We start from the raw sequence: 72,089 nt of genomic DNA on the forward strand, positions 1-72,089 counted from the left end.
AGGAATGGATTTCATCTGAAGAAATTTAGACATCTGTGATAAAGAAGTAGTCATAAAGACTCCTTTTTTAGCCAAAGCAGAGAAATAGGGACTTTTGGGACATGAATCAGAGCATCCTAAGGTAGACATCAAAATAGTTTTATGAATCACTCTCTAAGCATCTGTTTCTTTCCATTGACTGAATACAGAGCTTAGGGCGATTAGCTGAGATAAATACGGTACTTTATAAATATCTAATATTGGGTTATATGACATCTCTAAGAGAGGCTTAAGAGGAGGAGAAAACAGATATACTATCAAATCTGAGGTGACAAAAAGATTTTCTTAGAGACCAGAGGACACAGTGAAGAGTTTGTTGCTTGAAGCCTCAGACTATTTCTATTAGAGAACAAGACTTTAGGGAAAGGGCCCACCTGTAAAGATCCAGTGAATATAGCACAAACTGTCCAGTCCTTTCTTTTCTTAATCTGTCTCACTCAGGAGATTCTAGTTTAATTATTCAAATTTTACTTTCTTGCCTTTTCTTTTTTTTTTTTTTAATTGAATAGAGAACATTTAAATTGAATAGAGAACAGCATTAAATAGAGAAAATACTTTGGGTAGTTTCCAAGCACATTTTCAGACTGTTTAGTTTAATAGACTTGTAACACAAGCTCTTCTTTAGCAAACTACTGTGCACCATTGTATTTTCTCACCTCTTTTCTATGAGAATATTGAAAATTTATCATGTAATTACATGCCTTTTTTTTTTTTTTTTTTTGAAGAACATCAGTTGCTTCAGGGGACAGGAGGAAACTTACGTAGCATTTGTATCTAGCCTTCCAATCTGTGAATCTGCATCATGTATATGATTCATCTGTGTATTTTGTCTAAAGTGGTTTGGAATGAAAGTCTGTAGAACAATAGAAATAAAGAATTCTCTCATTAATTTCAAAATAATGATAATAATGATACCCTATTGAATATCAAAATAGAGCATCCAATGTTTCGATAATGACCTGTTTGATGAAGTAGTGATACTTATTATTCTAGATGACATGAAAGTGGGGAGGGACAGTTAGGATGTTTCAGGACAGAATTAGAATTTAAAATTATTTTGACAAATTGGAGAAATGGCCTGGAAAATAGGGATGAATTTAAGTAGGGAGATGCCCATTTTAGTAAGCCTAGAGAGAATAATTATCTGCTCAAATACTAGACTATTGATCAGGTAGTTAGCAGAAGGAGGCAAACATTCTAAGGTAGCCTTTCTATTAGGATGTATAAGCAGGATTTTATCATATGAAACACAAGGAGTAATTCTTCCAATATTTTCTCCTATTTTAGGCATTATATTTCAAGACAGATATGAATACAGTCCCAGGAAAAAAAAATACAGGAATGAGCACAAAAAAAAAAAAAAAAAAAGGAAAGAACTGGCATCATTTTCACTAGAAAAATAAGGAAGGACATGATAGACCATTTTCATATACATAGAAAACTTATGTGCAGAAGAGGGGAATCATCTGTTTCTTTATGTGTAGAATACAGGAAAAGAAGATAAAGGCTGAAACTGTAGCAAGAAATAGTCTGGTTAGACACAAACTTTGTAAGGTTAAAAATAGTGACGTTCCTCCTTCACGTGCAGCTGGGACAGCTTGAAGATTTAGTAAGAAACTTGATTAATTGCGTGGTTCTCTGATGTATGTGTGCTATATAATTAGAGTTTTCACTGAGTGGATAAATTGTTTCAAATCTTGTATAGTTATGGGGGACTTTCATGTCAGAGCTTTGCCATGAACCACCATCCTTTTCCTGGAAAATCTTTTTTACTGGGGGATATATTCAATAATGTTTAATTCAATAATTCAAAGAGATTGTCAATGTTGACTGTTTCAGTTGTGTGTGTTAAAATTCAGATTTTTTAAGGAACCTGTTTTTGATTGTGGTGTGCATTATTTCCTGAAACTTCGTCACCTTTAAGGTCTCCAAATTTAGCATCTAAAAATTGACATACCAAAATCACTGTTGCACCAGAGTTCCCCCAAACTGTTGGTGGCAAGCAATCCTGAAATACAGTTCTTCAACTAGTTTAATTTTATATGCACATCTTACATTTAGTCTTCATGTATCTGTGGAGGTTGTGGAGTTTTCCTCAATGGAGGCTATTAAACACAGTTTGAAGAAATTTCCATCGAAAGTGGATGACCTTGTTTTTCAAAGTTAGGTTCAGTCTTTTGATTTGCTCTGTGTATTACAAAGTTGTCTAAAACATGAGGGAATGATGAAACTGAAGAGTCCATATATGATCTATTGGTTACACAGGAAACTTTTATATCTATATAGATAGATAGATAGATAGATATCTCATAAATTGTAGAAAGACTAGCAATGTCTTTAAGATCTTCCTCTGTAAAGAAGCGAGTTATCCAGGACTAGGGGAGGAGAGGAAGAGCCATTTCAGAAGCTTTAGGAAATGGCCAGAATAAGGGCAACTTCCTGAATGTATCCAGCATGTCGCCAGAGAAAGGACAAAGTCTTTGTCCTCAGGGAAAGACTTGGATGACCTGCAGCTTTATGAGTTGAAGAGGGAAAGAGACAGTCTGACCAAAGAAAGAGAGAATGAAAAGCCAGACAGCCAGGCCAAATTTCTCTACAAACTTGATCAACCAGTTTGTTGAGAAAGACAGAATCGTAATCAGAGAAAATGATAAGAAATGTCTTTACCAGAATTTGACTATCAAAAATCACCTGATAGCTCAGGAGAAAGTAAGAGACTTTGAGCAAAACAGATCATCAGAGACTCTACTTCTGGGTGGAAACAATGAACTAAAAATCACCAGGTGAATGAGCTATTGCAATAATAGATGGTGTAGAAGTTATATAATGTCTATGCATTATATAATTATATTTTTCTATTTTATTGAAAAAAAATGTTTTATTAACCTTTTTGTATTCACTTCCATACTTGATACTCATTTCCCTTTCTTTACACATTTACTGTTCTCTCTTCAACTTTTCTCATTGCTTTCATCCTCTTCACTTACTGTCTCATATGCAGCTTTATGTTTTTAGTGTTCTACCTCTTCAGCTCTCACCTTTGCTCTTATTGTTTCCTTGGTCTTTGTCTTAATGATCTTTAAAAACCTGTTTCTTCTCTCTCCTCACCCTTTATTTCTCATACTCAGTCTGATAATCAGTGTAGTCGTCTTTTTTGGTTCTCACTTACATAACACACTCCACAGTGCTCTTTGCCCTTTATGTTTTCCACTTAACCTCTCTCTTTTCACCATTCTTGTTACTCTGGGCTGCAAGTGTCTGTTCTCTGTTAATTATCTCTGCCATCGATTCTTTATTTGTGGCTTATTTTTCAGTATTTTGTTTCCATTGCTATCTCATCTACTTTTTCTTCAAATCTTTGAGGTGTTTTCTAAAGCTGTTCTTCAAGCATAGAATGCCCTCTTACTTTACTCTGTAAGGCTTTTTCTCTTTCAGATTCTCCCTTAAGACTCACTTATATTTAATAACTATAGAAAACAATCAATCTATAATGGCCATTTAAGACTACAGAACTTTTTACCTGTATAAATCCAAACAGAAGCAATAGGAAACTTCATGCTAAACTTCTATCTAGTTCCACAGGTAAACATGCATATTTTTGCTCCTCTTAAACATCTCTGATGTCTTCTTTCCTTATTATGCAGACCAGGGTATCGATTCAAATGAGACCGTTCTTTCTTTGGTAGTGGGATCATGATTTGCCCTGTGTTCACTCAGAAGCTATTTTGCTCAAGTGCGTGTAGGTATCATGGTAAGATAAAAAATAATTTAAGCAGAGACATGAGCACCTGCTAGTTACTCTAGTGCAGCTGCTTAGAACTGAGTCTCTCAAAAGCTTTAATTATAAAAAAAAATACTGAAAGTGACTCAGAAAATCACTGGAGCTTAGCCGGTATGTCTGATTCAGAAAATTGTTGGCACAGAAAATGCCAAATCCATTCTGTGTTTTAATTTTGGAATACAATTTGGATTTAAATCAGAAAAGCCCATCTCAGAAATCACCCACGGAATGAATACTACCGTAAATCCTGCACAACTACTCCCAACTCACAAAGAAAGTAATAGAGCTGGAGGGTTTTTTTAGACTCCTGAAATTTAATTTTTCACACCTCCTTCACATACAGCTGGGGTGGCTTGAAAAGTTAGTAATAGACTTGACTAATTGCTTGTTTTTTTGATGTATGCAAGCATTCATACTATATAATTAGAGTTTTCACTGAAGTGGGTAAATTATTTCAAATTTTACATAGATAGGAGAGGCTTTCACTTCAAAGATTTTTCACCAATAGCCATTTTCCTCAGGAAGTTCCTTTCCAGTGGGGCGGACATTTTCTAGTTGAATAATATTAAATTTTATAGTTCAGAGTAGCAAGTCATTTTTGATGCTTCAGTTTTATGTACCCAACTTGAGATACCTTAGGCAGTCTCGACTTTCTCGTGTGCTAAGCATCTATTTCTGAAGAAATTTCTTAAGCTGGACACCAAATGCTGAACACTAAAATCACCTGGGTGAAAATTAATAGTTTTTTTTTTTTTTTTTTCCAGCACTGTCAGCAGGGAACAAGACCTACTTGATATTTAAAATATATATATATATCATGATTATATATCATGATTAGTGCTTATATATTCTTCAGAACAAACTGAATTTACTAAGGCATGTAAATAATAACCCATTTTTGTAAATATATGGCTTACAAAATATACTATCTAGTAAGGCTGGGGAAGCTAAAGACTGTGTTGTGTGAGGAAATAGCAGAGAGATGAGAGAAACAATCCTTTTCAATACTGTACAAGGCAAGTTAGCCTTACATCATAATAGTGCCAAATTTTCACTTTCACTGAATTTAATCAGAAATAGATATGTCTTGGTATTCCTTGCTTATTACCTTTAATCAGGAATGGTAAAGCTGAAGGGCAAAGTGTGACACTAGGCTTAGTTAGTGAGAAGAGAAATAGAAAAAGGGCCTCTACTGGGAAGCAATGTCTCTAGCAGAGGTCCCTTTCCTGATGCTGATATTATGTTTCATAGGACAAGCTCCAAGTTTAACATTTGCAAAATTTAGTCTTCCAAGCTGTATACTGACAAGAGGATTCATGATTAGAACTGATCTCTGATCTTGTGGGTTCAAAGGCACTTTGGTATTGAGAGGCAACTCTTCTCAAGTCCATCTATTTGCAGAAGAATTTATGATTTTTGAATTCACCCCATAAAGCACATATAGTATAATATCCCATTCATTGATTCCATAAAGAAATAAAGTTGTAACAAAAGGATAGCAAGAGAACTAACATGCTTTTGGCAGATTCAGGAATCCTGGAGTTATTGCTTAGAGTTATCCTTTAGTGACAGAAACAATGCATATATTTGTTTTATTTTGTCTTATTGATTCAGCATATACTTTGTTTGAAGGACAGTATTTGCATGGAGACTGAAGGGCAAGAAGACATACTTCTGAGATGCCATCCATTCAACGCAAATTATAAGATTTCTCTGAGTGGACAGCATACTGTATACCATGACACAAAGAACAGTTTGGTGACCAGTGATATTAGCAGACCTATGAAGATTAAACTCTTTTTTCAGGTTATCATTTTTAACTGTAGCTAACTAGGTAGTTAGGTAGTTATCATTGCTAACTAGCAAGATGGGTGCAAAACAAAACAAAACAAAACGAAAGAACTCAGACAAACAAAACTCATGTCACTTGGAACTGCACCTTCCCAGTAAATTTTGCCTTTATCCTCCTTGACATCTGGGACAATTTATGTCTCATACTACACAAAGGCTTTATTTACCCACTTATTTCCATTTTTCAATCAGAGAAGATTCACTTCTGCCATGTTCTGCACATTCTGGCAAAGTTGATAATAAGCACCCACAATTTCTGTTGACTTTAAGTACAGCCTGCAGCCCATTGAACTCGGTTGCCGGGGGGGTGGGGGGGGAACCTCCCTCTTTTCTCAAGGGGCTTTGAATTATGTTTAGCCATGGTAGCTACGGCACTTACTAGATAGCTGTAAACACCCTCTTCTGTCAGAATCATTTCAAGCAGAAATAAAATGGAAAGTTATTGGCATTTTTTTACCAAATTATTTGACTCCTTCAGAGAGAGCTTTATTGTTGCATTATTAGGTTTATTTATTTATTTTTTTCCTCCAGAACACTATTGCTAAACAAACCCTGTCAAGAAGAGGAGAGGAGAGGAGAGGAGAGGAGAGGAGAGGAGAGGAGAGGAGAGGAGAGGAGAGGAGAGGAGAGGAGAGGATGGGAGTGAATGGGGGAGAACAAAAACCCAGCTGCGTTAGAATATTTTGCATCTCATAGTATGCTTTTGTAGATTTTTGATTGGACAGATATGATATCTACAAAAGCAAATCAATAACAGGAGATTTCTGTGGAGAATGAGAGCTTGAGAATAATTTAGGGCATGTTTATTTAAGTGAGGCACTGAAATGCACAGTATTCTTACAGTATCTATTTCTGTCATTTTCTACAGCATAAAGATTTTATGATTGGTATTAACATACTAGTTATATTACATAGCATTACATTAAGTATAACAAAATAATATTCATCTGTTTGAAATCCTAGCTTGGAACTTAATACCAAAAGAAACACTTCAGGATACATTTTCAGCTGGTTTCCATTCATAAACCTTTAATCATTTATTCCTTCAAAGGGACAAATCCTGGCTCCTGCATACAGCTAAAGCAAATGGTGTGTACAGAGGGAGGTTTGATCAGAGGAGCTTCCCTCTGAAATGTAGACTGGCAATGGAAATAGTATATCAAAGAGCTTTCCTCAGGAGGGCTCAGAACTGGATAAGAGGAACTTTGAATTTACTGGTCATGTCCTTGCTTCTTCTAGTCCAGCCACTGTTGCAACGCCCTCAGGATCTCTAGTGCGCCAAAGCAGAATCACAACACACTCTGCATAATACAACCTGAATAGTTGCACTGTCTCTCCGGCCTTCCAGAATGATCTAGAGGTTAAATAATCTTTGTTGCAAATTGACCTTTTTAATAATGAAGGAGTCTATGAAGGAGGAAAATAAATTCTATGGAGATGTGTATAGAATACACACAATGTATTCCCTCAGCAAAGTGAAATAAGGATCTCAAAAAAATGAGTTCTGAGAAGTAAAAACATCTGGCCAGTGATGGATTGTAACAAATATTGAATATTTTTCAGCAGAAAATATTAAAGGAATAAAATAACAGGAAAATAAGAAAATGAGTAATTCTGCAAACGTAGAGAGTTAAACTAGAGAGTTCCATAACTGAACCATCTTTTCTGATCCCACAGTGTACATAAGCCTACACACACACACACACACACGCACACACAAATGGATGATGGTAAATTGTAGCAGACAATTCTAAGTGGAAGGCTTGGAGAGAGCCTCTTAGCACTTACAGAAAGCAGATATTTTGTTACTGATCAGGAAAAACACAAGGTTGAACAGAGAAAACAAAGAAGATATTTGAAAGCCCTAAAACAGCACTAAAACACAAAATATTTTTTTGGTTTTCTGGGGCACTGTCTGAAGGTCAGAATTTATAACTAATTCTGAAAGAGAAAACTTATAAATTATGAGAGCAAAAGACAAATATTTCGTAAACTCAGAGGTTTCTTTTCCCTCAGCACAATTCTCTACAACATTTATAAACTTTTAAATAAAGACTTTTTCTAAAAACAAAGACTATCTGATTTATATCACAGTGCCAATACTGTGTTTTGTTTCAGTCAGAGAAACTTCATTGTATTGGACTTGAACTGGAAGTCTGATTTATCCCAGATGCAAAGGGTCCTAATACTTATGGATTTGAAATGTTAACATGAATACAGATCAACGAAAGAGAAAACAGCTCTACTTATTACAACAGTCTATCTTTAGCCCCATCTTTTTAACATATGCAGACTTCCAGCATTTATAGGCATAGAAAGCAGATCGTAGTTTTGTATATTCCTATTGACTCCCTACCAGAAGACAGTAAGTAGACAGTAAGCTTCCTTTCAGTTATTCTATAATAAAGCTTCTTTAAAGACAATTTTATTTTACTGCAACATATATTTATACCTGCATTAGTGTAACAGACTCCAACAGCAGAACATTTTTTTCTGTAGTTTGTAAATAAGATCACACTTGGTGCCCTTTACTTACCAATGCATATTTAGAAACACATAGTCCTTGCTTTTTCCCCCTTACCTTTTCCTCTTACATACTATGTTGGACCAAATATTATGAGATGGATGTACCAGTGTACTGCCAGGAACAATCATTCTTTCACACCTTTCTCCAAAGAGACATTGTTCCTCATAATGAAAGGCAAAATGGGAAAATGGGAACTAAAGGCTAATAAGCCTTTATGAAAAGATATACTTTTTTAAGCTTCTAAGACAGCTAAACTTAATAAACTTAATAAAGTACTGTCTTTTTTTTTGCTTGCTGTGCTTTTATCTAATCTTATAATACAAGATATTTTTATCTCTGATGGGTATAAGGTACTGTACTTAATGACTGAGCTGTTACTCAATGATACTTGGAGTGCATTGTAATCAACAAAATAATCTTTCTGGTTTGTAGCCTTCCTTTGAAGGCCTGTTACAGCGCAGGAACATTTTGTCTATGCCATCTTAATACTATTTTCCTGTGGCTTTCATCTCTCTTGTACACCACATAACATAATGGTAAAAGGCTTAACCAAAGGCACATAAATGTTAGCACCATTACTTCCCCTTTGAGGGCCAAACCATCACAGCAGGGCCGCTGAGAGAAGTCCAGGGATGTAACCACGTGTGTCGGGGTACACAGAATAGGTGACTGTGAAACGGACAGGGGAAAAACATGATGGGAAGTATCAGAATAATAGCGGGAACAGAATGTGAAAGGTTGGCTGGCAGTCTGCTCTGATCAGGGCTGTATGTGCCATGTTTTAACTGCCAGCAGCAGAACCTGAACTGACAGACTTCAAAGGAAAGGGAATCCCACAAAGGACATTACAAATTATCCAAAGGTTGCAATTTTAATTTTTTTCTGGGGCTGTCTATGTTGAACAACATTTTTTCTTTAATTAAAACAAAATGCAGCCTAAGATAAGAAGAATTTACACTGTAGAGCAAGAAAAAAAAGCCATACTGTTAGTGAATACATCTATGAATACACAGTAAACTGTGAATTCACCTTTAAATTATGAGCACCTCGGTAATCCCCTTAGAAACTAATCTAATGGCTGTGAAGTAAAAGAGGTATTGTTTGAAGCTTTGTTTAACAAGAACATTAATTTAAACTTGTTCAAGACTGATATTTTAGATAACTATATTGGCCAGTACTATATAATGATGGCCAGAGTACATGGAATATAAAGGCACTGCTTTATATTGTTTTGTACTCAGATAATCTTTTTCTCCATGAGAAAGAAAAATGTAATGCTTTATTCTTCTCCTTTGTAAGTGGAAGGGTCACATTTTTGTTTCATTATTACCTTGTTGCTTATCCAAGCTATTTGACAAAATCTAACTATGTGCATTTTAAAGAAAAGAGAGAAGAAAAACAAAACCTAATAACTGATTATTAATATGCAGCACTGTATAACGTCAAAAAAAAAAAACAGGTGAAAAAGAATATCTTTTTCAGCTGAAATTGCAAAGGAAATACACTTTAATGTGAAAGTTTACTTTCATGAAAAGTCATAGGCCTTTAAAAAAGCTGCTGTTGACATTTCAGCAAAAGGAAACAAAATTGTAAAGGGCAGACAAGGTCTACCAATGCCAGACACCAAACCTGTATAGAAATTGCTGTCCTGTGTACAGTCTTCAAACTGCTTTTTAATTCAAGTTGAATTCAGGAAATTAAATTTTCTTAAGCTGGATTTCCCCCAAAACTGAATTCACAAAACTGGAGGAAGAAATCGTTGTGTCGGTCTGCTCCTTTTGTTTTATAGGTAAAGTATCTAAGGTAGTCCACAGCATGTTAAAGGGCTTTTCCAGAGATATGAAACAATGAAGTCCAAATTTTGCCCTTGATACAGGCAAAGAGTGTAATTTTCAACTTGCAAGAAAGTTGTCTCACTGCCTTATTAAAGAGCAGTCTGAGCTACTATTTCTTCATGACAGAACTGTTTCACTTCATATATTATGAACTCTGGAATAGTAATTCATCAAATGCAAGTGTACAGGAACTTTATCTAGCTTAAAGGTTCAGACTCTCACCTAAAAGAAAAACAAACAAAGTTGTGACTCCCTCTACAAATTGTATTTGGTTATTCATACAAAAGTGAAAGGCTATTGACAGAAATGATTGAGAATTTCTGACTTTCCACTATTAACCTTTTTTCTTCCCCATCAAAAGTCTGTATGATCAATATCAATGTACGTTTTTGATGAGAAATGTAACCCTAAGACAGGAGAAAGATTTGATCTAAGTTTGGCTGTACTGGTAAGTCAGTGTTCAAAAAAACTAAGTGGAACATCACAATTTTTGAGAAACTAGTAAACTATACACTATTTTTTTCCTTTTTTTTTCATAACTGTTCATGACTAAACAGCATGTATAACATGCAAAATTCTATGTTGACTTTTTTTTCTTTTAGCTAGGTCAGAAAAGAATAAAAATGTTAAATTTCACAGAATCACAGAATGGTTGAGGTTGGAAGGAACCTCTGGAGATCATCTAGTCCAACCCTCCTGCTCAAGCATGGTCACCTAGAGCACATTGCACAGGATCTCATCCAGGCGGGTTTTGAATGTCTCCAGAGAAGGAGACTCCACAACCTCTCTGGGAAACCTCTTCCAGTGCTCTGTCACCCTCACAGTGAAAAAGTTTTTCCTCATGTTCAGATGGAACTGTCTGTGCTTCAGTTTGTGCCCATTGCCTTGCGTCCTGTCGCCGGGCACCACTGAGAAGAGTCTGGTCCCATCCTCTTGACACCCTCCCTTAAGATACTTACTGACAAATATATTTGGGGTTCAGATATATTTTCCTTTGTCTTTTATTTCTTTTTTTTTTCCCAGCTGTTGAACTGAAAGATCTGTTATTCATTCATTCAGCCTTACCCGCAGTCAGGAAATACCATTTTAAAAACAATAGTCCGTACCTGTGCTGAATGACAAACATATTTAACAGTATATTTGTTGATATAAAGATGGTGTTTTATGGCTTGGACAAAATCTTCATACATAATCCTTCAATTGCACTGAGCCAGTTCAGTGAAAGTAGATAATATACTCAAACAGTGGCATAATTTTGAATTAAAAGATACAGATTTAGCATTCATTCATTTTAGTACTCTGAATTACTTATGAAGATTCAGATATGCTTGCCTTTTTCTTGTGCTCACTACCCTCAGATCTGTGATATAATTAAGCCCTTATATAAGGTTGATGCTTCACATTTCAGATATAACTCAAAGACTGAGCACACCCACATATAATCAGGGTTGATGTCCATCTCCAGAACATCTTGTTTAAATATATTAAATCTTCTGAATATTTCAAAATGATAGGGCAGGTCTTGTAAAGGAAAAGCAATTATTATGTACATACACATTTACATATAATATACATACACATTTTTAAATTTCTGTTCTTTGGTGAGTAGAAAGTACGTTTAAGATAAAACAAATCCACAGAGATAATAAAAGACATGGCATACTGAATTACTCTTATAGGGCTACTGTGTTACTCCTTTCTTTTTCTGGTTCTTAATTATCAAAGCTATTGTTTTAGGTAGCATGTTCAACAGTATATTAGTTGTTACATTGTACTAAGAGCTGGTGGCTTAGTAATTTTGTTTTAAGATCTCCCATGTTCCTTCAGAATTTTTTGCTCCAAAAAGGCAAGCAGTCAATACTTGGTTAGTTAAACAGCTTTCTCGGTTGCATTTTGAACTTGAAGTAAAACTCTGTTGTGCAAAGATAACTTACAGACATTTCTTTATTTGTTACATTGGCTTTCTGTAACAAATTCTACAACTTCTGTTACTTTTGGTGAACAAAGGCAATAGCATCAGACAATGGCATACAGGTTGAAAAGCACTGACTACAGAAAACAGTATATGCGCACATAATTGTGCATGTGTAACATTTCCTCTAAAATCTGAGTATCCTTGTCACTGCTTTGCTCAAGGTCTCTTCCTGGATGGATCTAGGAATGACTGCAGCAGTTGAACTATTGATCCGACTGTGAACTTTTGCTTACAAATTCTTGGCTTTTAAAGATCAAGCAGATCTCCTTGTGCACGGCCAGTTGGTCTCTCTGGGCTTGTGGAACAACGAAGTGAATGAAAAAGATTTTACATTAGACCGAGCTCTTTTTATGAGGCTTACTCATGGATCCACTGAAGACAATTTGATTCACTTTATTGACATGTTGATCCAGGTCTTCAGATCCATAGAAAGCTAATGGTATTCACAGCCAGGGCAATTATCACAGCATCATTCAGCTTCTAATCCATAATTCCATTTCCCCTACAAACCCCAAATTTAGTATTGTCATTTAATCATGAGCTATCATACCACTTCCCTCACAGGAACTTCCACCCATTAACTTTCTTACAATCCTGTGCATAAAAGTTTACTTATTTGTTCTCTACTCTTTCCATATGAAACAAATTTATCCACATGTTCTCTGTATTTAAAAAGGCTTATGTATATGTGAAAAAGTAGGGGATCAAACAGGCTTTTTTTCTGCCATACAATATTCTAGTCTGGATATACAAATGCTCATAGATGGTTATGGTATCAAATGTACTAGACCCAATTAGAAGTAATCTACTGAAAATATTTGTCTTGGTTATAGAAGTAATAATATGTTTATGTGTATTATTTGAAGAGGTGGGAACCACTTACCACTTGTAATAGTTACATTTGTTGTGGGATTCCTGACTGTAGTATAGGATTTATTGAAAATAACAAGTACAGGAAATTGCACAAAGTGGGAAACACTAAGATTTAATGATGTCTACTATTCTAGCTGAAGAAAAATTGGTTATAGGTCAGAACAAAATCTGTGATCCTGATCATCCAGCTATTCAGTACAGACAACTCCTGCTGGAGCACATTAGGAGTTCTGTATACTGAAAGACTGCAAGATTGAGCACCCTCCCCCTTGTTTTTTACATTTCTTTTGAAGGGCCAATACCATTGGCTTTAAGTGCCTTCATAACATTTAACATATTCAAATGCAAGTATCAAGAATAAGACACAGCAAATAATCAGATGCCCATATATAAACTCCTGACATTCACACCATACAGTACATACATCAGCTAAAATGTTTTCACTTCCTATCATTCTTCATGCTGTCCACTGAATAAACTTTTGATAAAAATAATTAGCTTCCCATAGATGCTAACAAAACTCATCTATGTCACTCCAGCTGAAGGACTAAGTTCTATTGCTAAGGACTCCTCATAGAAACAAGAAGAGAGGAAGACAGAGAAAATTAGGATTCTCGCTGTTGAATCAGGAGATTATTCAGTAGAATTTACTGCTTGTAAGCACAGAGGCATAAAAAAAAAGGAGATATCCAAGCACTTAAAGGCCATCAGATCAAAAATAATATTTTTAAAGCTATTGATGAATCATTATTGATCAGTCAGTAAAGAGTAGTGATGCACTGGGCTTTCCTCAAAATGAACTTTGGGTGTTTGCTACACTATTCATTTATCATAGCTTCCACAGAATTTCAAGGTTTCAGGCGGACTGTATAGCAACTGATGGTGGGTTCGAAATCTAGCTGTGGAATTTTTCATTTCTTTCTGCAGCATGACATCAACATGGTGGATAGAGGTTGCCTTATCTCACTCTTTAATGATGTGTTTAAATAGTCTTCCAGAAGATTGGAGCTCTGTATGTGAACCATCTCAAGAAGCTGAATTTTAGATTTTTTTCCTTTCATAAGTAAGTTCTCTAACTTTTAGGTTATTACATATAAGACAAGTAGTATTTCTGTGCTTTTGAATGAAATTGGAAGTGCATGCTGTGCTGACTGCTGAAATCAGTGTTGTATACTGGGTGTGTTCAGTTTTAACTATTGAATGATTTTGCATAAATTACATAGTCCTTGTGAGAAGATTGGATGCTTTTGTGAGTGCCATTAATAATCTAAAAACCTGTTTAATAGAATTCTCATTATTCTACAGTTTATCATATTATTTCTGTCTTGTCCAGCTTGAGTATCTCCTGCTTACATTCAAATGTGTATTTTATAAACTAGTTAATATTTTCTTTGAAAATATATTATTATAATGTATAGCGTCACCAAATATCCTGACCTTGATACATCCTATGCAATCTTATGGAAGTCTATAGGATTAAAAAGGTGTAACTGAAGCAAAACTTGGTGGACAAAGCCTAATTCTGTTCTTTCTTTTCATGAATGCAAAAGCTCACTAAAAGTGGTGAGAGTTACATGGAGATAATACAAGTAACAGAGAGAACATTTTGTTTCACTGCTTAACTATACACTAGCCTCAAAAACATGCAGACAAGAAAAAAAATTGTCATTCTCAAAACCACAGTTCATTCTTTAATACACCTTTACTCTGGTAAAGTAGAGAAATAAATTTCTTTTCTGTTAGTTAGCTGGTACTTAAGGACATATGCAATGAGACACGTTGGGGGTCTACTGGGATTATCTTCCTCCCTCTTCTCTTTGCCTGCTCATTTGGTCCAACAAAGGTCCATTGCAGTTTGTGCCATCCCTCCCTTCCACAGTACGTTATGTTGTTTGAGCCACCTATAAAAATTTAAGGTAGCTTACACCAGGTAGTTACTTAACCTATGTCATCCAATCTTGCTGCAGAAATATTAATTAACTGAAATAATTTCAGCTAATGGAAAAAAAATCTATTAATTGTCAAAATAAGTGATAATAACAGGGATAAAATTCTGCTTCTGTTGGTAAATCAGTCTTTGATTGCCTAAAAGGCACAATGTACCTGTTCTCTGAGTTTTAGGCAATCCATACATAGTAGGGTAATGATAGTAGTGCAAGCAGCTGTCAATTTACTGCATCAACATCCATCACATAAAGTTACTAAATCTACATCTATCATTTTGTGTATTAGAAATAAAGTCATTGTAATAGAATTTTGTCATAAGATCAATAATTTGGAAAATAAATGTCTTGGCTTCATCTCAGTGTTTACAGTGTTTGGTAACAGGAGACCATTATCCTTTCACAATGTTCTATAGCGGTGGCAATATCTCTTAATTTAAAGATCAAGTACAGTATATGTCCTGTAGTTCTTATATTATCTATAGATTTTTGCATTAAAGTTACTATGGGAAGGTACAGTGAAGCGCCGTTTGTCTTAGCCCTTCTTTATTGCAAACCTTGCCAGCCACACATTTTCATTAAATTGTTTCATGCTTCTGCTGCATATCTCTGCTGCACTGAAAATGAAATGCACAACAAATGTAATAGCATGTATTTATTACATGTGTACAGAGCCTGCTGCCTGTCTGCCACTGATATTTAGAGTGGGTGGAGGAGTTAGTGGCATGAGAAGTTTTTCTTTGGATTTAGCCAAACACGAGTGCAACTCCTTCTGCTACTGAACTTTTCTCATTGATTTACACTGGCATAAATGAGAGAACACTGTATATCTGTGAATATTTGTCACAGTCACAGCTTCTAGATAAAGCCTATGTCTTTCAGATTATTCTTTTTGACATAAAATATGGGGTTTAAAATTACTTGAAACAATTATATATGCCCATACTGGAAATGGAGAACATGATTTACTGTAAAGTAAAGATTGTTTGATTTTTCTCACAATATCCGTTATCAAATTATGGCAATGTTACCGTTAAAGCCTGTTGACTGCTGACAAAAGAAGTGATAGACCACTGCTGAATTTCAGCTCTGCTTTGGAAAAGCTCCAGTGAGTGGTGAATGTCTGGTTTGACTCTTTCCTGGAGAAGAACAGATGATGGAAATTGCAGTGGCCAAAATCCACCTCCCATCTCCCACATGTTTCCAAATCTGGGCACTCTAGAACCAATTTTAGAAGAGAGAAGATAAAATCCAAGGCAGAAACAGTTTTTTTCCTAATTTTGGGGCTAACAGGAAGGCTCTTCCTTTCTCCTCTGCATGCAATCTGGTCAAGGTGGGAAGAAATTCTGGAATTGCAATGCCCCACTCAGTAATCTATATGATGAATCATGTTTTATTGAATGTCGTTCATGCTCACCTCTCCTTATTAGAAGCATAACATCTAACACAACTTTGTCCCAGTAAATTTATAACTTGTTTTTGCCTTCAGCTGTCAACCAAAGTGATGATCTCTCAAGGCACAATACAAATTTTCAGACCAGACCTTAGGCTTTATAAGCTGAATTGGATCCTGTTTCTGTTAGTCCATCTTCAAGATCATACAGAAATTCTTGAACAGTGTATTGATACCTTTCTGTTATGCAAGTGTCTTCCACATTGTTCTGTTAACCAAGTTTCAGTAACAAGGTCCTACATTTCTTTCCAGTGTTAATAACAAAATTGAGACCGATCCCCCCCCACCGGCAACCTCCTTCCATTGTTCATCTATACAATATAACCTACTGATTTCTTTACTTTAACTGGTACCTTAGCTACCTTGTAAAGCTTATACTTACTCTAGTTTCATTAACTGAATTGGTAATTTCCCATCAGAAACCATATCAAACATTTTATGGGAACAGCTGTATCAGATCTATTTCATTTTCCTTCTAAAAATACTCACTTTATTAATAAAAGGTATAAAGTTAGTCTGGTGTACACCACCTCTGCAAAATTCATGATACATAACATACTTTTTAAATTTATTTTTCACTATGCTTTCACTTAGTCTTGTGTTCTTAGTAAGTTTGGAAAGCAATCTTTTGGAAAGTAAGAAAAAGAAAATTTAGAATGGTACAAAGAGTTAAAAAAAAACACAAGAGATAAAATACTGAAAATTGTTAAAAAACAAAACAGAAATAAAAATTTTTCCTTAAAAAAATTCATGGCTTTTGAGCATTCCTGAACTCGTGAGTGACATGATCCTATATGAAAAGAACACAGTTGCCAGGAAATCGTATGGATGAACTATAGCTGAAACTGTATTGCAACATATGATTTATCTTTTGTAATGCTTATGGGAAGATATTTGGAAAAAAGTCCTGCTTCCATTTGTTTTTGAGGAATATGCAAAGATATTACCTGTGTACATGCATACAAATATGCATATGTATGTATGTATGCATGTGCATGTGTGTGTGTCTGCATTTATATACATATACATATACATACACACACGTGCACACACACACATATCTATCGTGTATAAACAAATCCAAAGACCATTCTTCTGAAGGTTTACTTATATAAGTTAACTTAAAGAAATAATAGTTAAGTGATATGGCTAGACGTTCCTTGAACCCTAGCTCCATTGCAAATGCTATAATTTTCATAAATTGCATGTGACTACTGTATTTTAATATCAGACAGCATTTTCTTAGAGATTTAGAAAAGATATAGAAACATATTTTAGATCATCTTGGTCAATCAAATACAGAATTGTTCCCAGGTATATATTTCATACCTGTGGGATGGAACTCAATGGAATTTCTGAAGTAATTTTAAACTAAGGCTAAGTACGTACACAGAAGTATGAAATATATATTTGCTTTACCTGCTTATCTCTGTTAATATTTTTAAAACATTTTCAGTCCATGCCCACTCTACTCTTGTCAGTCCAGTCTAGGCTCTAGCTAATCTGCAATGAATTACTCTGAATAGGTAAATATTCCATTCATCCTTTCCTTTTATGTTGAAAATATACAGAAATATTTATGGTAGCCTAAGAAAGAAAAAGTTTCTGTGTCTTAAGACTCTCATCTTAAAACAACAGTACCTATTTCCTTTCAGAACTTGCAATGTGCTCCTAAGATGAACAACTCATTCTTAAATATAAATGTTCAGACCCCCAAATTAGGGCAGATGAATCACTTACCTAATGATGATACTAGTGATACTAGTAAACAAAGATATCTATTAACATTTGTGTTTTTGAATACTGTGACTAAACAAAGCTGATTAAAAAAATAGAAAATAAACACAATACATAAACAAATAACTACAAATAGACTAATCAAAAGTTGAGGTGAATCTATTAGTATCCAGTGAAGTCATTATTACTATGCTGATTTACACTAATTAAGGATCTTATTTATTTACTGGGTAAAATTTTGTGGTCGTTGTTATACTAGGCATTGGATTAGATGACAGTATTACTCCCTCCTGGATTTAAATGTTTTTCAGTCTTATTTTATTTAATCTCAAATAGGTTTGCACCTATCCAAGGTAATTGTCAAAATGTTTAAAATCTCTTACTGAAAAAAGATTATCAAATAATAATTCAAACAGTCTAATTTTCATCCATTTTTTTTTTCCATGGGAAATATTTACAGAATAGTGAGATTCAGGCTTAACTTGTCTCCCCCTTTTTGTGATAATGGTACTACAGAGTTAAGACAAAATTATTTCCTCATTCTGTCAATAAAATTCATGAAAGTTTGTTCAATGGCATCTAATGAAATTGTCAATGTCAGCAATGTGAATACAAAGTAATACGAATGAAAGTAAACAGCACATTATGACTGGTAGTTGTATCATTTACTGTACTGAAATAATTTCTATAGTGACCCAAAAGTATGAGCCTTGTTAATTCAGGACTCAGCCTGATATATTGTCTACTTCAAGTTTGTGCTTACTCCTAAATCTTAACAGAAAACAGAAAACCAGTTTTTTGCAACTAAAAGGAGTGTCTCAACTGATCTGCAATAATGTGAGGTATTCTTGGCTTACCGAAATGAAAATTGCAGATCAAAACTGGTAAAGCTGACTCTTGACAGCTCCCATTTTGACACCTAAGTAATTGTTTTTTCTATCATTTGGTTCTTACTTAGGAACCTAAATGGGTACATTTCAAAAGTCTGTCCACTTTGTTTTGATACAGAAACTGGAGCTGAATCTTTTTTGTTATTGTTTTCAGGCACAATGGCATAGACACACAGGAAATCACTTGTGTGGTCACCTGTTTTTTTTCTCATTTTTAGAGGGTTTTGCATTACCCAGTAAAGTTACAAAGTGAATGTAAAAGAAAAAAAAAAAAGGAAGTGTTTATTTAGCAAAACTTTCTCTGTCACCAGTGGGTATCTGTGGAAGACTGTCAATATGAAGGATCACTTATGGTCGTGAATACACTGCGTAATGTAACACAGTGCTGGAGATCCCCAAACTAGCTCCCAGCACGCTTGAACCTCTATTTGAGGTGACACATCGTCAAGCAGAGAGATGCTCACTCAGATCTTGAAAAAGCAGTGAAGTGTCAGCCTTAAACAGCATTAGGAGAAATTATCTCAAAGGCAGGAGGAATTAGTTTGGTACAGCTCTGCTGAAATGATGATACTGATTACAGGTCTGGAGTTAATTCTTTTTTGTGCTAGCTTGGGAAACCTCTGCACAATATAGACAACCATAGGATATATTCTAAGACCAGCACACACCAGAAAAAAAAAACGATGCCATTGCATCTGTTTCAGAATCCAGGACTATTTATAATAATTAATACTATATAAAATAGTAAAGTAATTAATATCACTTGGTGGCAATATAGAAAGTTGCTGAAAAAACAATTACTTCATTACCTGCAGTTTTTGATCTCTTGATAATGCTTAAGCTTAGAAGGAATAAACTAATCACATAATTGCTCTCACTTTTTACAGTTGTTCCCACATAAAGTAGTTGGCACTCAACTAACTAATCAGGTGTGATTACAGTTATACCACTGCAGTATTTGTGACTACTTAAAAAAAGGAATCTTCCCATAAATCTTAGGAAATGAAAGGTGAAATGACAGGAGGAAAGAAAATAACATGCAATAAATATTTGTGACAAGAAACAAATCTGAAAAATAATGTTTGAATTCCTAAATAGAGTGGTATAAACAATGTGGGTTTTTTTGTTTTTGTTCAGTTTTAAAATCAGTTTTCCGCCATTTTGAAACAATAATAAATGTAAAAACATATATGTTAAACATCTCCTGCTCAATATGAAACCTTCTCTTTAATTTTTTGGATTACTTAACTTTTTTGGTTTTGTTTCTTTTTTGTTTGTGTAAATTAATCTGTAAATGAAACACATTGGGGATAAACAGCTAAAACTTTTTTGTAAGATAAGTAAAAAAAAAAGGGCATTTTTACAGTCTTTTATATTATTATGAAACTGTGGAAATAAAATGTGTCAGCTTTAAATTCCCTTAGTCTCCAATATTTTGACTGAAATCATTCACTGAACTCTACTCAAATATACCAATAATTTCCATCCGTAAATCATTGCACATTGTGAATTGAAGAAAATGTAAGTTTCCTAATGGTAACACAGAGCCAAAAAAACCCTCAAAAACCACTATTGATAGTTCTAACACCTATTCTGCAGACATTAACATAGTATCTTAAATCACTGTATCTCTGTTTCTTTTATGCATTCCATATTCTTGTCCATAGAAATTGTAGGCTACTTGTAGAAAAATCTTTGACTTTCTTTTACTGAGTACCATGCAGAATAAGATAGGTACTGATAAGCATGTTTAGTATTTCAATCCAAAAGAGAATGCCACAGTCATGGAAAGCATGGTTGGTAATTTTAATGTGAATGAGTTTCACTTGTATGTTCTGACTAGTTAGTCATGACCATAATAAATTGCATTCTGTTTGTGTATAATTTTTATATCTTTTTTCTGCCTCATTCTAACAAAAGCAAAAAACTTGGAAATTATTACAGTATTTTTGTTTTATTCTTAAAGATTCTAATACAAAAAATAGAAAACTGTGAAAAGCTATAAAGACTAGAAAAGTAAAGATTCAGTATTGCACATTTATAGAGAAAAAAGATTAAATTATGAATTTTATGGAATTTTGTGAAAAACAGAGACCTTTATCCTAGCCAGAAAATTAAAGTGCAGCTCTACTGAAAACTATATAGAATCACTAGTTTACAGAACTGGTCAAGCTAATTCTTCTTTATTTAAGTTCAAAATTATAGTAAAATAATCATATTATCATATTAATTTTCTTTATATATATACACACTTAAAACAACTTTACATTTATATAATCTTTATATGTGCTTTTATACACACATATATATACACACATATATAATAGGTACGTAGGTAGGTAGATAGGTTTATATCACTATCCTCAGCAGATGGTCCGTATATTTAAATCTACACGGTGCTTGGCATATTCGGTCTTAATTGCCGCTTCTGGAACTGTTAAAGAGCAACAGCCATAGATACTTTTCACTGCAATCCTTCACAAAATATTTTACCACTAGTGTGATAAATCATAATCAACCTAAGTCCTGAAAAGGTATAAGGAAATGTAATACACTTTGTAGTAAATAAAAGTGAGTGTTTTACACACTTCTGTGCCTGATCTAGAACAGGAGAGTTTATTGTCTTTTATTGTTTTATTTACCATGAGGCAAATACAGGTAACCAAGCAGTATAAAGCAGTTGTATGGGAAAGTGCAGAAGAATGTCGAGGAGATAGGCGACGGAAGCTAGCCAGACCGTTCCGTGGGAAAAGGAGCATCAACAGGGCATGCTGACCCACAGCCATGTAGCTGGGCCCATGCCAGTGTGGTGTGCACCTGGGCTTTGACTCGAGATTAGCGATGAGCTCAATGTGCCCACTGCGCATGTGTGTGGTACACAAAACCCACGTACAGTGCCCCCCTGGCGTTCCTCGCCATGGACCGATGCTCAGCGGTGCCAGCGACTCTCCCGCTCCTTTATTGCCTCGATCGGGAAATCGCTGGGGAAGCCCCGCTCAGACGCAGAGGTAATAAACGCTCAGCATTGACCTCAGTGTGCCTTGTGTTTGTGTATCTGTTCCTGCCGGGAGTCCAGGCGTCGCCCCCGCCGGACCCTTACAGCAGTATAAAAGAAATGTTGATGACAGAAGATTCTTCCCCCCCCCCCCCCCCCAGGGAAAAAAGAGTTCATTGAGTTATTAATTTTATCTTCACAAACATGAAATGCTGACCGGTAAAATGAATGATAATCTTTCATCTAAAACCACGACTTTGTGTTTTTTAAAGATGTTGTCTAAAGCCTCCTAACTTCAGGTACAGTCAGTTTGAGTTGTTTCTGTTTAACAGAAAAATCCCATTCCAGGTTCTAATTACCCATGTAAAAGAGTAAAATTAAAAAAAAAAATAGGATGAAATTAAGCTGCTGGAATTCAACCTTCTTACTGAATTAGAGACTATGTAATGTTAAATGGCCAAGCTCCCCCCTTCAGCCCTTCAAATAACTTCATAATAAACTCACAGCTGTGACTTTTTTTTAATCATTTTTAAATTTCTTTGAGGTCTGTTAGATGCATGTAGTTTGTAATACAGTGAATTGGTTTGCTTACACACTTGAGTTGCTGGAAAACTGTTATAATTAAGCTATTTAATACATATCAGAGCTATTTATGTTTTGCAGTGAAAGAAAGGTCTTGTAAAGTGCTGCTTTAATGAATTTTCACTGTAGGTTTGCCATTCTCTGAAAAACTCCAACTCCCAGAGACATAGAGGCTAAACAGTCCCAGCTCTCTCAGCCTTTCCTCTTGTGAGACATGCTCCAGTCACTTAGTCATCTTTGTGCCCTTCGCTGGACTCACTTCAGTAGCTCCATGTCTCCCTTGTATTGGGGAGACCAGAACTGGACCCAGTACTCCAGATGTGGCCTCACCAGGGCAGAGTAGAGGGGAAGGACCACCATCCTGCTGGCAACACTCTTCCTATTTCTTATCCTCTGCAGCCCATGTTGCGGTTATCCACAAGGGCTGGACCATGTTTAGCTCATTGTCCAACAGGACCCTCAGGTCCTTCGCTGCCAACTTTCTCTCCAGATGGATGGCCCCCAGCCTGTAGTGGTGCATGGGGTTATTCCTCCACAGGTGCAGGTCTTGTCATTTCACTTTGTTAACCTTCATGACGTTCCTCTCTGCCCATTTCTGCTGCCTGTCGAGATGCTTCTGAAACACAGTACAATCATCTCATGTATGAGTCAGTGCTCTTAGCTTTTTAACGTCTGCAAACCTTCTGAAAGTGCACTTAGTGCCATCATCCAAGTCATTAATGAAGATGTTACATAGTATTGATCCCAGTATTGATGCCTGGGGGACACCACTCGTGACTGGCCTTCAGCTAGTCTTTGTGCTGCTGATCGCAACCCTCTGATCCCAGCACTTTAGCCAATTTTTAGTCCACCTCACTGTCCACTTACCTGACCCATACTTCATCAGCTTGTCTGTAAGGATGTTATGGGAGACAGTGTCAAAAGCCTCACTGAAGTCGAGACAAACAGCGTCCACTGCTCTCCCCTCATCCACTGAGCCAGCAATCTCATCATAGAAGTCTATCAGGCATGATTTTCACTTCCTAAATTCATAATGACTACTACTAATCACCTTCTTGTCCTTCTTATCTTTGAAAATTACTTATGGTGGGATTTGCTTTCCCACTTTCCCAGGGATCAAGGTGAGGCTGACCAGCCTGTAGTTTCCTGGGCCCTCCATCTTATCCTTTTTGAAGATAGGAGTGATGTTTCCTTTCTTCTGGTCATCAGGAACCTACCCAATGGACTTTCAAAGATGATCAAGGGTGACCTCATAATGATGTCAGCCAGCTCCTTCAACACTCTTGAGTTCATCCTATCAGGCCTCGTGCACTTGCACACGTTCAGTTTGTCTAAACGTTCCTTAACTTGATCATCCTCCACTGAAGCTAAGTCTTCCTTGCTCTGGAATTTCCTTTTGATGTCAGGGGCCTGGGACTGCCGAGAGCAGGTCTTTCCAGAGAAGAGTGAGGTGAAGAAGGTATTGAATAAAAGAAAGGATAAAGGAAACACAACTTTTTCCTTAAAATGTAAGAACAGGATTTTAGGCATTATTGTTTGGAAAGTCAGTGCATTTTACATTTTGCATATACAGCAGAACCAATCCTGAGACCTTGAACCAAAAGTCTAATTCTTCAATTTTCAGCTAGGATAGACTTATCCCTTTCTTTCTCGACCTCATTCTAGATCTCATTCTAGGCTCATAACTCTTATACTCGCCTGGGATACTTTGTGGACTCTTGGTCAGTCCCACAGCTTCAGTCTTGCTCAGGATGAAAAGGGCCTAAAACAAAGTTTATAGTTCTGAGTGGGTGTTCTAATGAGAAGGTGAGGATGCAAAATTCAGGTCCGTCTCTCCCCAGAAGGGTGCTTTAGAAATAGGCCTGACAGTTTCTGTATCTACTGGTTAGGCAGCTCTGGGAAGCAAGTGATATGATCTGATCACTTATTTAATGATTGACTACAGTCAGGTTGAATCTTTATGACTCATCGCCAGTTTAGGTGGACTAGATCTTAACCCAGTCCTTCCTAGGAGTCATTGTTTTCCAGGCTGGAGTGTCTCACTTTATAAATATGATTTAATTTATTTGAATCTGAATGCATGACTTCACTTTTGGCTGTATTGAATCAGATATTGTTTGATTATGTTCAGATTGTCAAATGATCCTTATAACTCTGTAGAGTAATACATCCTCTTTATTATTTACTGCTCTCTCAATTTTCAAGCCATCTGCAAATTTCATCAGTAATGATTTTATGATTTCTTTCAGGTCATTGATAAAAGTACTCAATAACATGAAGTCAAGAGCTGATCCCAATGAGACCTTACAGGAAAGCAGAGCTCTGATAGTTTTAATTTGTGGCAATTTCAAAAACAACAATACCAAAAATGGTTTATCCTGCACAGAGTATTACAAAAAGTATTAAAGTATTCTTTTATAATGTAAAATACTACGGATAGCTTAAATTAATTTATTAAAATGATGAAATTACCAAACAATGAATATAAAAAATCACTTTTTGGAATTATTGCCACAAACCTGTAATTCTTCAAAGGATAAGCACCATTTTTTTTGTTTTACATTACATTTATGTTCCTTAAAAATGTATTTATGTGTCACTAACTCTTAATTTCTCACAGTAAAAATTATCTTCAAAGCTATATGCTCAATTGTACCAAAAAAGTGTCCACTCGAAAATGAGCTCCTAATTAGTGCTTAAGTGCTGATATCCGTCTTGTTTTTTTAATAGAAATTTATGCTTGATTTATGCTTTTTCACTGTTTTAAATTCTTGACAAAAATGTCAAAACCTTTAAATTCTGCAACAGTGCATTTATTAAGTTTTTTTTTTTTTAGTTTCTGTTTACTGTAAAGTAGAAAGCAAGAATATGTGTATGGGAGAAAAGAGAAGGCAGAATTTTAAAGTGTGCTTTTTCAGTTGCTTAAGAATTAAGTATCTCGGTTTGGGGTTTATTTTGTCTTTAAACTGAAAACAGATCAGATTTGAAATGATAAAGATGTTTCAAACAAATATTTTGTAGCTGATCTGTATTACATATATTGTCACCCTGAAAAAGGCACTAAGAATTTAAAAATATGAAGTGCCCCTTTCCACAATAGCAAAATGGAAAACAAACAAACAAGGAAATTCTATTAACTAGCCCGAATGCAAATGCAAACATGCAAAAAGCTAGATTTTATAGAGAAAGATACTTCCTTCTCCAACATCGTGTGTTCATACATAGGTAACTAACTGTGAAAACAATGAAACACTTATTAGAAAATACTTCCTAAAAATCCTAATGTTTTTATGCTTTTGAATTATAATTCATGTCACAACCAGGTCGCTTGCTTATTTCTAATAATTATAATGAATAGATCTTAAAAGATAAATGTACCTAGAATCTGGTGAAACTGTAATAACACTTCTCACAAATTTTTCACTACACACTGTTTTTCAGTACTTTAAAGTGCTCTCTGTCCATTCAAATGCAGGTAGGATAGGACAGTTAACTGCTTCACTGCACATGTAATTATCATCCTTCAGATGAGAAAATAAGTATATTGTCAGTCTTACCTCTTTGTAAACTTCTTGGGAACAACACATTTTCAATTTTGCCATAGATAATAACTAACTAGAATGTGAAGAATATTATCTCTGCCTGAAAACTAGGGAGGACTAGTTTTCATAGGTTTAATTTATGTCATATTAATTCCTAGCAACCACAGATATTAACAATAATATAGAAAAAAAACAAAAAACAAACAAAAAAATAGAGATCTATTTATTTCCTGTAATAATCCAGCTGGTGGTAAAACTCTACTGTCTTATTTCTGCTTATTTAAAAAATAGTTTGGGCGTGATGAAAGTCTCAGGATTGTCATCAATTTTTCAGAGCTTCAAACATGCTAGATTTCATTTAAAATAGATCTCTGAAAAAATGCACACTTTTTTTCCGCCTCACTTCCTACCCAGTTATGTTTGGGGCCACATTTTTGTCACCTGAATCTGGCATAGAAAATGCACACCAATTAATGTCCTAATTTAGAGGACTCTCTACATTTCATTTAGTTGTGTGTCCTCAGTAACTCACAAGGCAAGCTATCAGCATTTCCAGCAGCATCTGTACATAAGCACAAATAATTCTGCCTTACGTGATGATGCATGCATAATCCTTAACCTTTCTTCTTACATAAATTCTCAACATTGAACTATTGCAAAAGCAGAATGTTACAGGCGAGGGTATTTAGCTGCTAATCATAGTTCAATCCATGCTTGTTTTTTTTGTAATGTTATCTTCCTAGCAGCATCAAAATGCTTTAGCAATTTGTAAAGATAAAATGTCATTCAACACAATCCCATATATCTTTTAACAGATGGAATTATACAAGGTAGAATACTGTGATGCCCTGTTAAGACAAATGTCACTTTTTTCTAAACATTAAGCCCTGTTCTTCAAGATGCGTCAGCATGCATGGAATAGGTCTGCTTACAAGTCTAAATTTAGGTATATACTTAAATACTTCCAAAGGCTAAAAACAATGTCTCCCTAACTCCTTTTCTGCTCCCTAATCAGCAGATTTCTAAATCCAGAAATACCAGTAACCTTCAGTATACTTCAGTATACTGCTAAAATTTTGCAATTGTGTTATCACATGAATAAGTTTTCAACTTTGAAAGCAGCCTGTATATCAGCTTAGTCTCCTAATTACAGCATGGAAAAGCTTCAACAAATCTTACGGAATGTTCAGTGACACCTGTTTTGTAGAAACCTTCCTTGTCATCTGAAAATGCATCTGAGCTTTCCTCTATATCACATTGCCCAAGCTCTAAGACAAAGTGCTTTAAATGAAGTAATTCAAACTCACTTATAAACTACTTCATTCAAGTCAGCCTGAATAAGACCATATCCCCAAATTTAGTCAGACAATGTAGTCCTTTGTACAGACATTACTACATTTGAAAAGATACAAGGTTCTTCTGGCTTGTGGTCTAACAGTTGCTCTGCAAATGCCTATTCAGTGCCAATGGTCATAGCATTTAACTGGCAATTGCTGGGATGTCAGAAACTCCCTTGGTCTACTTTGAACATTTGAACAATTTGATAAGTATTTAAGGTTTCCCCCAGTCATTTGTAACTTGAGCTAAAATCCCAAATGCAGTGTGCCCTGAAAAAATGTTTTTTTGCATTTCCACCTCCTCTAACTTTCTGTCCATGTAGGAATTTCTATTCCCTCTTCAAATTGCCTTATTGTGATCTGATTTAGCCTTCTTTCCTGGAAGATGTAGACATTAGATGCCACTGGGAAAATAAATAAATAAATAAATAAATAAATAAGAAGTTAGAGAAAGAGAACAGACTACAGTTCTGTCTGAGACATGCTGGACAAGTAACTTTCATGAACTAGGCCTGCAGAGTAGTGTCATTTATATACGATAAGTATGAGGCATTCAGAATATGCTGGATTTACTACATGTGGCATCCTATACAGTGGTTGCATAGAAAATCTGGTTCATTCTAGAAATATCCAGCTGCAACGGAGAAAAAATATGGAAAAAACAGGCATTGTTTAAAAAAAAAAATTCACTTGCAGTACTCATTTAAAAAAGTGTTGTCATGTCTGAGCCTACATGAAGTTAATGATCCCCGATACTTTGAACTGTGACCCTAGCAGATGCATACATTTAGATGCTGACTGTGGTGATGACAGTGACACCACTGAAAGATGAAGAAGAACATTAAACATCAAGTGGAGAAGAGAGAAAAACATCATCCTTATATGCCCCAAAAGGACTGTTGAAACAAATGAGGTTAACATCCAAAACAAATGCAATATGGAAAATATTTAAAAGATAGAAGGAAGAAGGCAGACTTCATTACAGCCCAATAACCTGCACTATGCTGAGCAAAAATAGCAGTTTCTTATAGAAAAAAAGGTCAGTTGGTGGAACAAGGAATTTTTTTGCATGTTAGCAGCAGATAAGGAATTCTTAAGACATTTTATCTTTTTTCATTAGTTAAACTTAGTGGTTTTGCTGCTTTTTTGCTTTTTTTTTTTTTTTCCTTTTCTGAGTAGACTAGTAGATACTTCTCAGAATATAATAGGGCCTGTTTACAACCTGAAAAAACAGATGAAATGACTAGGAGAAAATTACAGGAAAATCATGCCCAAATCCTATTATCTATGACCAGAACTTCCCATGGCTCTGCAGTCACAAAAAATGTAATAGTTTTCTGAGTCTAAATGTGTTTTAGAAGACAAGGAAGCATATTCTGCTTCTTAGTCTTGTGGTCATACTACTACTGACCTGCTTTTGTGAGGTATTGTGATGCTTGGAGTGGCCGTCTGGCTGATTTCCTACATAATTCTTAGTGTTTCAGCAGACTGCCTCATTAGCTCCAAATCATGCTCTTGGCACCATTTGGATCAGCATCCAAAGGGCCTGTCTCTGGTATGCAATTTCAATTTACAAATTCTTCCTTGCCTTGCCGAGACTTTGTGACTTCTTTCTTGTCACTCTTTTCTTCTAATCACCCCAAACAACACTGTCTCCGTTGTTCTGGATAGCAAATTTTCTGGTACACCACAAGAAGCTCTTTTCCTTACAGCTGATGTCAGAATAAAGGGTGGCAATTCTCTTTTACACTAAAATACCACTTCTTTTTTTAACTGAATTTTTTATATACCTGCATTGTGTTACTGTCAAATGTATCTACGATGTCTGAAATAATACCAAAAATGTAAAATGAATGTCTCTCCCCTGCTAAGATTGTGTACTCTGTGTGAAATTTAAGACTGCAGCAATTTGGTATGCCAGTTATAAATCCCCGAAAAGCGTGGTTTATGATGAAAACTTTGACAAACCTAACTATAACTGCACAAACCCATCAGTAGTATGAGAAAAATCAATGTTTTTCTAGTCACAAAATGTGTTATTGCACTGGTAAATTTATAGTCCTTATCTGGATTTATTTACAGTTATAACAGTGACATATGGAAGTAATACAGTAAATTATAATATATAATTATTACACTTTGCAAATGTTAGAGATTATGACTATAACATTGGCATTTTATGGCCACAGAGATAAATTTATATGAAGAGAGTGAAGGCAACAAGCAACCTTCAAAATGAATTTCTTTATTTTTTATAATTATTTGGAGGAGAAAGGGTTAAGCTTTTATTGAAAATCAATAATATTATATGTAAAAATATTATAATAGTATTATATGTGGAAAAATAGTAAATTCATAGTTTGTTTTAGAAAAGAAGTAGCACATGATCAGCAAGGTTGTGCATAAACCTTCTACTGAACACTTAAATATCTCTAATTGATTGCCAGGGCTTTGAATTGGCATGCCTGTTAAGGATAATTTTTCTTCCTCTTACATGAAAGTATGTGGTGTAGTTGGCATCTCATTTTTTTTCTTTCTTAACCCTTCAGTCCATGCAGTTGCAAACTCCATCTTTTGATTCAGTTTGTAAATCTTTCTTCCCTGTAGCAAAACTGTGTCTCTTCCAGAACTGTTTGCTGAGGCAATTTCCTAAAAGAGAAACAGATTTGTATTAGAGCTAAGGATGTATATTTGGAAGTTTGTTTCTGTGTTTTCCCACTTGAGGACTGCTTCCTCCAAGTAAAAGCAATTGCTGTATTTTCAACCTGAAATTTCCATTACTGATTTTAAATTTTTCCTATTGAGAATATGCTACATTTATACATATTTTGCAGCCTGGAGGCAGCTTCCTTGCAAACGCATTTTTATTAAAGCAGTTAAGTCTACAACAGAGATACAAACATGTTTGATTCTCCTCGCCGATTTAATGATGCTAGTCCAAATTCTCACATGGATAAGAACAGAATAAGGCCATGTCTCTGTCCACACTAAAAGTTCAGCTTCTTTGCCTCTGTGGTGTGGTTAGTTATCTTCTACACAAAATGTTGTCGCTAACGGAAAGCAAAAATCTGGAATTCTGTGACTGGGGTCCAAGTCAGCCAGATCCTTGAGGCAAAACTGCTCCCTTTCCCACTTCCACTCCTTTTTTTTTTTTTAACCCCTTAAAGTTAAAATATAATAAGACACCAGACTTCTGTTCTCTCACACTAATGATTGTCCAGAATACCAAAATAATACATGAGCGAAGGGTAAGCCTTTACCTTACAGAGCAAGTGAAGCTTCTCTTGGCAGGAGAAAGCACTAAGCTGCTGGTGAGATAGGTTTAAAAGTCTGAAAATGAACCTACCTCCTTGGTCTTGAAGAACAAATATTTTACTCCAGTCCTTTCTAATAGACCTACCAGACCAGACCTTCCAGGGACTTTCTGGGCTGGGTATTCTCCACCAAATCCCCTTGCAAGAAGGTTTCTGTCCGCTGCCACTTCAGAGGCTTCACTCTGAACAAATTAATTCCCTGCTATACGCACATCCCCAGCAGCTTGAGGGGTCTTTCAGACTGCACTTGTGCTGCCGGCCACCCTCTCCAGGAGGCTCCCCAAGGCTGGTCATGCTCAAGGCTTCAGAGATGATGCTTTGTCCTCTGAGGGCCCCTCCTGACCCAAAGTGAGGCAGCAACATCAAGGCAAACAAGCAGTTTTCCTCCTTCCTGTCCAGCCTCCAATCTTTTAACAACATGTACTGCACTTAGTAAACTGGAAACAAACACATTAAATACTTCTACCATCTGTTGCAAGGCAGTTTTAACAGATTTGCATATCTTGCACTGCCATAACAGTGGTAATGAATGCATCAACTTTTAGTAGTAAATAAGAACAGAATATGAGTATATTGTGGACTGAATGGCATTTTTTTTTATCCTGTTTTTCAGATGGACTTATAAGAAAACATTTTCATTATGTTTATGTAGTAAACTGCTTGGCAAAAAAAGGTGAAACAAATTACCTGTGTATTAGCATAATAGGTTTCAGATATTTGTGCTTATCAAACTTCAAAATATTTTGTTTAATTCAATGTCTTGGAGTTAATGAATTACCATTGCTATAGCTGAAACTGAAGGAAAGAAAAACGGAGAGTTCAAATTATGTCTTGGATGTAAAATAATATAACTAATAAGACATGACTGGTATTCAGGGTAACTGTATTAAATTGTGGCCTCCTTCAAAACTTGATGTTTACAAATAGGAAGGGACGTCTGTAAGGTTGTTTCTCCTAGAGAGAGAAAAATAGAAACAAGAAGAAAATGAAGTGATATCCAGATTTCTGCACTAGGGAATTCGTACAGATTGGTTAGTTTTTCCATTGACTATCCGAACACACTGAATAAGTGATACAGAGTCAGTGAGATATCCTTTTTGTCACGACCTCAATGACTGAATAGTTCACTGTATCTCTAGCTACAATCTTTCATTGGCAAGCACTGAATTATATTAATATCTGAATGAAATATATTGCTCAAAATCAATACTGCATTTTCTGCAGCTTCGAAGAACATTATAAAATGTTCAATATAATATGCACATGTAATTGTTACACTGCTTTAAGCTTTCACATTTTATTTACCAAATATGAATGTGATAATTGTTCAAGAGTGTAAAATGTCTTTTATCAGAACCGCATGTTTCTTTTGGTGTGAAAAAATTTTTAAATTAAAGCTTACTTCAATTGCTTGCAATGATAAGTAACGCTGTCCACCTTTTGACATAAGCTTTCCAGTGTCTTAGTGACTTGCCAAGATCATGCTAAAATTTCTGTCACAGAGAAATACGTAACAGTGTTGTAGCTCTCCAAGGTTAAATCGTTCCTTTTGTGAGAGAAATAACTGCTATCTGCTTTCTGAAGTCATGAAAATTTCTTTTAAACATTTCTACCTGTATCATAAATATGTATGACCAATAAAAACAGGATCCATCCTTATTCACAAAGAAAGTGATTAACTCTGAAGATTGTCCTCCTTCCTCCAGAAATCTCCCAGTCATGAAGGGAGACAGTTAGAGACAAAAATCACCCTTATGCAAAGAAATACAAATAGAACCATAAATGATATTTTTAACAAAAAACTGCTACTTAAAGCTATTTCACTAAAAAAAAAATTTGTTTTTCAGAGATTTTCAGAAATCATTCTCTTTTTTCTTAGGAACTCCCATCAATTACTGAAAAAAGGTAGCAAAAGGCAGAGGTGAACAGGCCTCTCTTGTAGAATAGTCTAGGAATGTCAGTGATTTTCTACATATGTTACAATGAACACAGCTTCAGTTCACTAGGAATTTTATTTATTTATTTATTAAAATTTAGACCCTGCCTGCAGCAGCAGTGGTTTGTGTGGACAGGATGCACGCAGACTTTTTCAGACTCTATTTTCTATTCTTTTTAAGTTATCATGTTCTAAGGTAGCAATTTTTTAATACCATGGGAGGAGGAAAGGGGAGTGGACGGAGGAATAACTTCATTCATTTGTTGTCAATAATTTTAATATAAATGGTTTAAGTATATTTAATCTTGTTTATGTAAGGAGCATATACTGGACAGCCTCGCAAGTCTCTGTCTGGATATAGTTTCTTTTTTAAAATTTTTATTATTATTTATTATTTACCTGATTCCAAAGATGTAAAGTTAGACATTTAGCTGTGTGTAAGGGGAGGGGTATGTTACTGTGTTACTGTGGACACAGCAGCATATCCTACTCCTCACACACAGCTGAAGGAAGGGTGTTGTGGAATTTCTTCTTTTTCTTTTTTTTCCCTAAGAAGTTATTTCTAGTGTATTTTGGCATCTCTGTGTTCCTAAACCCTTCAAGAATAAAAATCTCATCTCTTGACTCCCGAATGTGCCTTCTACTCTGCTCTCTACATCATTCCCTCTATAATATAGCTCTGAATTCAACTATGCACAATGAAATAGCAATATGTAACAGCCTTGCTTTTTGTCATTTTTTGCTCATTCATGGGATGCCTGAAGAAACGGTACATATCTTCCCACCCTCCACCTACATTCTGATATAAATATGTCCTTACCTACTTTCATTACTTGCTGTCAAAAATTATTGGCATTGTGATTGCTCCTGACTGTCCCACCAAGGACTGGAGGATCATTGTGCCAGGGTGAGTACAGACATATAAGAAGACTATGGATTTAAGCTTCTGCCGAAGTTACTGAGGATTAATTATTAATCTGAGGATTCAATACAGGCCTAGGCAACTTCAGTATTGCACCTCTACAAAAAATTTATGCATACTTTCTTTTGCTTCTTTGTCCCCCCCCACCCCCACGCACAAAGGGCTTACCTATTTTTAATTTCCACCAGTTCTTAAAGAAAGTCAGTTGTATGTCATGCATTTGCATCACCTCTCAATGTAACTGTGTCATGATATGTTTATTAGTCTCTTAGCAGATTTGAAGAATTTGTGTTGGTGCCTAAATTAATGAATTGCAGTGTTTTAGAAAACAGGATCTAATTTTAAATCTGTATTCTTTTTCAGTTCCCATAGGATATATTTCTGTTATCAGGCACTGGCTATGGTACAGTACTGTGCAATCAATGTATTTATATATAAAGATTTTATTGGTTCAATATTTGTTGCTCCCTCAGGAACTTTAGATGCAACTAATAAAAATGTGTTATTTTTTCCAAAAAGTTTTTGAAAGCAAACTTATCCCAAGACTGCAATTATCATGATGCAATGTTACATGATTTTTAATTTCTATGGAAGCTACTTTCAGTTATTAGATTTTAGATTAAGCATAGTACATCTGTTATATAATGCCCGTATATCACTTTATTGATTTGTCATGTATTCAAAGATAAATCATGTACAGAAAAAGAGTTTAAGAAAGAACTGGAAATTATATGAAGCATAATAGTTTTGAAAAAGTTTAGAAATAACTATGGGAGTGTCTGGTTTCCAACCAAGGAGTTTGGATAGTGGAGTACTTCACAGGAAGGGCACTCAAGCCAATTCACAGAGTCAGTGAGAGCATTAAAAGTCTACTTCTAGTTTAGTCTAGCCCAAGCATTCAAACCTCATGCAATTATTTTATAAACATGAGAATTTAGAAGGAAAAAAAAAAACTTCTTGTTCTCTTTCTCTTTTTGAGTCCATAAAGGTCATATTTCTAGAATATTTCATTTTTTTTTCTCTGAAAGTGAAAAGCTTTGAAAATTACTTTTTATATGACATTAAAAAAATTTAAAAAACTTAACACCGAATCCCAGGGGCCATGTCTTTAGCAAAATTAACATGTAACATACCTTTGATAAATTAAAAGTATTATACTTCTGAGAGATTTTAAGGATATTACAAAACCTTAACTTTAATAGAAGATTAAATATTTGTTTCTATAGATTTATTTTTTGGGTGCAAATTGTAATAACTTGGTTCAGCAATGAATGTGAACATTGTGAGTACAATATACCTTAAAAGAAAGGCAAGGTTTTCCACTGGATATTTTTTTTTGGCAAAAAAGATCTATTACACTGTATCTTCCCATTTTATATGCTAATTTAACTTCATAAAGTAGTTTTTATAAATAATTTAAAATAAAATGGACTACTATTAGACTAAGGGAAGTATTTTTGATTTTGACTTGAAAGATAATCTTTTTTTAATTTAAAACATTTTTTTCAATCCAAATTTTCATCCAATGTTATTTAAAAGTCTTTAAAATAGAAACAAAAAGATCAGCCAGGACAGTTTGTAGGGGGAGAGAAGGAGAGAAGAACAGGAGGAAAGATGGTGGGGGTGATTGCGTTTCTTAGTCTACCAACAACCTAGAGAAAATAAAAAGATCTAAAACATAGACTACATATTGGTTTTATTTTTTTTTATCCATTGCTCTCCAGAAGAACTATTTGTTTAATGCTGCATCTGTAGAGCAAAACATTTGAGTGGAATTATTTACTCCATTTACAGAGTTATTAGGCCGTGATATGAATGAGCTCACAATATCAGTGGAATTCCTCAAAGGGAAGACAAAAAGTTTCTCTGCTATTTTTACAAGACAAGATTCTTAGTAAAGCCAGTGGATGGAGGAAGACTTCAGGATGCTGTTTGGGAACAGCAATCCCTTACACAGGTAACAAGCATCATCTTGCAGTGTTACAGAGACAAGTGGAGGAAACAGGGAGATGGAGCAGTGCTGCTTGAGACCTGTTTCTGAATGCATGGCTGCTCGGTTTCTGTTCATCCCGCTCAATATACTAAGCCATGGGCAGGCAGGCCAGACTTGGCAGGAAAGAAGAGGAGATTTTCCATATTGTTAGACAATGCTACTGTGGACTTAGAGCTTGTATGAGCCAGACAGGGTGGAAACCTGGCTTGAGCAGTGGAACTGCCACGTCCTGGGCAGACGTCACCACGGGATTCCCACCATGATGCAAACCCAGCACAAACCTGCTGCCACTGGAGGAAACCCGTGGGTGGGTGGCTCTGGCTGCCCTTCTATTGCTGAAGGTTTCTTGCTTCTCTTATGGTGCTAGGCGTTATACTCTCTCATACGAAGGAATTCTGGAAGGACAGAGAAGTGTCAATAAGGAAATCATTGTCGAGTGAACTATTTGACAAAATTATGAGGAATCTGAGGCAAGGAGTCTATTAGGAAAAAGAGTTAAATTTCCTTTTGCAATACCTAGGCACAGATAAATTCTGCACAACCACTGAGTTGAAGATTATTGTTATTAATACTATAATTACTTCATAGATTAGTGATGAGTTACGTTCATGAAAGTACAATACATGTTTGTAGTAAAATGGTTTGAAAGGAATTTTAGAGAGTAATTTTTTCCTGCCTGTACCATATCATGTATATATATATATATATACATATATATATACATATATTTTAAATCTCCTCATTAATACACTCTGTTCTACATCTCACAGTCTAATTTCCTACAGGTTGCTGCAGCACAGAAATTCTGCGCTCAGTACTGCCCCCTGTAATGCATGTTACCATCTGGGACACCCTGAAACTGGAGTAGTTTCACAGAACAGTGGGAGACAGTGGGAGATTATCTATTTCTAGGGTAATTGCAGAAGACAAAGATGCTGGTTAGCCTAAATTGCTGGCATGGAGGTTTTCATTTTTCACCAAAAAATGAGTCCACTAAAAGAGGATCTGTGAATAGCAAAGGCAGCTGAGTGGGGCTGAAAGAAATGGAAAAGGATCATGCCATCACAATATGTTATGCTGTCATAAAAATTATATTAGTAATGTGCTTGACATATTGATGTTTTACAGCTGAATGCCATTTTTAACTAGAGCTGGCTAAACAGATGCCCCGTGAAATCTATCTTTTCCTTTTGAAGCTTCCTGTGTTTCTTCTACTTATTTTTTTTTTTAAGAAAACCCTGTAATTCATACTAGCAGTTCTAAAATGCTTTACTTCCAGACCTTCATAGGTAAAGCTTTTCAAATATAAATTGTCTTCTTTTGCATATTTAGAAACAGGCAGAGTCTCCAAAGCAGGATGAAATGGAAAATAAAACTTGACAATAGTCCATAATGTTTAAAAACACCAGTATTGTAGTATAAAGAAATGGTTATTTTAATACTATTTGTACAGTAATTCACACCGTTATTTTAGAGGAGGCTTTGTTTGCTTGCTTATTTTATAAAAAATATATATTTTTTTATTATAATAAGACTTTTTTTTCCTACTACCCCTATTTGAAACAATTCCTCCTTTTTCTAAACCCTTTTCAAACTATGTAAATATTACCTTAGCAAGAGCTAAATTCTAATTCAAGTTACCCTCATTCTTCTGTTTTTTTCCCATTACAAATGGAGGATAAGGCATCTTCTTCTTTTGCCTATCTCTGATGAATTCACATGAAAATAATCTACACAAGAATTTTCTTCTCTTCTTTAGAGGAAAAAAATTATTGCAATGAAAGCTTCATAAACTAAAACATTTCTTCATAGGCATGTTTAAACCCTTGCTTACACATAAACTCCTGTGGCTTCAGTAATATAGCTTTGGTATTGTAAATATTTCTGTTTTAACTTGAAATAAGCTTATTTTCTAGTTAGCTTAACAGCCTAAAAATAAGCTGAAATATGGCTTCTCTGTATGTAAATCATTCCATTCTACCATGTGATAGTATTAAAATGACGTAGTCTACCTGAGATTAAAATAAATAAATAAATAAATAAATAACAACCCTATGGCTATCTTTACACTGGTTTAAACTTTATTTTGATCTACTTTGACTAAACTGGTTAAAAGTATATCCACCCAAGTTCAACTATTACACGTACACAAATTTGAACAAATGTAGTCATTTAAATAACAGTAGCGGCTGCTTTGGCACTGTCCCTTAAAAACACACTATGGAAGAATATAGAAACTCCCTAGTCTTCGCTCTATAGACATGCCAAGATGTTAAACACACACACACACACACACACACACACACACACACACACGTGTGTGTAGGTATATGTATATGGTTTTTTTTTTTCAAGTAGAGAAGATCTGGCAACTTTTCACGGCTCAGGCAGTGTGACAGGGTCTGCGAACCATCCAGCTGCAAGTAACCAACAAAGACTTGTCTCCGCGCAGGGGGCAATCGCCGGCAGCTCCTCTGGCAGCCCGGCCCGCGAGGCTTCATCTGCTTCCTTCCACAGCTTCCAAATTCTTGGCTTAAGAACAGTATCAAGACAGGACTATGCTCGTGAACCTACCACAGGAAGATGACTTTTGCAATTAGCTTCATATACAGAAATTTTCTCTGCTTGTTGGGGTTTTATTTATTTATTACTTTATTTATTGATGTAGTAGTGTGCACATGTTAAAGTATTCTGAATCAGAAAGTTAAATTATGTGAGTTTTCATCCACTTTCTGAAGAGTGACCCCCTTTTTGCAGCACATGTGCCCTATATGGAACTTGGTGTTTTTTGTTTGTTTTTCTTACAACCTTAAGACACTGCTCCTGAAGAAGAACAAATGTGAATGTGCAAATCTACTTTTTCTTTATTTTTAACCTGCAATAGATACAATTAGACACACAATAGAGACAATTAAAGCTGTAGGTTGTTTTAAGCAATCATGAATGTTGCATTTATAAGTAATACAAGCACATGCTAGTAAAAAAAAATGATGGAATTGTTTTACTGCATACCTATGGGTTCCACTGACACACACTGATTATTCTCCTACAGAAAGGATCAGAAAACAGACTTTCCATTAAAAAAAAAAAACTAGTTAAACTATTAATTAGTGATGTTGCTGTGTTGTAATATAATTAATGCAATTAAATATCATGGAAAGCACAAACTACTATATAATAGCAGACAGAAGCACAGTTTTAAAATTTCATTTCTGAAAACATTTAGGGATGAATATGCATTACTTATTGTATATGAACTTAATATAATGAAATTCTTTTTTCACCTCAGGAAACAGATGGTTAGAAAAACATTCCTAAAACATGTTTGGACAAGACAATTTCTTATATTAAGCATGAATAAAAAAAAGCTGTTAATAGAAAAACAAGCAATAAGAATAGCACCACCATATTCTATCCTTTGAGAGAAAATGAACCCAAACTTCTGCATGCGTAACTGCAAAATGTTTTCATGATATGCCTTCCCTATTTCTGCACGCAAGTCACAAAGCTGGTAGTTGTTATCTAGTAGAGGATGGCACTATCTTTGTTAAATCTATTTGCATATCAGATTTTTGCTCTGAGTGTTTCTTTCTGCTGATGTGCTTGTTGCAGCTCCTTCCTTCCCTTCCCCATCACTGTGCCAGCACTATTATCCATAAGTAATTTTTCACTATCAGTGTTCTAGGTCATCATTCTCTGTACATTTGTCCTTTCTTTCCTTTTTTTCCTCTTCTCATTCTTGCTGTCTTCTTCAGCTGTTTGCTACTCTATCTAGCACACATTAACATGGCTGTTAATTAACTAGTGTTGCTGTTACTGATATAAAGTTTGTAGTTTGCCTTTATTTCACTTAAAGAGATATCCTTTCCATAAGGCCATAGCACAATTAAGCAACAGCATGTTTTCCTTTTTTCTAGTTTAGCCTTATTGTTCTTTCAAGCTATGACAGGTGCTGAATACTAATGAGGGAATAGCTGGTCCAGCAAAGAGCATTGGAGGGTCATAAGTCTGGGTACCATACACCTGACTTCGTTTTTCAGGTGTCACATTAATCAGGCTGCTTGTGAATATTTGGGATATCCCCAAGTATCAGGTATTTAAACTCTGGACCATGTGTTCCTTTTTTATAACACAATTTATATGCAAAAGGTGTGTTGTATAACTTTCCAGTGGAACTTAGAAATTGAGCATAAATGGAGTATAAGTTATTCATGAATAGAAATTGTAAGACTGTCAACAAAAGTGGATCCATTCTTTTTACAGTTGTTGTCATCCATATGGATGCATTTCAGCCTAAATGAAATTCTATGGCACTTTCCTTTCTTAAAATATTTTCCTAAGAATGAGATATGTGAATTGTTTGTTATTAACAGAGACTTGGAACATAAGGAATTCAGATTAAATTAGAAATTTATTTCTAAAACTGTCAGTTATCATACTCAGAATGCAGGGAGAGAGAAAGAAGAAGAAAAAAAAACCCAAATCCTTGTTTTTCCAGTATTCATTACAACTTTTTATATGAAGACACTTATTTTCTTGTTTTCTTCTCATGTGTGTTTCTGAGACATTTTTAATAGCTATGTACCAAGCATGTTCAGACACTTCAGTGAATATGTGAACATTACATTGCCTATGGCTGTGTTATTATGTCAATTTATTCTGTATTCCTATTAAAAAAGATTAACATCAGCCAAGAATGACAAGAACAGAAGGTCCAAAACTGATACCAGAGCTGACAGTTTACAAAGCCTGGAGGGAGGATTCCAGGTTTTTGAGCCAACTTCAAACTATTGATGCTATTTCTATTATCTTTTATTATTATTATTATTATTATTATTATTACTATTATTGTGATGCTTGCAGCATCATGCATAGCTCTGTCTAGCTGCAGAGTTTAGCAGTCTCTATCCACCTATTACCTAAAACTTTTGCTTGATCAAGTGCACATACAAAAGCATATTAACAGCACAGGCAGCACTAGCACATTTCAATGCAAGCACATGTTCATCTCCATCAAATCACTGCATACTGACAAATAACTCTCTTTATGTTAGCATGTGACATTAAACAGTACTGGATCATAGGTTAAAAGTCATAATTTATGCACAACCGAAAAGAAGACTGTCATCAATATAAGTTCAGGACATGTTCAAAATAGTTATGCTGGTCCTATCACCTTCAATTTTCTGTAAGTGATAGTTCCTGAAAATGAAGTATGGAAAAGATAATCTAGAAAACATGGGAAGTACTAAAGTGTTAGATGCATCTGCACACCTTTTTCATAACCCATTCTTCCAGGAATTGCTACTGGTATGTGTGAGCAAAAAGCAGGGAAGATTTAATTTTGTCTGAACCCATGGGATGGTAGCAGTACCAAAACATTTCCCCTTCACCTGAGCTGGAAGGCATGCATCAATTTGCAGACATCCTCAAAAACAGGAAAGACAGACACAGGGTTTTCTTTTTCCTTAGCAAATAATTTTTAAATTAGCCACGTTGCATATACCCTTGTGCATAGTTCACCTTTGGGCTTAGGTAATGCTATAAACTTGAAGTTTCTAGACCAAGCTGTTTCTCAGATAAGCAATGGAAGTGAAGGGAGAAAAGAAACTGTGTAAGTTTTCTTTAAAAGTATAATATCAGTCCCCTGTACAGTGCATATCTCATAAACATATAGTCCAATCCATTTCAAATTTTGCAATAAAATGCCCTCTGGGAAGAGACAAAAATTCTTAACATTGGTATTCACTGTTTGGAATAATAAAGGTAACTGTAACTACTATGATAGTTTACTGAACTACAGGGCTCTCATCACTTAGACACCTTTAACGAAAGATTGGCTGCCTTTCTGAAAGAGCTGCTGCATTCAACTGCAGGTTCATGGGCAGGAGGCAGGAATTAAAAGGGAAAATTTTATGCCTTATGGATCCTAGGAGGTTAGACTGGATGAGCATAACCTCAAATTAAAATGAGGATCTAGTTGCTAACTCAATGAACGTCATCCTTCTAGAGACTTGAAACTCTTATCTGAAGTTGTTAGAAGACATTCAGGTAATGTGTTCAAATGTTATAAAGGATTCTGTAGTCACAGAAAAAAAAATATATTTCTTAGACTAAAACTATCATAATGCCTTTTTTCCTTTTGTACCTGCTTTTACCTAATCAAAACCAGGTAATATATGGCACAATGAAAAGTTGTAAAAGCCTCCTCAGTGAAAGCAATACCTTAAGGATATTAATTTTATATAATATCTTAACACCATTACCAGTATTTGGGATTTGCCACTGAAATAAACACTTCCTGATTTTTGAGGAAAATCGTCTGGGATGGATGATGATGATAGAATCACTGAGGAAATTCATCTAAAATAGTTAGCTAGGAATGATATCTATTAAAAAAAAAGAACGAAAAAAAGAAAGATACCTTCATTGTACATGCAAAAATTATAATAGGAGCTATTTCCAATCAAGAAAATAATTACATATATCTGTATACTCATTCACTCATATGACCACTCTGGTAGCCTGTTTATAGTGACTGTTTATATACTATACTGTTTATAGTAACATGGTCTGCCCTTTTCTGATCTGTTGCTCTCTGTGTTGACAAGTACTAAAGAACCTGAGGAAAGTGTACATAACTCCCGGCATAAAGAGGATATCTTGTGTCATGTGGCAGTGATCTTTCTGGCCAATGTCTCAGTGCTGACAGTCTCTCAAGAAGACCTGTGTGGTCCTTTACCTAAAGCACGGCCAGCTGAAAACTGTGGGGAGAAAACCTTTATTATTATTATTACTATTTTTAACTTCCCATATGCTGGTGTTTTTCTAGGGGCAAAGCTGTGATTGGATCACATTCCCATAAAAATAGTGTAATAGGGCATAAAAAAAATCTCCTGATCACACTACATCCTAAATAGTCTGTGTATCTGCTTGCAGAGGTTGAAGTAGATGCTATCTGCTTTGCTGCCTCTCTGGAGTATGTTGTTGACAGAAGGCGTGGGTGAGGGGGTGACTGAATCGCATCTCCTTGCGTGGTGCTGAGAACAGATGAGCTGAGATGGTGACTGATATTTTCCACAGGCAGTCAAGAAGCAAACTACCAGTTCCCAGGTTTCAGGAAAAAAAGAAAGTAGGAAAAATGTGCTTAATGGAGAGCTTTTGAGAGTCAGTGTCTTTTAGGAACATATGTCCAACACCAAAGTCCAAAGCTGACATCGTTTTAAATTAGAGTGCCTCTTTATGAGGAATATTTTATACCTAAGGGGCTTTAAATTATGCGTACTTAATGGTTTCACACCCAAAACAGGATTTGCACTGTCATTAGGCAAGCTTAGAGGGTGGGTTTCCTCATCTTTGATTTCAAGTTTCACATTATCACCAGGACAACATCAATAAGAATTCCTGGGTGATCAGTCAATACTTCCACTTCTCTCTGGTATATTGAGAGACTACAGACACTTAGAGGATTTAGCTATCTTGCTCTTCCAGTCTAAAAAATGTGTCTAAAATGTTTTCTTTGATAGAATAAGTTAACATAAGGACAGCTAAGTAATCCTAGATAAAACATGACTGCAAAAAGAAGGAGGAAAAGTTTAGCCTCTAAAGTGACTTATTTTCCTCCCTATTTTAATATTTAAGACACAGTCTTCAGTAGACTCTTCAGGAAAAAAAAAACAACTGTCTTTCACTTTGTTTTTCCAGCTTCATTAAGCTTCAGGACCTGTTTGTTTTTTTCTTTTTTTTTCTTTTTCTTCCCAACACAGCAATTTACGTCGAGGAACAAAAGGAACATTCTGCTTTCTCAATTTCAAAAGAGTGTGTAGATAATGTCACTCTGCTACTGACTCACTGACAACTTACAGCCTTGTGCATTGCCTGGTGACATCTCTAATAGTACAAATACACTGTACTCGTACTACTTTCATTCACTGAATCAGCAATCAGGTGCAATCTCCAGGGGAAGGAGATCAGCTACTCAGCTAGTCAAATACTGCCATCAGCCCCCAGTGTAATTGCAGAAAAGATATTATGTGGCTACCATCATTAAGTGTTCTTCTTAAAGAATGACAATTCCGTTTTGCAGCTTATTTGATACAGTGTGCATTTACAGAGGAACTTCCTTCTTTACCATCTTTGCCGAATCCCACTCTCTGTCAAATGCTGTCATAAAACTTAACCTTTTGTTATGAATAAGAGCGAATCACTTCTTCAAAACTGGATTCAGGTTCTTAGATTCACAGCCCGGTGGAGAAACTTCTTCTTTAGAGATATAGCTGTCACTCCTCCATTATACATTCAGCCTCAGAGACTGAAATAAACAGACCTGTAGCTGTTACTCCATTTTCACATTAGGTTTCACAATTGAGTTTTATGTGTGAACATCTGCAGGGCATTTTGGCATTCCCTCCAAACAGTCCCAGCAAATCAATTAAGAGGGTTCTGGACTATGTGCCATAAAACATCTGAAGTATTGCAAAGCTTACTCTACTAATCATTAACTTAACCAACAGCTGATCAAACTAGACCGAGATAGTCTATAGCACGAAATCTGTTCACTTAGATTGTCAGTAGTGGGCATTACTTTTGTATCTTAATATGACGCTGGTCTAATTACCAGTAGATTTATTTGTATTGATTAATAAATGAAGTTGTTTTCCCATTAACAACAGAGTCAATGGAACCACATCTGGCATTTCCATTGTTTCATTTTCTAATTCCAAAAGAAACCAATGAAATCTTAATGAGGTGGGGTTTCCTAAGCTGTCATTAATCTCCGTCTAAAGTTCTTTAATAGGATTATTAGTCTAATAAAAAACAAAACAAAACAAAACAAAAAACCTACCTAAGTAAACAATCAATTATCAGTCTAAGGGCTTTCTTCCTGAAAGATATAAAGCATCCCTACTCTTTGTAAACAGAATTTGAAGGGCCTTGCAAGTCTTGGAGGCAATATCCTTTAACAGAGAATAATAAGCATATCCAAAGCAAGTGGATATCACTTGGGAGGAAAATTTGTGTTCTCCTATGTTTTGTGTGGTTGTAGTAATGGGAATGCCAATTAGCAATCACACTGCAAAAGTGACATTTCCATCATGTATTTCTGAAGCAATATATGCAGCGACAATAAAAATTCCAAGATGTAAAAGCTTGAGCTATTTTGTAGAAATTGATGAAAGTCTGGAGTTGAGCTGGGGTTGCCAAAAAGATAGATGAAGAAGACTGCTATGCATTTTAAGTTTGCAAGAGAATATTCCTTTACTGCATTTCCTATGTTTTGATGAATAGTTCTAAATAATTTGCATAATATATATTCTGTTGCTTTTGGTGCTATTGAAAATGCACAGTAGACACTCATTTTAAACTTGCCTATAATGAACTTGCTACAGGGTTGAGTTTGTTTATTTTGTTTATTTATTGTTACAATGAAGAAAAAAAAAATTAGAAGCTGATTGCTTCCAGCTATTGAGTTTATAAAATATGACTTGCAGAAATAAACTTTTCTCTTGAACAAAAGTTAAATTTAAATCAGCATATATAGATTGTGTATGTAAAATCTGTAAATGTAAAAGTATAAAAGAAGGTGCTATACTTCTGAAGACTGCAGAAATGATTTTTCTTTTTAAATGTACCCATCCATTAACAAAAATTTCATAATGGAGGTTTCTGTTGAGTATTTTATTCATTTGCTTGCTTCTGTTTCTGAAAGGTGCACATTTCTCTGTGTGAACTTTAAAAATTAATACAGCCATACATAAAGAAAAATCAATGCCACATGTCAGCATGCATATATTATGCCTGAGCTTACTGTAGAATGAAAGATATCCTGTATGGTTTTGTGCACTATTTGAAATCTGAAGTCTTTCAAATACTTTGTAATCCAGACTGCATTGCTATATGAAATATTCATGCTGTATTCAAATATCTTTTAGCTTTTTTTGCTAGCCAGTAAGTGTGACATTCTTTTTAAAAGCTAGGACATATTGATTTTTATTTCTATTTGAGTATGTGAGTACATGTGAGAAACTCACCATATTTTCTAGCCAAAATTAAGTAGACATTATGTTCTATGTAAAGTTAATAAGTCACTTTTTTTTTTTGTTTGATCCACATAGTATTAAACCTAGCTTTTTAATGTCAGTAATTTCATACAGCCATTTGTACAAAGGCTAAACTTTGGCTACAAATATGAACTTAGAATGCAATAACTTTCCATTATCACAAGATGGATTGTCTTTTTCTGTTCAAGCCCTGTGTTCAGTCCTAGTAGCATTTCTTTTAATATACCCTGAAAATTTTAAGATTAAATATCTTTAATTTACATTCACCTTCTTTTTTATTTATTTTATTCTTTCATTCTATTTCCATAAAAGCCAGAACATTTAAATTTGTTTGAACTGTTGTCTGATATCCCTTGGGATCGCCTACCTAAAAAACAAAACAAAACAAAACAAAAAAACACACACACTTCTACTGTTCTTTCATACTTTTGTCATTGCTAAATCTCCTGAAAAGTCATGGTCCAAATTCAACAATTAAGCAATATTTCAAATAAAATTGATGATTTTAACACTAATGCAATAGTTTGTCCTATCAGTTTGCCCTCTAGTGGCTAAAGGTTTGGCATGGATTCTGCAAGTATATTGGCACAACTGGGCAGAAGTCAGGTCTTTAAGGGCAATATTGCAATTCCATATAACCAAACTCTTTCAAAACCTTTTGTTTCTTTAATGCAGATATCACAAACTTTTAAGTTTTTGCAGTTTGCAAAATTCTTTTTCCAACCTGACCAAATCTTGAATTTTGTCTAGTAATAGGATTGTTTTGCTAGTGTAGTACATCCAGCTTCAACTTCTAGTGTACAAAGTGTGCTGACATTTTGGTGTTTTGCTTATTTGATAAATGCCACTGAGTCCAAAGACTGTTGATCAAAGCAATTATGAATCCTTACAAGGTAAATTATTAAAAAATTTCCTAGTCAAAAATGTTTGACTATAAATCCTTAAACATACAGCTGTCATTCTTTCATATGAATGGCATATAAAATATGAGTAAATGGAAAGCCAGTAACTTTTTTTTTTTTTAAATACTACTGGATTATTTACAAAATCACTAATTGGCAAACATGCTTTGGAATGGCTTTGCAGTTCAATTAGTGTCCTCGAGGATTTTCTTGTAGAATAAGGGAAAGGGAGGAAAAAATGGAAGCCTCAGGCATCAATCCTAAAAGTATACAAGAGCTGAACATAGAGAAATTTGGAAAAATCAGGAAGCTACAGAAAGTCCAGGGTTTCAAAACTGCAGGACTCTGTGGTAGGAGTGTGAATATCCAATGGAGCTAATAAGCAGAGCAAGTTAACATTAGTGTTGGAGCCTGTGGCTCATCAGCTCAGCAGGGTGGTATGAACGAGAGAGGAAGCCAGCTGCTGTAGTGTGCCTAAGCTCCATATTTTATGAGCAGAAGGTCTTTCTTAAGAGACATGAAAAAACACCAGTATCTCATGAGACATAGAATACTGCCAGTTTTATAAGGATAAATGGATAAAATAATGAAAAAAATGAGAGAATAAGAACAAACACAAACTTTTCTTAAGGTTCAAAAAGGTTTATTTTCACTCAAAATCAAAACTGTTTCTTACAATACTTCCAAATACGACACCGCTCTTGGGAGCTAACCTATTCCTCCCCTATTGTAAAAGTCCTCTCCTTCTGTTTAATAAACTGAAACATGGTCTTCCCTTCACCGGCTCTTAATAAATTCCTCATCCTTACATGAAGATGTTCTGTGTCTGGCCTGCTGACCTACCTCTCACGTTCTGACATGGCAAGTGGATTTAGCAATATCACCGAAGAATATTTTAAATCAGAAATAATACTCAGGCTTCCCTCTGATCCAAACCCCACAGGACACCATTCAATTCTTAGTTTCTCATGGGTGAGCAAAACCTTCCATCTTTTCACTGTGAACAGCTCATTTAACACATTAGAAGGCATCTCCTTGCTTTATAAAATACAGTCAAAAAAGAACCAAATGAGGGATTGCTACAGCTCAAGGGTGTCTCATCTGTATTGGAGAGGCCATTGGGGTATTCATCTTGTTCAGAAAAAGACATGGTTCCTGGATACTATAGATAAGAAAAGATAAGACACTGAGTACACCCTTATCTTCTCTTCTAACAGTGACAAAAACAAACAAACAAAAAACAAAACAAAAAAAAACAAAAAACAGTCACAAGTATGATCTTATAGTTATAACCCTGGATAAGAGCTCAGGAACAGTGAATGTAGTACCTGGCTGTGGCACAAGCTTCCTCTGCGACTTTCTGCAGGCATTTCTGTCCAGACTATTCAGATGTCTAAATCTTGATCCATGATTAAAGGAATCTTTGAGAAGCTGTGCTTTGGCCTTTCAAGGGCTCCGTTTCCTAATGTAAAATGTGAATAACAAAAATTCTGTCTCATGTCCTAGTTGCCATCCGTAGTAAAGAGAAGTTGAGATGCTGCAGTGACTGAGAGCATTTAATGTAGACCTGCTCATAAGATCCATGGAAAGCTGCTTGTTGTGTGTGTGTGGAGGACTGCTAAGTCTAGTGGGAAAACAAACAACCCCCCCCCCCCAAAAAAAACAAAAACTCATGTATTTGATTCAGCTGGATATTGGAGAGGTATCCAGAACTTTTCATCCTTACCTTCCCTTTCAATATTTTGAAAAATGCATACTGTTAATCATAATGAAAAATCTACCTTAGCTCCTCGTTCTTAACAATTATGAAAGTGACTCTGCAAAACCTGAGTTGAACAGCTTTCCTTTTTTTCTTTTTTCTTTTTTTTTAATCTGTCATTTATTCAGTAGCATTCAGCTGCTTCCCTCAAAGATCAGCTCCCAATTCTCATAAAGATTTTCACTTTCAGAGCTTAGGGAATGATCTTTATGGATATCACAAAAATCTGATAGGTAGGATCATTTGTAACTGCATTTCTTTAATAGTATGAGATAAATATTTTACAGGGTCTTTCACTAGGTATAAATCACTGTAGCACTGATTCCAAACTGGTGACCTGCTTCTTCCTAGAACTTGAAATGTAAGCATTTGGATTACACAATTGCTGGTAACATTTTCTAGAGAATATTTAAAATGAATACACAGTAAAACCAGTACATGAAAAACTGATTCCTCTAATTTGTTAACAAGTGCCTACAACTGACTTTGTTAGATTTCATGTCCAAAGAAATTATGTTTCGAGTATTGGTAGGAATAAATAAATATTGCTAAGTATTGCTTAGAAGTATGTTCTTATTAGCATTCAGACCCAATCAACTTGTTATTAATGTTGTGTGGAAGCAAGAAGAAAATCCCAAAAGATAATACTCTGTATATGACTTTTAAGTCAATCTTGTTGGTTGTTTTAACACATTCAAGACAACCAAGAATTAAAATCAATACAATGGCCTTATGGTATAGATGGGAAATCTGCATATGTGTCCCAATCATGTCAGTATGCATAAATTTAAAAATCTGAATTCTGTTTTTTAATATGGAACTACAGACAAAACAGTCTGTTTTTACTGATGATGCCTTTTCTATTGTCCAAAAACTTGCCTCGGCTTCGGCACTATGAACTTAAGCTTAGGAAAGGTGTTCACTAAACTTATTCACATGTCATTCTGAAATAAATCAGCTTCCATCATGGAAGAAGTTTAAATATAAGCTAGTCAAAACAAAGTACATGAAAAAAAAAGCAAATTACTTGGTATGAGTGTAAGAGACAGTCTTATATACCTTTCAGTCAAGACCCTGTATTCTTAAAAATATTTGGTGGACTTGCACAAAAAAAAGAGAAAGACGACAACTTTGGGACTCTCATGTTTTGTCCTAATCAAAAGTAGTGTCCTCAAACTTTAGCAAAATAAGTAAAAAGCATGCTATTTCTACTAAACTCTCTGCCAGTCTATGCATTCAAGTTTTTATCAATGATGTTTTATGTTTAATTCCTGACTGAAAAAAAGTTTTACACTGGGCTCATCAGAATTTCTCACTCTTTACATTCCTTTTAGTGTCATTTTTATGCATCTGCATCTATGCTGTTCTTGCTAGTTCAGACTGTTAAAACTCATTCAGTCACACCTCTATGAGCTGCAGTAGCTTCTTTAATGAAATACAGTGCCTTGAAAAACTTAAGGTCAGAGGGAGTTATTAAAGTAGAATTAAAAGAAGTATTTCACGCACTGTTTGTGAGGCAGAGGATTCATCTACCAGATTTTTCTTTTCCTCTCTCTACAGACTTTTACCTTTTAATCCTTCATAAAGATTATTTGATCGGAATTATATTAAAAAGTGTAAGCATTTGTTCTAACAACATGCTTGTAACCATCATCGGAAAATGTATTAAAGCTGCTGTCAAGCTGACTAACTGATGTGAAAAATCCTTCTTCGATCCAATGAAGGCTGAATTTCATCTCAGTTTAGTTTTAAGATGGAGGCAGAAGAAAATACATAAAAATTAACAGGATGCCTTAGGAGAAAATAAGATAATTGGCTTGAAAAAGATTTGAAGAAAAATGAATTCACAATTTACAGTAATACAGAAAACTTTTTAAAGGTTAAAGCAGGTAGGTTAATGATAATCAACTAATTATTAAAGCTGCATATTTTAGATGAACAACAGCAAGGTTATTTACAACATATTTTAAATAGATTAAAAATTGTCAGCATGGACATGAAAATATTTACAGCATTACAGGAGACAAAACCATGTCCAATAAACAGTAAAACTAGAATTAAACTGGAAAAGAATCCAGTTTAATCAGAATCCTGATTCTGAATTAAAAAAAAGACAAAATCGTGAGAATGTGTACAGAAGAGAGTCTACACATGCAGTTGGGTAACAAGTTGTCGTGTCAGTTTGTCATACTAAAACAGACCAGTGATCCATCTGCTCCTAAATACTACCCCGGACAGTGGTTAGTACTATAAACTGCAGGGAAAGGATGCAATTTAGAACAATTAAGGAAAGAACCTTTTTTTCGTATTGTCCACGTTACCACTTTTCCCTTGACATGCAAAGCTTTATGTTCTTTTCACTTTCTAAATGTACCTACCTAGTGTAACTGGGAAATGTTTGAACAGGGAAAGTGGATAGGTGCACATTTGGCTGAAGGTCATTGGGTTGAAACTCACCTGCATAAATGACAGTCTGGTGTCAGAGGTACATGTTTTATTTTGAAGGTAAGAAAGAGAGCTGTATCATGTGGATGATGTTAATCTTATACCTTGGTGTGGTCATTTCTAAAACTAACTGCATAAATATAAAGAAGATTTGTAAGCAAAATGCAGGGTAATACATTAAAACCTTGCATACAGTAATGTATAGCTGAAGTGACATTTCTAAGTCACTCATGTTGTAAAGGAATAAGTCTAATAAGCGATGGGTCTGTAACCCCAACTTTACATGGGGCCTTAGATTTTAAGAAGTACTAAGGTTTTTATATTTTTCTGGTTGTGACAGGTTAAAATCACATAAAGACTTTCTTTTTGAGGTGCTTAATGCTTTTGAAAATAAAACATTCAAAATGGTGTTGTCTAAATTAGTACAGTCTTTAAAAGTTTAAAGGGGATAAAACCTGTTAACTAGAAATACAAAAAACAATGTCAGAAAACTTAAATGAAAGCTACAGCATGCCAAATAAATTTTATGATATATTAATAAGCAGATATACATATAGAAATACCACTTTATTGGATCATGAATCCTGTAATTAACATACACTGCAGAGAGGAGCATTATGGCCCAGCAAACTGCTTATTCTATACTGCTCTTCCTTCATAGAAAATGCAGGCAATATATGGATTCTTTTATCAATATGTACTTAAGTCCAGTGCCTAAATATATAAATGAAAATGTTGACTAGCATAAGATTAGAGAGTCAAACCTTAACATCCCTAATTCACTTTTTCCCAGATGAAGTTCTCCTTGGAGATCAGGGGAATGATGACAGAGAAAGGACATAAGGATTCAGCCCATTAAATCTGAAGAAAACAAGGGAATATGAATCCCTAGCACAAAAGAAAAGAAATAATGCACCAAGTAGACTGGAGAAATCAGAAGCATTAAAAGAATTACCTTCTTAAAAATGCCAAGATTAGTGTCTGCATATGTTATCTGCCATATTATTGTCTGTCTTATTGGGAATTTTCTCGGTGTTGCGCTGATGAGCTGGTACATGGCGAGTTCTGTGCCAGATTCTCCCCTTTCTCTGCACTCCATTTGGGACTTACTCAGCCCCAGAATGTACTAGCTAAATGTGCCATTAACTTGTGAGTAACGGCTGTTGATTAAAATCTATTTTGTAGAAGGGAATGGGGGCATGGCGAACAAAGTATTTTCTTACAAGTTCCTCTGCAATAACACCAGTTTTTAGTTAAGGCCTTTTGGATCTAGACTCCTGGGCCTGTCTTCCACTTTGCACATCAGCCAGATATCATTGTAATGCTTCTGAAAGCCATTACTGCTGTATTTGAAATAGAGGTTTTCATGATATGGTAATAAAATGCAGGTCAATGGGCTAAAGCAACACTGATCTGAAAATATGAACTGAAAGTTTTAAAAGAAAGCTAGTTCCATTTTTTTCCTGGCACAGCAGTCTGAAACTTCACATTGAGAAAAACATCACAATGTATTGACTTTGAATTGTACTTCAAAATGAAGTGTTTATTTAAAACTGACATTTCTGAGCTAACTACTTGTGGTAGTCATCTTACAAACTATGTCATGTCCCTGCAACACTAACATCATATGAACAGAAGATACTGAAAAGCCAGTTTTTATCCAGCTTTTATGGAAATTTCACAATCAGAATAGGAATTTTAATGTTTAAAAGTTAAAGACTTTGTTTAAAAATTAAAACATTTGAAGTCTTTCTTCCAATTATTTAAAAAAGTATGAAAACAGAAAAAAAATTAACAGTCTTTTCTTTTTATATTCTAAAGACATTAGTATCACAAGTGATGTCACTTTCTGCAAGGTGACTCTGACCAGCAATTACCTGAGAAACACCACTTGTAATTTGAACTATATTTGAATGTTTCAGTTTATTCACTGTAAACAGTATTTCTCATACTTCAAACTTTTAGAAAACCAAGATAAAAATAGTGAGAAAGTTGTTTTGAATATGATACAAAGTGAGAACTCAAAGTTCAGATACAAATTTGGAAAAAGTTTAGGTTTGTACTCAAAAGTAAATCAAGGTTCTGTGATGGAGCTTATGTTCTGCAAACTTTTTAAACCAATATTACAGGCAAATCACATAAGTTCAACAATCAGCTGAGACCATAATTATCAGGCATTCTTGTGAGGTTTTTGTTGAATTTGAACTGGTGTCAGAACACAGTCTTCTTCATGTTAATATTTGATCTGGAGTCAAAATCAAATGGGATAGGATATTATCTGAAAAAATCTTCAGAACTCAGAGATTTGAATTTCCAGTGGCTGATTTCTTTCTCCTTTGAAGTCAGATCTGATTGCAGTTTTTAGGGCTTAGTTCCCTGAGCAGAGGCCTAAAATACCATTTGAGATTCCCTAGGTTATCCTAAGTAGTCTCTCCTGTTGACAGTCCAGAAGGGAATGCAGGTCACTCACAGGCTTTATGTCATGATTACCAACCCTTATAGATACGTTGGATACCGCAGAGCTTCTCAAATGCCACTAAGTGTCTGTATCTGGGGACCTAAATTGACCCTTATTGCCTTTCTATCCATGATCAATTTGGAAGAGAGAGCAAAACAAGTTTAATATTAAACTGAAGCAATCTAGGAGGCTTTTACCACTTCTTTCTTTCTTTCGTCTTGGGTTTCATTCAGCACTGTTGTATTCAAAATCTTGTTTATCATCAAAGTGGAAACACATTTTGCATATAAAACCAAGAATTAAGTTTTAGTATAATGGCTATTTTAACAATATGATCCATAAATCATTCTTATTTCAGATCAAATTATTACAGAAAAAGAATACTTCTGCAGAGACAAAGTCTTTGTAATAACAATAATATAACTAAATTCATTGCACATGCACTCCTTACTTTCTACTCCTTTTCCCAGTGTTATGCTTACTCTTCCACGTGGTGTTGGTGGTTTCATTCTGGTCAGGTGGGTGCTACAGCAAGTCATCACCATCTGGAGTCCTTCGCTGGGAGGAATATGGTGTTCAAGTTGATGGTTTCCTCTTCTTCATACTGGAACACACTTGGGATCATTTTTATATGTTTGTTAACATGCTTTTACACCTTGCTGTTTCTTCATTAGTCTGCAGCTTCACATGACGTCCAAATTTAGTATATATGGTGGCTTTTTGGTATGTTAGATGCTACTACTTTGTTATCTCTGTTACCCTTAAAGCCAGGTTTGTCCAGCTCTAGGTCTGCATTTCTGTAACTGACCATGGGTGAGCTGTTATCATCCCACTCCTGCACTCCTCTGCACCACACCCCATATATCCACTTCTCAAGGCCTCTGCTACCATACCAGACCAGTATTCCTCTATACTACATCATTACCTTATAACCACAACTATCTCATTCTGCACAGAAAAAACATATTTGTTACTACTATCTGTATAAAACTATGATACCACACAATGATAAGCAAAACAAATTAATCATAAGTACCTGATGAGAAGAAAAACTGTTGTTACAGCTTAACCAAGTGAAAACAAAGATGCAGACAGGTGAAGAAAAGTTCAGACAAAGCAAACCTGACAAGTCTCAGTCCTAAGGGCCTTCCAAACTCATTGCAAAGCCTATGGCCTATTACTAACAATGTCAATACTGTATTACAAACTAGAGAGTTGCAGTGTCTGCAGAGAAGTAAGTATTATGTAATACAATGCACCAGTTTTGGACTCATGAGGATAAAATTGAGCTTCATTTAGCAGAAATGAAATTCAGATTTTAATTTCTTCGTGTTTACAGTACATCAGTGAATTTTGTACTTATGACTGGACCTGAGCTTCCTGTAATTGTTCATCAGACAGAAGCAAATATTGGCCCTATTGAACTTAAAGCACATGAGCTGTCTTCTGAATTTGGGAAGTGAATGAACAACCAAGACAACTACTATCCTGGGCTGACTCTACTATATCTACTGAGAAGACTTTGAGATGTCTATTGCAGATTCCTTATGGATTAGCTTTTTTTTTTTTTTCTTCTTCTTCATCTGCATGTAGGAAGCTGGTATCTGGCAAGTTTTGACTCCAGTCTGCATAGCTTTCTTGAGTCTAAGAACTATAAACTTTTAAAAGTTTATAAGTTCAGTAAAGATGCCATGACAGGAGGTCAGAGTACAGCTCAATGTAATGGTTTATTAATTTGTGATATACAGGAAGAGTTTTCACATAAAAAAATCCATTTCTTTTTCTAATTTGTTGTCATTTAAAAGGAAATCTTGTGCTGTTTTGCCAAGTTCTTAAGTTGTTTTTGAGGCTTTAAGCAACACAGAAAACAATATTCTATCAAGGCTGCTAAAACTGCCATGGAGGGTGCTGGACAGCTCTAGAGCAATTTCTTTATTGAATTTCTCCTATATCATCTCAGGGAAAATGGCTTAGCAGATGTGGGATACATCTATCAAAGCTAGCTACTATGAAAGGACAGCAGGCATGATTTTGTGTTACACTTGTATACAATTTTAATTCTTTTGTCACAAGTACATAATGAAATAAGCATATATTAAGCATTGCATTAACCAAAGGAATTCTGGCAAAACCTTGTATAAATGTGTCAGACAACAGACGACATCCTAGCTCCAAACTTCTCTGGCTGCGCCTACGATACAACATGTGGAGTGGACTTCAGAACAGGCTTATAACAGATAAATTTTGACTTTGTTTAAATTACTAAATAAAAGCAGACTGGGGTTAATCCCTGGTCCTCAAGTCATCTGGAAGAAATTTGTTGACCCACTAGACCCACATGGACCCACTAGAACAGATTTGTCTTGGTGAGATCTAGCTGGAGGGAAGCAAACCAGAGCTATGGACCAAGATAACAATTAAGCAGTGTGAACAATAGCACTGCACATATGATTGTGTGGGACTGTTTTTTGGCCTCAAAGGCTAAGCAGAACACCATGTCTTATAGACTTAACTCCCCTGCCCTCCAGATCAGGCTAGCCATAGCTAACTGCTTATTGAGAACAGTCCTTAGCCTGTGCTAGTGACCAAATCACGACAGATGTTATTTCAGAGGACTAGTTGGCTCAGATTAGACTCATGTAACGTATTTTGCTAACAGTTTAACAGTGTGGGTTTAACAGTTGTGTGCCTGCAGCCATGACATGGCCCTTTTTAGTTCCCTGGAACAGGTATAGCATTGCAGATTTAATGCTCGTGGTTTGTCCCTACTCCTCTTCTATTTCGGAATATAGATGCACTCTGAGACCCAAGCACTTTTTGTCTACATCGTTGTTTGTAGCTTAGGCTTAAAGTGTTCTCATTATGCTTAGAAAAAGACAAGCTGATGGACTGCTGCATCTGACAGTCAATTTTAACTGACCTGGCAGACTGCAAGAGTGAGCACCTGGTTACACAGAAGAATATGCTGTGAGTCTACCTTCAGAGCTCAACCCTATGCCCTAAACTGAGCACAGGCTTACAGATAAACAATGCAGAAAGTAATCAAACTTTGGTCTCACACTTGGCTGACAGCACAACAAGCTTTCTGTGTTTAATCTGTGCTTGACATAGCAAAGTTTTCAACAGTGTCGTTATAGCTGTAACGTGAAGCTGCGAGCAGGATACTCATTTACTCCAAACGGATGACTGATGATCCAGTTGTGCTCTCTGCTTTCATGGACGTTTGTTTGCATCATAAAGTCACCATGTGGCTTTTCAGACATCTGGTAGCAGCTGATCACATTCAGGACAAGGGCAGCAGGACTTCTGTTTTGGCCAGGTTGCAGCACAGCACTAAAACAGCAATGAAGAATCTTGCATTTTACTTGACTCTATTGAGTACTATCAGCCTCCTCCATTCAGGAGCATTCAAGTATTAAATGAAAACCAGAGCCCATTTATGAATACATTGTTCCAGTCCTATGTATGCTGTACAATTAAAGAGCTATTACACCAGTAACTGATTACCCAAAACAACTGCAGCCAACCATAAGAAAACACACAAAGCTGTATTTGTTTAGTAATTTAAAAAATAATAAAAAATAATAAAAAGTCCAACCAAGTCTAAGGGTGAAGAGAAGGTCAAATTTCAGTGGATTTTATTGATTAGATTTTGTTTACTGCTATGGGGCACACTCTTATGAAACGTGCTATACAGGAAAAGAATTAAGCCAAGCTAGAATGGCTCAGGGTCTCCCAGGGCTTTTAAAGCAATGTTTTCAAATTATGTCTGGAAAGGGTAGCATCAGATTTAGTGTACACCTGTAGGCTGTGGCAAATTTAGGCCTAACAGCTCTAAAACAATGTAAGCAATCCAGTGAAAGTAATGAATTCTGCCTTCTGAACATGTGTTAGCAACAGAACTTCTAATATATGGATAATGTAAATACATGTGTGGCTATTAAAAAGAAAGAAAAAAAAAAACAATAGAGGCTGAATACAGCTATTAACACCACAGCAGATGATGTTGAATAGCATCTCTGTTCGACAGCAAAATATTTTTTGATCGTTATATGGGATATGCTTGAAGAAGCGAAAACTTCCCTAGCATTTAAACAGATAAAGCACCTTTTCTCTATTGCCAAAACATATTGTGAATACTTAATTAACTGAGGTTCTGTAAGAGCTTTGGGATCTTCTGGTTTAATGCCCAGTCCTAAAGAAATTCAAAATGCTACTATTGACTTTTACCCAGCTAAGCACTAAATGCTGCTCTGAGTACTGAATCTAGTATAAATATATGACAGACTAGAAAAGTAGTTTTGTTCATTACAAAATCACAAGGCTGAATTTCAAAGGAGGGGTGTTTTCGCTAAGTACTAAACTGTATTTCTGGAAAAAAATTGTGTCACTCTCTGAATTGTAAGTAACTTTGAGAGTTAATCCTCTCAGATTCAAGAAGGCTTAAACAGATGTAACCATTTTCCATTAGTGCTGAGAATTCTGCTGAAACTCTTTGGGTCTGGCATTTCTGTAATTCACCCACAGATATAGAAAATGACACTCACTGAATGTGCAAGTAATTCAGGGACCAGTTCAGCCCCCAGCTAAGCCAATGAAAGTTTTGCCATTACTTTTAGTGGAGCGGGATAGGGGATATTGTGTTTAGTGTGCAATAGGAATTAAAGCGTGGTCTTAGCATTTCAATATGGGCTCCAGATGTGAAAGGCATTGTGCCAGTTCACTGCATCCTTCAGACCCCCTTGCATGACTCTGAATAAAATGTACAGTCATTGTTCGCTAGTGATTTCATGTAAGCCACTGAGAGCAGAAATGGGTCTCTATTAAAAAAAGGCACCGATGATATAAAACTGTCCCTATTTCTGGCAGTCTTAATTAAAAGAAGGCAAAAGCTTTGTTTCTTTATGCCCTCAAAATTACTTCTAGCTGTATAAGACTGCATGAAACTGTTGGAGAGTTCATGGGGAAGCTGAAATTTATTGAAAAACCTGAACTGCCTATGTCATTACTGGGCTAAAATAACACCCTGCTGTACAGAAACATTCTGTTTTAACTGTGATGGGCTGAGGACATAGACAGGACAAGGCTTGTAGTAGATGCAACATCTTTTATTAGTCACCTAGAATAGCTAGAAAAATTAGACAAGTTTTGGGGCATACAAACCCTCCTTACAAACCTTGCCCTGTCCTTGCTATAAAGCATAATTCATCCTGAAGGACTCCAAAAATATATATACAGATGTGAAGAAATTTTCTTACTGGCTAAGAGATTGCTGAGTACAATTTTATCCTTTAAGATCCCAGTTTCCTTGTACTCCTTCTGTGCTGCATGTACTTTAACTCCTGTATCATATTCTTTTAAAGTACCTGGTTGCCACGGATTCAGAAATTTTGCTCAGTCCTTGTTTGCAGTTAATTGAGCTAAATTAAAAAAAAAGAAAAAAAAGGATTACTCCATTTTCAAAAAAATAACCTGCACTTTTTGATAATTTGGCTGCCTTTAAAGCTATCAGCACTTGACAGTAAGTTCTCTGATAATTCACATCTTCAGAAAACTCAAGTCAGTGCAAAGGGAACCAGAAGCAAAAAAAAAAAAAAAGGAAAGCTGTTTGTGACAATCTATGGCAGGAAGACAGTGGTAGACAGTAGGCTATGGAATAAACTCCTCTGCTCTGCTTTTGTAACCTTCACTGTGGGTGAAATATGAGGGGCAGATGCTACTGGTTTTAACTGATAATTTTGGATTGTATTATAGGATAAAACATTTAGGGTTTGGGGAGAAATGCGATGCAGATGAAGGAAACTTTTCGGAGGAGGGGTAATATGGTCTGATTGCTAATGGCTTCCTGTGCTGGAAACATTCAAAGGCTATATCTATAAGCAGTTGTGTCGTTTCACTGATTTCAATAAGATATACTTGAAACTATGTAAACACCCTCATTTTTTAAAGGTTGGATCCGGTTTTACAAGCTAAATAACCCTCCAGTAAAAAAAATATAAATGTATATATGTTTTTTGCTATTCAGCATATTACTCCTAATTTGAAACTTTTTTTCCCCCTGAAATTATGCTAAGGTAAAGAAAAAGAAAGGAAAAAAAAAACAAAACAGACCAATGGAAAACAAACTGAGTTCAATATTAAATTGCTGGTATGACATCCAAAAGGCTCTTCTATTCAAATGGAAGAGTCAAACTTTGTGCCTATATAAAAATAAATGTAGGGGTTTTTTTAATGTTGGCATTAAAAGGCTTACAAAAATCAATATCATAGCACATTGTAGGAATATTACACATGAATGAAGTCCAAAGGTTGTAAGCTTCTTTTTGAAAACTAATTCCCACCACCCCAAATAAATCCAAATGGAAAAAAGAATATAACATGCTCAGTTCAATAAATCTTGAATATGGAAAAAATGAACAATAATATTTCTGAGGCTTTTAGTGGTCATGCCCCTCCCCTAATCTCAAACCTGTCAGTGTGATTGTAAAAGTTTAAAAGGAGATGAAAGACAGAATTGTTTTGCAGGTGTGAAAAGATATTTTTTAGAGATAAGAGAAAAATATTTTTCATTTTTATACTTTTAAAATAAATATCATATCCACTATGTTCAAGTGTTCCTTTTACTATACCATATTTGGAATGTGGCTATACATTTGTTTGTTACATAACGTACATTATACTCACTTATACCTATTCCTATTATTGTCAGAGAGATCAAGGTACTGCAATGATATGTTGTACAAAAAGTTATTGGAGACAATACTTCACCTCCATTTTTTTTTTTTATTTTAAACAGGCATGCAAAACAAGAGATTAGATGGGAATGGAGTAGGAGAATGAAGTGACTTGCCCAGGGTCATACAGTTACAGCAACTGTGACAATTCATTACATATTGCTTTGCAATGTACCTGTATTGACTACCTGTCGAAGACTGAACCATTAAGTAGTTGTTACCTTACTACCCCACAGCTCTTGGGTATATAATATGCAGTTACAAATGTAAACACACTTATACAAGTAAGCACTATATATAGATGGACACACAACATTGTATGTGGCTGTATTTAAGCTTGTTCTGCTTTAATTTGGAATAAGGACAGAATAAGCACATGACAAAGAAATGCTGTGAAATACGCTATATATCTTGTATGTGCCTCATAAGCAGAAGGAGAGCTATTTAAAGACTGTTTTAGAGATCTTAAATATTTCAGTAGAGCAATTTTTCATTTCTTTTCACCTGTTAAGCCAGGTGCCATGGTCTCTGTAAACCCAGCTGTCCATACCTCAGAAGCGGTCGTAAAAGTTTCTGATAATGTGCTAAAATGATGACTATGTCTATTAAAAAGCCAAGTCTTTAACACAAGGACTCTTGCATTACTCCATAAATACACAGCGTGTGTGCTGTATGTGTACAGCATATATGCTGTCTATTTGTGGACTAAAGCCTGTTTTTTAATTGTAATAACTAAATATATCTATTAATGAGCATTATTTTGTTCAGTCAAGATCATTACCCATTTTGTTTTGAGGGTAAACTGGTCAGCCAGTTCTGCTTTGTAGTTCTCTCTCAGCAGCACAGCACAGTTCTGCCTGAAGAAATAAATGTTTTTTTGCCATATGTGTGTGCTTGTGTATGTGTGCGTATTATATAGGGATGCATATATGTATTTATAAACCTTTGGAGATATATATATATATATGTATATATATTTACATGTACACACAACTCATTGCAAATATTTAGACATTTGAGATCTATAGTGAACATAATCTTTCAGAATATCTGAGGTGGCTCAGTGGTTTGTGTAAAATTTGCCGTCGGTCTTAGTCTCTTATGTACTGAGGCAGTGTCCATAACGCACGCACTCAAAAAATGATGGTATTTTCACCCTTGTTAATAGTCTCAGCCAAAGAATCCAGACTTGAAAAGAAATACAGACTGAATCCAGTCTGCGCAACCTTAGGCCACTGAGACACGGGCCTAGGGCACTTACCTGTCATGTATCCCTTTACACCTCTAAATCCCCACAGTGATGGACCATCTGCCCTGGTAATCAGAAGGCCAGACTTTAGAGCTGCACACCCTGTTTATAAAGGGCAGTTCTAATTTACAACCATCTCTATTTTGGGAGCTACTCTGGGAGCAAACCTCTGATGCTTTCAGACCAGCCATCTGTCTCCACTCTCGCCAAGTTACCTCCAGGTTATGCTCTTTCCCCTCTTCAGCACATTATACTCTCTGACACACACTTTCGCATAGAGGGAGGATCAAGTGGAAAAGCATTTGAGCAGGTGAGATTAAAAAAAGGATAGTCATACAGTGTATGTTCACGTAGCCTTCTAGGCAGATGTGGTTTCAATGATTGTGGGAGCCTTAGACACTCCCAGTTCTGGTAGTTGCTTCTCCTTGTGGCTCTGATGTTTCCTGGGCAGAGGGCCAGGACCCCAAGCTCTTTGCCACAGCCTGAAGGCAGCAGCGCTGCTCCCACCAGGCTCCCTGCAGCTCGAACATCCCTGTGTGGCCCTGGGCATTTCTGCCCAAACCCATCACATCACCCAGATGTAGATCTCCAGAAGTTTGCTCTCTTCCCATTCAAACTACAGCTGCAGGCACCACTTTAAGAGTGGCCTACCAGATAGGCCTGGTGCCAGGTGTACCAAACTTCATAGTGGCTTATCTTGAAGAAAAACTCAGTTTACAGCAAGCTAACTGGTACACAGAAGTGGAAACATCAGGTATATCCAGCACTTCAGACCTGTGCTTCCTTGAAGGAACTCACCTACAAAGTGCCCTAGCAATGGCAGACTGCTACCTGTCCCAGCTGCCTTTATGTATGTTGATGTGTCACAGAGGCGACGGCATGCAGCTGATTTTGGAGAGATAACACAAACTTAATTGCTTCCTGGAAGGGGCAAAAGTGGGACCAAGATTTCAACAAATCTCCAAACTGTGTGCCATTTCACCGTTCTAAGCAAATCTTCTATCCATCAGCGATAGCATCAGCAAGTACCAAAATCTCTGCAGCCCTAGAAATGATATTAGCACTAATGCTTCTGGGAAGAAAAACAGGAATACAGGAATAAAATACAGAGGTTTAGGGAAAAGATAGATAGATAAAGGAGTCTCTCTTATTTGCAAAAAGACACGAAGGCTGCTTTCCATCAGTGGATTGATAGACCATGACTAGTGCAAAACTAGCTCCAATACAATCCACACAGTTATGCTGAAAATGTGTCTGTCAGTCTCCAGAGTGGTGTAGTTAGCAAATTTCATGTTTGTTAAATTCACATTTGCATCATCTGCATAATATAACAACCTAATAAAAAAAAATCAGTGGAAAAGATATCTTTAAAAATCAATACAGTGAGTGGATTTAGCAGTCTGAATACTACTGACAGAATGTCGTAAAAATAGAAGTCCACATAATCACATCTGTTCTGGGAGTATCATCTTTGTTTAAATAGCCACTAAATCTCTATAGAGCGATTTTATGAAATGTTACCTGGGCAACACAACATTTGTTTTGCATAAAATATTGTAAGTTTTTTGAGGAAATACCTAAATATCTATATTTATGCTATTATTCACTAAGTGCTTGAAATATTCAGATGTACTTGGATTTTGTTTCATGTAAACCTTGCATCATACAATTTCTGCATCCATTTCAAACACCATCTTCTTGACTATGTTGTCAGGATATGCAGAAAAGAGTGCCAGAGGAATTGTCCGTTCAGCATCAGAACTGCATCATTTTCTTGAGAAACCTGCCGAACTGTGGTAAGGCCTGAAGAATACATAACCTTTATACCAACATTGCTACTTTAATTATGGGTATGACTTTCTAATGATGTAATTACAGTAATATAAAGTCCAATGAAGACAAAAGTTATGTGGACATAGCTTATTTTTGGACGAGAAAATAGACAGATGTGCACTGTAGAAACAACTGCACAGCTGGATGCAGCTACTGTATTTGTTGCTCCCCCTTCCACATTCTACTTCACACGTTCCTGTTGATATCAGGACTCATGGACCCACCTCTATTGTTAAGAGATGTCACCAGACGGCACAGTACTATTTACCACCACTTCTCAGCCAGATTTGATTTAGGACTAGTAAAGTGCTCCCTAAACCAACTTAGCAAAACTGAGCCAAGTGAACTCATAACTTCTATTGAAAATTCTTGAGCTAATCTGACCAGGCAAGGAATAGTCTTCCTTATTTTCAGCATCTACAGTTTAGACATCTATCTCTTTCCACCACAAAATTTCAGTTTCTTAATAAGAGAGCATTTTTTCTAGTTTTTTTGTTTGTTTGTTTGTTCTACTTTGAAAATAAGTATATTAAAAAAGACTTTTTAATTTAGTTTTGCTTTATTAAACATTCTAGGAAAACTTGAGATTTTGCTGTAGAGATATTTAAGGCAAGTGGGAACTTAGATTAAAGTATGTTCCTTAAAGCAATAAACAATATTCAGTGGTTGTGAAAAACTGTATTCAGCTATAAGTAAATAAGTAGAACAGCACTGGTCAACTCATTTTCACTCTATTAAGAACCTGAATAGAGTTTATTTGACAGCTTTAAAAATGGCTGAGCAATGTATTTTCAGAATTAGCGTAAAGAAAGGCTGTTTTTCTGTGAAATATTGATTCATTCAAGCCCCAAACTGTTTCTGAATGCCACAGTATAATTCTCAGAAGTATCATTTTTTGGGATCAGTGAACCAGTTGAGTTAGAAATGAGACTTCTCTAACCTAAGTCTACTTTTAATGTCACATTCTGTTTAAATCTTTTTGCGGTTTTTAAATGCTTAGATAAATACTTCTCTTCCAGTTTCAGGAAGCTTGAGTTGGAAGTGCCAAAATATTACGATATAGATTGTTCTTCAAGGATTTTGGCTTGAAAGTTCTATTGGCAAAATAGGAAATCTCCAAAAACCTGTTTGCATGTATTTTCCTGTCCATTTTCAGTGGTCTAAGAATTCAGATACTTCAGATACATTTCATATTATACTTAAAATTAAATATTTTTAAAATGTAAAAGGCAATATTTTTGCGGTACAGAAGTCTAAGCTAGAACAATGTCTTGCAGAAATTTTCCTAACTATCACACTGCTACCAGTTATCATAGTATGTCGACAACAGCAAGTATTAGTCCAGTTCATATTGTTCTAGTCTGACCTCACCTCTTATTTGCTACCAGGACTAAGGTCCAGACATATATTTCATGTTAAAGCAAAACTGTTATTGCCTATATGTCATAATAGCATATACACAGTGAAAGGAAAATCAATATGCAATTAATTAATCCCAAATTCTAACATCTACTTCTTATAATGAATAACTAAAACAGGCATATAGAAGTTTGATATATCACTCAGGAAGTAGAGAAGAGCAATTCTTTTCTGACAAGACTTTGTTGATTTCAATAATATAAATGCCAGTAGAAATCTGGCCATTGCTATTTTATGGAACCATTCTGCAGCTATGATTTTTCTTTTCCTTTTCTTTTCTTTTCTTTTCTTTTCTTTTCTTTTCTTTTCTTTTCTTTTCTCTTTTCTTTTCTTTTCTTTTCTGGCTTTCAAGCACATGTTTTAGAATGCACTTGTATAATATGAAGGGCAGATTGGGATAGATTTTTTTGGCTAGAGCACATCAGGGTGGCTCCATCGATATCAGTGGAGCTATACTGACGTACGCAGTTGATTATCTATGATCATCTATAAGCATGGTTTGTATTTAGTGGTCAGAACAGGCTAGTATATGCAGAAGCTACTTTTCAGCGTATTAAAAGGTGGGACTTGTTTCCTTATATATACAAATATATGTGTGTGTGTGTGTGTGTGTGTGTGTATGTATATGTATATATGTGTGTGTGTATATATATATATTTTTTTTTCATCCACAGACCAAAATAACAGATTGAATACTGATTCTGTGAGGGTTTCTTAGCTGATTACTTATGCAACATGCATCTATTATATCTATGTATCTCTATATCTGCAGATATCTGTATACAAAAAACAGATAATAGGTATACTAGATATAATAGATATAAATATATATAATTTAGGTATACAATGCAATGGTGGTTTCTTTGGTTCCCTTCTTTTTTTTAGTTCATTATATCTTTACAAATGCTCTGTCATATGAGACCACATCAACCAACATGCATTGCACAGTTCCAGCACCATCTATAGGTTAACAATCTATACACAAACGTTGACAAAATCCAAACTATTATCACCTTCTTTGATACATAATTACTGTGAAAGCATTTGTCCCTGAATCTTAAACTCTTGCTGTCTTATTCTGTATTGAAAAAGCTGGAAAGTTGCGGTTTATGACAAGCAATATGTTATGGTATATGTGTGAAGAACATATATCCTTTGAACTATTAATTGAAAAAATTGATGTTTCTTTTTTTATGAATTGCAGTTTTGATAACCTTCAAGCTCTGAAGCAATGATTTGCTACCCCCAAATCTTTAGATTAGTTCTAATTTCATATATCTAAAATAATTAATGTTGGAATATAATTTGCTTTCCTTTACTTGAATCTTGAAATCAAGTTACCATGCTTTCCCCTCTAACAATAGAATTAACAGTGTTCCTTTAAGATTTTTTAAGAGAATGTTGAAGTACATTGTTCTTATGAGACTGTAAAAACACCATCAAATTTGGGTAAACGCAGAAGAAATCCACTTAACTCTGGAAGTTGGCCAGAAGGGGATTTGAAATTTAAAGAGACCAGTGTTGGTTTCTCCCTTGCTTCCCGAATTAAATGTCAGGAGTCAACCATGTTTTGGTCAAGGGAATACAAAATCAGTCAGATGCATACTTAGGCACCAAACTCAGATGTTACAGACATCCCTCTCTGATGGTACAAAGAGTCGAACGGCCCTCGTATGTGCAGACTGGATTGCTCATTGGCGGAAACTAACAACACAATAGTCATGAAGCTTAATCTTGCCACCAGTTTCAGGTCTATTTGTTCCTTTTATGTATAGACTTCATCGCTGTAAGCTTTTTTCCTTCCATTCCCTGGAAAAGCCCAAATGTTTTTTTCTATGAAGTTCCTGTAAAAAAGAATGTTAGTTTCATATTACAGACTTGAGCCTCAACTGAACATCTGTAACCTGCAATTTTCAGAGGTTTTCAGCTTACCTGAATTCCACCGAGAATGTGGATGGCAAAAAGGGTATTCCAGATAGTAGGGCAAACAAGCTGCCAAGTCTAAAATTGTTTCTCCAAGGCATGGACATGCTACAGCTTTCTGCGAAATGGCTGTATGATTAACATGAGGAAAGCAATGTGTTTTTCTCCAGACTCATCCTGAAATTTATCCCTCTCTGTCTGTCAAAAACAAACCCAAACAACTGAAAACAGTCTGAGATAGACAAGTAGAAAATATTTCAGGAAAAACTGAGCCTTACATTTTTGGCCAAATTTTATAGAAAGTCCCCAAAATAAAGGCTTACAAAATCTGAAATAATGTGGATATGGACAGTTCAGTAATCCCTTCCCCTGAAAACTGGGATTTTAATGGGAGCGTTGGATTTTTTTCATTTCCTAATGAAATCCTAATAATTTCTCTAAATTATTAGAATGCTTCTAGTGAAAGGAGCAAGGTGAGGAAGAAATAGAAAATAGAAAAATATGTAATTTTGGGGTCATCACAGATAACAAAAAGAAGGGAGAATGCCAGGACATGGCTTTCATTTCATCACAGCCATGTTCATGCACAGCTGTGTCTGCTCCTGTTAGAGATTCTGGACAATCAAAATGAAAAAAAATATATATATATATATATATATATTCCTGTAACTCTTCATCACATACTTATGTTTTTTCTAAAGTTTCTTCAGACACTTTATTACTGATTAATTTAAAAGCAAAGCCAGCCCTGATTTAGGGGACTAAATCTCTGCTTCATTACAAAAACAAAAGCAACAACAACAACAACAATCACTGTCACCAACAAAAAAACCTCCCTCTTTTATCCAGTTTTCAAGGAGCTAAGGAAAATAATGGACTGCAAATATTTAGCATTTGTAGCTGATACACTTTTCCTCACTCTTTCACAATTTATTTCCCATAAGCTGGATTCAGAAGATTTGAACTTTTAGGCCTCTGAAAACCCTAGCTACTAGTCCTTTCATTTTTAGGAATAATTTTAGGAATATTTATTTGTGCCATATAAGGAATTTTACTGACTGCTTATCTGTCTCCTACTTTATTCATGAAAATTTTTGAACATACCAAAAGTCTCAGCACAACAGTGCTGCTCTAGTTTGCCTGTTCTTCCCATGGATCACTTACCTCTTTGTACCTACTCCACAGTGGGAGCAGCAGAGCACTGAGCAGTAGCCTGGGAAGAAAGGGGTGTTGTCGGGTGGCAGGATGAACCCAAACACTCCAGAAAGAGCAGAGTCCATCCCCTTGCTTTTAGTTATAGTTCAAAGGAGCAGAATCCACTCCTTGGATCTGATCTCATAAATACACTCAGAAGCGATCACTACTTTAAGCTGAGATATCCATTCATCTGAACTCTATATTAAAGTACATCTAGAAGAGAAGCTGAACTGGGTGCCGGAGCAAATGCTGATCGAGCTAGTCCCAGAACCTGGATCAGGGTCCCTGCCATACTGTAGCACTGCACTTTAGGTCACTGAGCTAAATACCGGAGCCAGCATTAATCAGGTCAGGCGCAGTGATAAAAGTGAGGAAGTTATGTTTGTTCAGTACATGGACTGGATCTTTCTCTACAGCAGAGCACAATGCATTATGTTTCATAAAAATCGTTAGCTAGCTGATTAGTCATAAGGTCATCAGTGTTTGGGAGAATTTGTGACCTCCGCAGTGCTTCTGGAAGAGTTAGATAGAAGAACTATTATGCTTTAAGTAGTAGGGCTAGGGTTAAAGTTTAAGAAAATGAAGCCCTATGACTTATTAGGAGCAACAGGTATCCGCATTTTCATTAAAAAGCATTTTGAAGCAAAGAACCCAATGCTTCCTAACTATAAAATTAACTATAAATATTGCAAGAGTCTAAGATATATCATCTGTGGGTGACTCATGTTGGGAAAGGATCTTCAGTATTGATACCATATGCATTGTAAGGCAAGATTAGAATTACACATTTTGAGATAATCCTCACCACAGTACAATACAAATCTTTTATAAGTACTCTTCCAATTTTATAAACCAGTTACCTAAAAAGGAATCAATAAATCACTGGCACACATAAATTGTATCTGAAAGGTGAGGCAGCTACACTCCGAAATGGGCTCCATAGTCCTGTTCTATTGGTCATCCAGACTCAGCGAGCTAATGGATAGTGCAGGAAAGGATATATTTGGATCCTACTGACATGTAAACTTAAGATACAGTAGAGGTGCACAGCCATCATTGTCAGCTTCTCTTCTCCATGCTTTCATGAACACGGGGTGCTAAAGGTAAATATTCACAACACTACCTCATCATCCTTCTTAAAGTCTATCTTTAACGCTTTGTTTTATTCTTTTTTTTTACAAAAGCTCTACAAGTAAAGTTCATTGTTTATTTTCTGAAATTTTACCTTTCACAATGGCTAGTATTATATTATCATTTCCCTGTTCCCCCATTCATCTGGTTTACTCCTATTCATGTGTTTAGCTTATGAATTAAATTAAATTTTAAACCCTTTAAGGTGCTTTTTTTGTTGTTTTTTGGTTTTTTTTAATAGGCTTTCCTAACAGCTATCACAATTGTATGCTAGTTCAGAACTATAACTCTTATTCTGTATGGTAATACAATTATTGCTATTATCTTACAAAATCAGAAGTATCTGTTCAATTAGCTCTGATTTACAGAAACTCACAACATCTTCAGGCTTGAACCTAATGACTATGCTCCTATTAGTAAATAGGACCAGGACACAAACAAGTTCAGGACACTCCACAAAAAATTTTCTTCACAGTTTAACTGTTAGCATTCCCTTCTGGCATGGTTTTGGCTTGTGTGAACTAACACTTTCCATCTAATGTTTAGGCCACTGACTGTTCCCAGTAGGCAGGTTGGACAAAGCCACGATATCCTGACGAGAGAGAGAGCTGTGCCCTGCTACTAATCCTTAATTCCAGAGAATAGGCCTATTTTTTTTAATTTATTGGCAGGTGCCAAGGGATCTCTGGATGTTCATAGTGACTCTGCAGTACTGTGCCATCCTGGAGCAGATATAAAAATAAAGCAGACTTTTTATATTTAACCCTAATAGAAATACTGTGGAGGTCATAAGTTTTACCGATGACTGTATGGGTCCTTGGATTTTTGATATGCAGTTTTCCTGGGACTAAGAAGCCAAAGACCCACAAAGTAACCAAATAAATAGTATTCCCTACCATCCACTCACACTCTTTCCACATGGAAGCCTCAGGAAGTCGATGTTCATGAATGTTTAGTGGTAAACTACCTACCTAATGACATACTAGTGAATTATGTTGTATCTCTAGGATGTCCATTTTAAGTTTCTGGTTTGAACTGTAAACAAGTCTCAGAAATGGCTGAGTGATCCCTTGTAAAAATCATCTGTATGTATCCCAGATTTTCAAATATTTAATAGAATATAAACAAATAGCTTTAAACTTAATCATTAAAACTTGCCAAAATAGTTAAAGTCATCAGTCGGTATTAACAACATCAAATGAACAAAAAACTGGAGACTATGGTACTTTTGAAAGGTTATAATCAAAGGAAATAGTAATAGTAATAGCAATAGTAAAACAAACCTAAAAGGGTAATAACTATGCTACAGAGTTTTGTTTCTGACTAATTTTCAGTCAGGTTAGCCTTGGACGTTCTCCTGAACCTTTTCTTTAGCAGAAAGGCACAGAAAGCAATTCGGCAAAATTGTCCTGTTCAGAGGCAATTAGAAATGATATATTTTTTTAAGCTAATATTTGAAAGTTAGTAATTACTTAAGTTTGTATATTTCAATTATTCCACAATATATTTAAGTCATACTGTGCAATATGTAAATAGAAGTGCCATATGTGTTGTATCATATTTTCTGTTTGATTATAGCAGTCATAATCCATACCTTTGGGAAACAATACCTTTAACATTAGCCAGGACTCTAGCTTTACAGACTGTAAGAAACCAAGTCATTGGCAATTTATTCCTAGGAGAGTCACCATAAAACAAAACAAGGCTTTTTCAATGTTTCCTCCCTTGTCTTTTTGCTGCCAGCTGACTCTATGAATATGTGTGAATATATTGTTTTCATTTCTGTATATTGTAACCCACATGAGAGTTCATAAAACATGTGCATGTTCCTTGTGATTCGGCAAACTCAGTAAATAGTAGTAATATATTAAGGTTGCACATCCCTCGTAGAACTATTAGGGAATAAGAAACAATGACCCATACAAGAAGTCAGAACTCAACAGGGATATAAAGCAGATTGATCATAGTAAAAGAAACCTTCCAGAAGAAAATAGTACAGTATTCAACTTTTTGAGGTTTCTAGGCAGCTGCCTAGGCAGTTGAAACTTCAACCATAGCTATATTATTACTATTACTATTACTATTATATAAATAGATATTTAAATAAACTTTGTGACAGAAACATTTTCTCCTGGACACTGACAGTTGCAACAAACTTTCTCCCAAGTATCTGCTACTGGCTGGACAAATACAGTGTTCTGTTATGTAATTTATACTTGAGAGACTCTAGTCTCTGTTAAGGTTGAGGGCAGCTATATGGGATTTAAGCAGGATCTGAAGCCTATCACCAGGAAAAAAATGTTGGGATATTAATAAAAGATTGCCTTCCACACCTCTCTCCCAGTGACTAACAGTTTTTGCCATACTGCAATATAAATTATTTTCTATTTATTTTAATTAGATAAATGAGTTAGTAGCGTAGTTGTCCTAAATCCCAGAGAAAAGCCATAGAAAGTCAAAAGGGAAACTGAAAGCATTTTTGGAGTTACCCAAGTCTTTCTATGGAGTGTATAGGTATAGGAGAATAATCTCTTAATTTAAATGCCTCATCAGGTGCCTTAAGCAGGTGACATTAATTTGGGCTCTAATGGTGCTTTTTCTCTTTTCAGCTGAGATCTGAGATACAGATCAACACTAGAAACTTGTCTATTTTTTTATCACACACCTATCTAGTAAATAGCTATTGTCATCATACGAAATGTGATCCCTTCCTATGGTACATGTAGATTCTTCAACCTCCTGATTCTTTGCCCCATGCTCAGTTCTACAAGGTAACACTTGCAATATGTAAAAAAAAAAGAAGGAAATATATTCAAAATTTAAAGCAACATTCCCTTCTTTACTGCATTTTTCTTTTCAAAACTAATCCTGGATATGGCTGACTAGATTTTCATATAACCCTGTGCCTATTGATTCTTTTTAGTCCTCTAAAGGCACCTATCTTGTAGGAAACACTAGCTGCAGGGATGCAGGCAAATATTAGATGATCTGAATCTCAGTCTGTGAAGTCTAATATTAGACTTCATATACAGAAACTTCACTGAGTAGCACTAATTTGTGGAAGCGCTAAATTCCAAGCAGTCCCTAGTGAATTTGGTGTGTAATGTTTGATAGTGTTGAAACACCATCAAAGTCAGTCAAATATGCCATTAATGTTTTAACACCATGGAGAATTTCTGTCCTTGTGCCAAAAAAAAAAAAAAAAGAAAGAAAAAAGAAATAAAGAAATAAATAGATAGTGGTATTGGACTGAGTTAGATACTAAAGAAATATTCTGAAGGTAATTCTGCACTATATACACTAATGTCGCCCAAATTTCTGTCTATCATTGCCAATATATGCCCCCGTCTGTTTAAGCACATTAAATTAGTCATCAATAGTAATTTCAAGAACTTTTTAGGATGCAGGTGTTTAATCACCATTTTGGTTTACAAGATTTTGTGAAACCTTGAG

Source organism: Apteryx mantelli, chromosome 1 (assembly GCF_036417845.1).
Source record: "Apteryx mantelli isolate bAptMan1 chromosome 1, bAptMan1.hap1, whole genome shotgun sequence".
NCBI classification, from domain to species: Eukaryota; Metazoa; Chordata; class Aves; order Apterygiformes; family Apterygidae; genus Apteryx; species Apteryx mantelli.